A 63,329-nucleotide genomic window follows, 5' to 3' on the forward strand; every position below is an offset into this window, starting at 1 on the left:
AATGAACATAAAAGTGCTAATATCTTTTCAAAATAGTTATTTCATTTTCTTTGGATCTATACCAAGAAGAGAAATTGCTGTGAGCTTATGGTAATTCTATTTTTTATTTCTTGAGCAACCTCCATACAGGTTTTCCATAATGGCTGTACCAATTTACATTCCCACCAACAATGCAGAATGGTTCCCTTTCTCCACATCCTTGCCAACACTTGTTGTCTTTTGTTTCCTTGGTAACAGCCATCATAACAGGTATGGGGCGATACCTTATTACAGTTCTGGTTTGCATTTCTCTAATGATGATTGACATTGAGCATCTTTTCATATACCTGTTTGTCATTTGCATCTCCTTTGGGAAATGTCTATTCACATCCTTAACCCATTTTTTAACTGGGCTATTGGGTTTCTTACTATTGGGCTGTAGGAGTTCAATCACTTGCTTCTTAATTGGAAACTTCTCAGGCAAGGCCCTTGACCCTACCTGGCACATGCACCTACCCTATGACCATGCCCCCTTGCCTCTTCCTGGCCTTTTCTCCATTTCTCCCACTGTCTCAGCTCAGAAACAGCCTGCCTGGGAACTAAGAAGGATGCATAGAGATAATCATAGGAATGAGGGTGTCGTAGCAAACCAGTCTCTTGTCCCACATCAAAAAACCTTTGAGTAAGTCAAAAGTATTGGCTAAACAAAGGTCATCCGGCTTTGCTAAGATATTTGAAACCATTCTAGGTGACCTGGTTGTGGGAAGACTGTCAGCATTGGGCCCCATAACTTATCTGTCACTACTGCAGAAAAGACCTCACAAAGTAGCAAACCCACTGAAATCTCTGTCCCTTCTCATTCTCTGACCAGGAAATTCTAATGCTGCCTGTTTCACACCTCTCCAGAAGCTTTGATCTTGCTCTCCTTTCAGTGACCACCTCATCCATTTCACACACACACACACACACACACACACACACTTTCTCACTTTCTTTTGCCTTAACCAGGTACTATATATTAAATATGAGGATTACTGGGGTGCCTGAGTGGCTTAGTCAGTTAAGCATCCAACTTCGACTCAGGTCAAGACCTTGTTCGTGAGTTAGAGCCCCACATCGGGCTCTATGCTGACAGCTCAGAGCCTGGAGCCTGCTTTGGATTTTGTGTCTCCCTCTCTCTTCCTCTCCCCTGCTCATGCTCTGCCTCTCTTTCTCTCAAAAGTAAACATTAAAAAAGTATAAATATGAGAACTATTGTTTTCCATTATTATATATTACTTTATGTTATATATTATTTATATAATTATCACTTATATAGCACCTGCTCATTTACAAAACACTTTTCAGATATGTTCCTTCATTTGATGCCCACAACATTTTGACAGAAATGGTGTTGTACTTCTCCCATTTTTCCATGAGAAAAATAAAGAAGGCACAAGATATTCAAAGGGGAACACCTGGTAAGTAACTACACCAGGACTAAAACCAAATCCTGGACTTTTTACACTAATTCTCCTGATCCAAAGAATCTAATTCTGACACTTATACAACATGCTCCGGCATTCAAGGTGCTGTCAAAGCTGTCCATTCTGAGTTTATTCTGTTAGCAAATATGTAACAGGCAGAGAGTTAATATAGCAGAATGGCAAAAAAAACAAGACCCTGAGGCCAAACTGCTTGCATTGGAAATATAGCCACTTACTAATAATATGATCTTGAGCATTTTTATACCCTTTGGATAAATTCCTAGTAGTGTAAGTCAACAGATGAATATAGGGGAAGGGAAGGAAAAATAAGATAAAAACAGAGAGGGAGGCAAACTGTAAGAGACTCTTAAATACAGAGAATAAACTGAAGGTTGCTGGAAGGGAGGTGGGTGGGGAGATGTGTAAAACAGGTGATGGGCATGAAGGAGGGCACTTTTCTAGATGAGCACTGGGTGTCATATGTAAGAGATGAATCACTGAGTTCTACTCCTGAAGCCAAGACTATACTGTATGTTAACTAACTTGAATTTAAATTAAAAAAAAAACAACCACACATGATCTTCAGTTTCCTCATCTGTATACTGCCAGAGTTATTACATGGATTAAATAATCATACAGTGCCTAGCACATGTAAATACTCGTGATGTGTTTGATATTTGTATTCTCCACCTGCTACAAAGATACAGTGGTGAACTGGGGATACAGTGTAACAGCCAGACAGGTCCCTGCCCTTGCCGAAGTAATATCCTGGGCCTCTGTGTGTCAGTGGTGTCTCATTGTGCTCTACCTGGTAAGAGAAATCAAATTGGTCCATAGTTCCAAGCACTTGGGAGAAAGAAAAAAAAAAAAAAGATGCTTCAGAAGCCCATGCTTCTGCATCTTAGGGAACATGCAGACAGTGTGGATCTTTTCCAACATTGCAAAGGATTTTATTTAAGTGCTTTCAACATTGAAAAAAAAAATCACTTTTAGTGTCCTTGGGAGTAGACTTCATTTCACCCATGTTTCTTATACCCCTGTTTCTCCCTTTATCTGGAGTCACTGGCAGACATCTGCAGATCTCTTCCTGAATTCTGCTCTCAAACTAATCCTGACCCTAGGCAAGGTGGACATTAGGAGTCCAAGGCCAGGAACATAGTGACTGACCAGGATTAAATTCTGGCTATTGGCCAGAATGACTTCATCCTGAGCACAAGAGCAGGTAATTGACTTCTGATTATGTTTCACTGCAGCCGAGTCTCTGTCTTTATGTGGATAAGCAGAGCCACAATTCCTGCCAAACTGAGGTCCCGCTTTGTTCTTTCTGGACCTTGCTTCACTGCACCCATTTCAAGGGTAAGAATCCAGTTCCTGAAGCCACATCAAAAATGCATACTCTCATCAATTATACCAGCCTTCACGGGAAGTTATAACAACTGGAGACTCCAAGCCAGTACACATGCCTAACATTCCTTTGTATTTTCTACTTGCAGGATAAAAATGTCAAGGGGAAACCAGAGTCACATCACAGAATTCCTCCTTCTAGGACTGACCAGTGACCCTAAGCACCAGGAGTGGCTCTTTGCCAGCTTTCTGGCCATGTATCTGGTCAACGTGGCTGGAAACTCAGTCATCATTGCAGCCATCCGGGGGGACAGCCGCCTCCACACCCCCATGTACTTCTTCCTCTCCAATCTGTCCCTGGTGGACATCTGCTTTACAAATGTCATCGTGCCACAGATGCTGGCAAACATGCTGAACAAGACCAAGAAGATCCCCTTTGCCCAGTGCCTCACACAGATGTATTTCTTTGTGACCTGTGCGATCACTGACAGCTTCCTCCTGGCTGCCATGGCTATTGACCGCTACATGGCCATCTGTAACCCACTGCATTACACCACGACCATGAGCCCCCAACGCTGTCTCCTGCTGGTGACGGTGTCCTGGGTGCTGTCCCACCTTCACTCACTCACCCACACAATTCTCATGGCCCGCCTCTCCTTCTGTGGGCCCAACGTCATCCACCACTTCTTCTGTGACGTCCAGCCACTGCTGACGCTCTCCTGCTCTGACACCTCTGTCAATGAGCTTTTGGCCTTCACAGAGGGCTCCTTGGTGATCATGAGTCCCTTCATCTTGATCATTGTCTCTTACGTCCACATCACCCGTGCCGTTCTGAGGGTCCCTTCTCGAGGAGGCAGGCACAAGGTCTTCTCCACCTGTGGGTCCCACCTCACAGTTGTGGCACTCTTCTATGGGACTGCCATCTCTGTGTACATTCGCCCCTCATCCACCTACTCAGTGACAAAGGACAGTGTAGTCACTGTTATTTATACTGTGGTAATCCCCATGTTGAACCCTTTTATCTACAGTCTTAGGAACAAGGACATGAAACAAGCCTTGAGAAAGCTGACTAGGAGAAAGGAATAGAATACTCATATTCTGCTACCTCTAGGAGTTTAATCATTGACTCAACAATTAAAGGTTAAGCACCTACTACCTGCAGATACTACGTTTAATTCTGTGAGGAAGGCAAAATACATCAATCATCTCTTCTGTCCCCAAAAGTATTTACAGTCTAGTTAGCAGAAAGGAAAAGACTGTTAAAAGCTTACTGTAATCAGAATGTCATACTTTTTCATAAAATTAAAAATGATAACACCTTAATAAATTATAAAATAACTCCCCAACTCCCTTCTTCCTCACTTTATCCCTTCTTTTTTATAATCTTTTTAAAAAATTTTTTAAAGTTTATTTATTTTTGACAAAGAGAGTGCATGAGAGGAGGAGAGAGGCAGAGAGAAAGAGGGAGACACAGAATCCAAAGCAGGCTCCATGCTCTGAGCTGTTAGCACAGAGCCTGACGTGGGCCTCAAACCCATGAACCACGAGATCATGACCTGAGCTGAAGTTGGATGTTTAACCGACTGAGTCACCCAGGTGCCCCTTTTTTATACTCTTTAGTTCATGCATCTTATTATGTAAATTACCAGTGTAGACCAATATGTTTAACCATAAAGAGTAAGGAAGAAAAGCTTCTGAACGTATAGTTTCAACAGTTTAGGCATATGGTTTAATGTTCCTACCAAATAAGTCATTAATTCTACACTTGGTTCTCTTGGACCAATATAGATTTTCTTAGTAAGATACAGTATAAACATCAATATAATAAAGCTCATACTGCTCCATAGCTGTCTACTTAAGGGCTTAAGGGGGTAACAAACTAACCTGGAGTGGTAAAAAGGTCATAGAATTCTAAGACAAGAAACTTGAAATTAGGTCACAACTTGGTCTTCCTAGTATTATGAAGAAGGCTGTCACTATCTCCAAGTCCCATTTTCCTCAATGACAAAAATAAGCATCTGTGTGCAGTACATCCTGGAGAGGAGAGTCAGATCCAAAAATGGGTGACAAGAGTGTCCTCAAGGAGGGGTGATTTGGTGTGTACTGAGTCCAAGTAGAGTGAAGAAGGCATCCCTGTTGGGAGCCTGGATCTTTGGAGACACAGCTAATTACAGGACTGGGGCAGAGAAAGAATAAGATGATCCTGGAACATCTTGAGATAGAAAGCAAGAAAGTGCCTAGAGAATGGTGGGAACATATCAAAAGAACAAAGAAGCAAAAAATTACATAACTCACTGAATAAAGTAAAAAAACGGGAGTCTATACCAATATAGGTAAATGAACAGATGGGAAGAATTTTGGTGAGGAATGGGGTAGTTACATCATTTCATAAAATATGTATTTCTAACAAAGAGGAAATGTAACTTCACAGAGAAGTCTGGCAGAACCACTTTAATCCAGTAGTCAGAATGAATATCAATAGTAATGGGACAATTCAAAATCCTGTACCCCCTGATAGGGTGCAATGACAAGAATCAAGTGTCACTTCTATGATATTCCTGCCAACAATGGATAGCCCAAATCTAGTCATAAGGAAATGAAAAATAAACCAAATTGAGGGATATTCTAGAAAACAAGTACCCCATAATATTCAAAGATGTCAAGTGTGTGAAAGTTAAGAAAAGTTTGTGGGATTATTCCAGCCTGGGGAAAACAAGTTAAATGTAATATAGGATTCTGAACTGGATATTTTTATTATTCCTTTTGCTATGGAGACATTATTGGGACAAGCAGTGAAACTTGACATGGTAGGTATGGTAATGTATTAATGTTAATTTCCTGATTCCAATTTTATTGTGACTATGGAGGAGAATGTCTCTGTTTGTAGGAAATACATACTAAGCTATTTGAGGGAGAAAGGTCAGGTTTTGTGCCATAATGGCATTTTTCTGTAATCTGGAGACTGTTTCAAAATTTTAGACAATTTTTTTTTAGTTTCAGCTGTAGAAGTTAGTGATTCATCACTTACATACAATACCCAGTGCTCATCACAAGTGTCCTTCTTAATATCTATCATCTATTTAACCCATCCCCCCACACACCACCCCTCCATCAACCCTCAGTTTGTTCTCTGTAGATTAGAGTCTGTTTCCTGGTTTGCATCTCTTTTTTTTTCTCCTATGTTCATCTGTTTTGTTTCTTAAATTTCCCATATGAGTGAAATCATGTGATATTTGTCTTTCTCTGACTAACTTATTTTGCTTAGCATAATACTCTCTAGCTCTATCCACATCATTGCAAATGACAAGATTTCATTCTTTTTTATCACTGAGTAATATTCCACTGTGTGTGTATGTATATATATACATACATACATACACACATACATATATATATGTATGTGTATATATATATATATATATATATATATATATACATATACACACACATATATGTATATACCATTTCTTCTCTTTCCATTTATCAATCTATGGACATTTGGGCTCTGTCCATACTTTGGCTATTGTTGATAATGCTGCTATAAACACTGGGGTATATGTGTTCCTTCTCATAAGTATTTTTTTATCCTTTGGGTAAATACCTACTATTGCAACTGTGCATCATAAGGTAGTTCTACTTTTAACTTTTGGAGGAATCTTCATACTGTTTTCCAGAGTGGCTGCACCAGTTTGCATTCCCACCAATAGTGTAAGAGGATTCCCCTTTCTCCTCATCCTTGCCAACACCTGTTGTTTCCTGTGTTGTTAATTTTAGCCATTCTGACAGGTGTGAAGTGATATCTCATTATAGTTTTGATTTACATTTCCCTGATGAGTGACATTGCACACTTTTTCATTTGTCTGTTGGCCATCTGTATGTCTTCTTTGGAAAAATGTCTATTCATGTCTTCTGCCCATTTTTAAACTGGAATGTTTGTTTTTTGGTGTTGAGTTTGATAAGTTCTTTATATATTTTGGATACTAACCCTTTATCAGATATGTCATTTGAAAATATCTTCTCTCATTCAATAGTCTGTTTTGTTGATGATTCCTTCATTGTACAGAAGATTTTTATTTTGACTTACTCCTAATAGTTTATTTTTGCTTTTGTTTCCCTTGCCTCAGGAGACATATCTAGTAAGAAGTTGCTACAGCCTTGAAGAATTCTTTAAGCTGCTAAATACTTTCAAGATCATAAGAACCTCAAACTTAGTGACCATTTCTGAAGAAAATGAAATATTGAAATATGGGAGTGCCTTGATGGCTCAGTTGGTTACGAATCCAACTCTTGGTTTTGGCTCAGGTCATGATCTCACAGTTCATGAGATTGAACCCCACATCGGGCTCCCAGCTGACAGTGTGGAGCCTGCTTGAGATTCTCTCTCTCTCCCTCTCTCTCTCTCTTTTCCTCCCCTTCCCCCACTTGCACTCTCTCTCTCTTTCAAAATAAATAAACTTAAAAAAATGTTAAAATACAAATTATCACTGTCATAAAAATGTATTTCCATGAAGTAAAGGTGTGGTAGATATTTTATAACAAATTATTGTATCCTACTACCTTGTATAGTAATCAAACTTTCTGTTATTTTAAAATATCATCTATTTATTTACATAGTGTGTTGCATTGACTACTGTCAATCCACCACTCTAGAACTACATTTCCCAGAATTCCTTTCTCTCTATGGTTCTGGGATAGTTTGCCAAAAAAGGAACTTATATCATATTTGGAACAGAGAAGTGAAGTGCAAGACATTATTCCCTGGAGACAGATACAGCCAAATGTGTGGACAGAGTAAGAATTTATAATAGCTCCTGAAAAAAATTCATGAAAAAACCACCTGCTTTGCAACTGCAAACTAAGACACTTTGTGGAAACTTCTCAGATATTCTCAAGAGTTATGGCATCTTCTAGGCAAGCCTTCGAGAACCCTCTGCTTTAGAATGTCAAAAACAAAATAACAAGCCCCAAATGGAGCTGTTTATTCTAAGCCCTGTGCCATCAAATTTGGGTTTGACTTCATTATGGTTTTGGCTCTCCCGGAAATGGAATCTTAAACCAATCAATCAGGAGTCACCTAATCAGCACTAGGTCAATAATCCTATAGAAAGATCCCTGCCATCCCCTAAAAGAAAGCGACTTTGCAATAATCAACCCACTTTTTTCTTTTTCTCCTGAAGTATAGTTGATATAAAATGTTATATTAGTTTCACCTTTTTGTCTAGTATAACTTCCTTATTCCCACTCCCTTCTGGCCTATGAAAGTCTTTCACTTTGTACAACTCCTCAGAGCTTCTTTCCATCTGCTAGATTGAATGCTACCCAATTTTAATTGACTTTTGCTCAAATTTAAATTTTTAATATATCTCAGTTTATACTTTTAAGTTTTTATTTAAATTCCAGTTAGTTAAGATAGGTGCAGCCACTCTGGAAAACAGTATGGAGGTTCCTCAAAAAGTTAAAAATAGAACTACCCTACGATCCAGCAATTGCATTACCAGGTATTTACCCAAAGAATACAAAAATACTATTTCAAAGGGATACATGCACCCCGATGTTTATAGCAGCAGTATCTACAATAGCCAAATTATGGAAGCAGCCCAAATGTCCTTCAACTGATGAATGGATAAAGAAGATATGGGGTGTGTGTGTGTGTGTGTGTGTGTGTGATGGAAATAATTCAGCCATAAAAAAGAATGAAATCTTTCCATTTGCAAAGACATGGATGGAACAGAGTGTAATGTTAAGTGAAATGAGTCACAGAAAGACAAATACCATATGATTTCACTTATATGTCTTAGTTTATTTTTAACAAGTGCTTCTGGCCAAGATCTTCAGTGTCAGTCTCCTTTACCTCTAGTAGAAGCTTCTCTGACCTTTGTTCCTCTCATTCTTTAAAGAATTCTATATGTCCCAAATGCTATATTAAACTTATTATATGAGGAACATAGAATACCATGTTTTCCTAACTGGTTGATACACATTTTAGTACCAAAGATGGCTCCAAAGAAAGAGAGACTTAAATAAGAGAATCTAGAATTAATTAAATAAGAGAATCTAGAATCCAATCTGCTTAGATTTGAAAGCAGTAATGACCTTGCCAGTGGAAAATGGGACACTGTCAACCCATGGAATCCACTACAAACAATGTTATGATCACTTGGGAGACCAAGAAGCCTTAGCAATAGAATGCTAGAATGGAAAGCAAGAGTATAAAAAGAGTGGGGTGTACTGGCTGCTTCAGATTATAGCAGAGAACTTTGAGAAAGAACATGGCAAGCTCAACAATTTACACTTCAAACTCAAGACATGAGTAAAAAGCTAAAAGCTTTTATGATTCCATGAAAAAAAAAAATCCCTTCTTACTTCTGTCACAGGACCCAGACTAATAAAAAGCAAACCTATGGGGCGCCTGGGTGGCTCAGTCAGGTAAGCATCTAACTCTTGGTTTCGGCTCAGGTTTGTGAGTTTGAGCAGCATGGAACCTGCCTGGGATTCATTCATTCATTCTCTCTCTCTCTCTCTCTCTCTCTCCCTCCCTCCCTCCCTCCCTCCCTCTCTGTCTCTCCCCTGCTCACACTCTCTCTCTCTCTCTAAAAATAGATAAAATAAACTTTTTTAAAAAAGTTAAAAATAAAATAAAATAAAATAAAAAGCAAACCCAGAATCTCACCCTGTAAGTGACCAAATTACAGCACAAATCAGATTTATGGCCTTGTCATTTATGTTAAAGTCAGGGCATTTACTGGGAAAGAATGGTTTCCTGAAAATTTGAATGGGAAAATTTTGATAGACAGTGATGAATCTGAGTACTTGGAACACCCAAATGTCTGAGCCCCCTTTGCCACTTCTCACGGAGAAGTTATCTGCCCTTTGCTCTTACCAGCTAGAATAATTCCTCCTATGGCAGTCATCTTGCAGGGGAATGTTGATTCTTCTCAAGACCAACTTGTATCACCTCTCTGAGTCTACAGACTCATAATCAAACTCAAATCATGGCAGACCCAGCAGGAGAATTACCGAGTTTGCCCTGATGCACCCAAAGGGGCAGTGGTATTTTGTATTCAACTTACTCTCAATAGGGCAGCAAAAAATAAAATGGAAATTTATAGAAAGGAATGAAACAAATGTGGCCAAAGGTTAATAACCGGTGTATCTGCATGAAGGATATATGTTTGCCACAATATTCTTTCCATTTTTATGTGACTTTGAAATTTTTCCACATAAAACTTTGGAAGCAAAAACATAAATCAGATCATATCCCCCCTCTGCTCAAAACCTCACAATGACCCAGTGGCCTCGCATCTCACTCATAGAAAGAGCCAAGTCCTTGTAATAGCCTACCAGACTCTACATAATTTGTCCCCCCACACCCCTCTGCCTTCTCACCCTGCTGGTCCTGTCTTTACCTGTGCCCCTCCAGAAACACTGATCTCTGGTGTTCCTTAAAAAAACATGGATTGGGGCGCCTGGGTGGCTCAGTCGGTTGAGCGTCCGACTTCAGCTCAGGTCACGATCTCACGGTCCGTGAGTTCGAGCCCCGCGTCCGGCTCTGGGCTGATGGCTCAGAGCCTGGAGCCTGCTTCCGATTCTGTGTCTCCCTCTCTCTCTGCCCCTCCCCCGTTCATGGTCTGTCTCTCTCTGTCTCAAAAATAAATAAAAAGTTAAAAATTAAAAAAAAAAAAAACATGGATTGCTTCCACCTCAGGCCCTTTGAATTCACCATTTCCACTGTCTGAAATGCTTTTTCCTCAGATACACATATCAACACTTCTGCTCTCTCTAAATTCAGACCTTGCTTAAATAACACTCAAAATCCTCGGCATTTTCCTTCTGTGAACACAGCTATCCCACACTTCCCAGCCTTTCTTAGAGTTAAATGTGACCATGGAACTGAGTTCCAGCCAAAAGCATGTGGGTAGGAAAAATGCACATCACTTTTCAGCCTGGCCCATTCAAGTCTCCTACCTGCTACACTCTCTCTTAACCCAACCATGGGCTGAATAGAAAGGACTTTGAGAAACTAGGGTAGGGTACAGCCACAGGAGGAAGAATTCCAGGACCCTGAAGGAAATCACACGTGGAAATCACATTCATGTTGGACTTTGGGTCAGCAAAAAATAAACTTTTATTGTGTAAGCCAACAATAAATAGGTATAATAATAGTATTATTGGGCTATTGTAGATAGTGAGCTATTATAAAGATTTGCAATGACAAATACACAGTCATCAGCACAGAACTTTGGAATTCACTCAATATGTGTTATTAATGGCAGTGAAAGGGGTTCTTGAAACTGAGAAAATAACATGTGCTTGATAATCATTAGACATGCCTTGACTGGTAATATCACAACTGTTAGAATTGTGCAAAGCTGACCCAAGGGTATAAAGTTTCAGTTATTCCAGATTAATACATTCTTGAGATAGAATTTAGATCCTAGTGACTACAGTTAACAGTACTGTATTGTACACATGAAATGTGCTAAGAGGGCAGATCCTAAGTTTTCTCACCACACACTCAAAAAAATGGTAACTACGTGAGGTGACGGATGTGGTGATGGACGTGATAACTATGTAGCTTGATTGTGGTGATCATTTCACAGTGTATATGTATATCAAAACATCAAGCATATACCTTAAATTTATACAAATTTAATTTGTCAATTATGCTTCAATAAAGCTGAGATATAAGAATTGTTTGAAGTCATTTTTCTGAGTCGAAGTAAACTAGAATACCTGACAGAGGATTGAAAACTTTAGCTTATAAATGTCAAAGTATGTGTTAGACCCTAGATGTGTCTACCATTCTGCTCAGCAAATGAGTTGTAAACCAGATGAGTGAGAGAGAGAGGTCAAAGGAAGCCTGGAGCAGCCAGTCCTGAAAATCCAGGAGAAGGAGAATGTTTACAATGTGGAGGAACCCAGTCCCCACCATCACAGGGTACAAGGAAAAGAATAAGACTAGAACAACCCCAGGGACCTGAACAAGTCCCAGTGCTGCTTAAAGATGGATAGGGTGGTCTGGGCAGAAGTGAGCTTTCCACCACAGGAGGTGTACCAACAAATGATGGATGATATGGGAGAAGATTAATTGTTGTTGAAAGAGTGACCAGTGATATTTAAGATCCCATCCAATATGAATGCTTACTACTCTAGCCTAGAACAAGGGCTGATTATGCTGAGATTCACTAACAGAAAAAAAGAACCATAATACGTAGCCTGTTCATAGTCTCCCTGTTACTAGACCTTCCTAAGAATACCTCTTGCCTGAATCGTCACCCATTACCTGTCACCTCTAAATACTTTATCTGCCCTGATGGCCTCCCATTAGCACACCCCATATGTCCACTCAGCATGGACTCTGCTCAAGTGTGTATCTCCTCTGTCTAGATCCATCTTTCTACTAATCTCTGAGTTTCTCACAAAGTTCTCTGTATAATTTAGACTCATATTTGGCTGAAAGTAATGGAAAATGTTACCACAATGGTTTAATCAATTGGGAAGGGGGTGTTTATATCCTACCTATCCCCTAAGATATCAGAAGAGATGGTTGCTTGCATTAGGTCCATGCCTCTGTGATGTCAGAGATGCTATGTGTCTCAATCTCTTGACTCTTCTTATGATGGCTGCTTCAGCTCCAACTAAAAGAGTTAAAGGAAGTAAAAGAGAGAGAGACAGAGAAAGAAGAGAGTGAGAAACACAGGGAAGGGATAGCAATATACGACTTATGTTTACATCTTTTCATTGACCAAGACTATGTTGGGGGCCTCCTCCAGCTGAGATAGTGGCTGAAAATCTAATGTATAACTTTAACAGCCTGCATTCTAAAGGTAGGAAAGGAGAAGGGGATTGGATCAGGTACTGGGTGAACCAACCTATGGTGTCTGCTTCACCCCACTCTGATGTGTCCTGTCCTCAACGAGTTGGTAATATATCGGGTAAAACGAAACGAACACAAATAAAAGCATACCAGATTGAAAGGGAGTCCCCCCAGTGTGACTGTGGAAAGGCCAGCACTACACGAATCAAAGGAAGTACCAAATGAGTCATATTTAAAGATGAGCAAATATGGTAAGCTTTCACAGCAGAGGAAGGCTAGACTTGGAAGACAAAATTTTTCAGGCAAGCAAAGATGGTGAGCCTCAGTAAATCAGTGATGTCAAGGAAATGGCACGTGCAGATCCACATGGCAATTAGGTGCTAAGAATGGCAAGAAGCCAAGGATGGCTATGGCCTCAGGAAGTACTGATAGGTGATGAAAACTAGAAAAAGGACCTGTCCATGGAATGCTATGAATGGCAAGCAAAGGAATTTTAATTATTTTCAATAAATATAGTAAACCTAACATTCCAGCCTCATCTCTGATCACTCCTACATATTCACTCTAAATTTGAGTAACATGGCTATTTTCAGATCTCCAGACATGGTATGTCTGCCCATGAGGTGGTCCCTCTGCCTTCAGTGTCCTTCTACCATGACTCTCTGGCCATCTTTTACCTAAACTTTCAAGAAACAGCTCAAGTGTCATTTATACTCTAAATGATTTTCTCAACCCATCCCTAATCCCCAGCCTCACCCAACCATGAATTCAATGCTCATTTTTCCATACTCCTAAGACTCCTACATACTGCTATTGTATAAGATTGATCACTCCATGTAATTACGCTACTACAGGTCACTCTCCCTTCTAGAGTATATGAGTAAGGACTTACTTGGTGTGATTGACTCCTTTATTTCTAGCATCTAATATAGTACTGAATGAATAAATGAACGGAAAGTTTTAATCAAGGGAGCAACATAACTGAAGGCAAAGCCACATTCAGAGTATTTTCTGGCTTTCTCATTCTGAGAAGCTGATGATACAATGGCTGCATTACATCAGATATGGTAGGAGTATCTTTAAGTCTCTGTTTGCTGTTCCTGGGCATGATGTACTCACCTAAAGTCTTAAAACACTTTATAAATATAATTGTTTTTGGTAGCACAGCAGTAAGAGTGTATTCTTGCTTGGAATAACTTTTTAAATTTTTCACAAAGATTATAAAAAGAAATACCCTGCTGATATATTATTTGTTACTTTAGCCAATGGTTTTGAATGCCTGCTATGGGCCAGAGTCTGTGCTAGATGTCAAGGGGACACATCAGTGAAGTAAAAAGTAGACATGACCCTACCCTCAATGAGCCATTCCTCCAATGGAGCAAGAGCTTGCTCAGCATTATCAGAATAGGGGGAAAGCAGATAAATTTGTAGAACATCTGAAGATGGCCTAGCACCATGGAGGAGAAAATAAGAGGGAGCCATCAAAGACATTCCTAGGTGTAGTCTCCACATAACAAAGTAGAGTAAGTGTGAAATATAGGACTGAGACAACCCTGAATTTGAAGTTAGCTGCAGCACTTTCTAGTTATGTGAATTTGGGCAAGTTTTTGTTTTATTTTTTGAATATTTATTTATCTTTGAGAGACAGAAACACATATCGTGAGTGGGGAAGGGATGGAGAGAGCCAGAGACACAGAATCCAAAGTAGGATTCAGGCTCTGAGCTGTCAGCACAGAGCCTGACACGGGGCTTGAACCACAAGCTGTGAGCTCATGACCTGAGCTGAAGTTGGAAGTTCCACCAACTGAGCCACACAGATGCCCCTAGGCAAGTTTTTTTTAATAGTTTCCTTTTTTAATGTTTTTATTTATTTTTGAGACAGAAAAAGACAGAGCATGAGCAAGGGAGGGGCAGAGAGAGAGGGAGACACAGAATCTGAAGCAGGATCCAGGCTCTGAGCTGTCAGAACAGAGCCCGACATGGGGCTCGAACTTACGGACTGTGAGATCATGACCTGAGCCGAGGTCGGACGCTCAACCAACTGAGCCACCCAGGCATCCCCTTAGGCAAGTTTCTTAATAAGACTGAGCCTCATTTCCCTCATCTGCAAAAACAAGAACACTGTACTTGAAGAGTGATATATAAAAATGTCACATAAGCATTTGATAAATGGTTATTATTATATGAACATATTCTTAAGTTTATTTCATTCTCCAGGCAACCTGCCCTGCCATACAGGTACTAAAATTTAGATGACAAGCCTAAAATTTAGAGATGCTAATCAAATCACAACTACTCATTGTGAGTGAAGAGAATCTTTACCCTTAGGATCCTTTCCATGGCACCACACATCACTCCCCAACACCCCAGGAACAGCCTCAGGTCCAAGCCTTCTCTATTTACCTACCTCCATCTCCTTCAAAATCACAATGGTAACAAACTAATTATCCGAGATTCAAAGAAACTTGCCACCCTGGAATGCAGAGATTCCTCAGTCTCTACTGTTCTCCCCAAGGCTCCCCTCTTAATGAGCTCTCCAGGGGCGGTTGATGGAAATACCATCTGCCTCCTTGGGATGATTCATGTGAAAGGCAATCACCTCCTTCCAGGTCTTCACCCTTCCTCATCATTTGAGTAAATCTTCAGAGACCAGTGATGGTAGCTGGGCATGAGAGAAAGCCTTGGGTTCCAGACGGCTGAGGCTACATTGAAAGATTACTTCTCTAAAGGAAGAGAAGTGTCTGAGATGACAATCACACACACAAGAGTCAGAGGGTAGTGAGCCCTGTCTGCTCCCACACCAAGTCTGGATCTTTTCTTCCTCACTTGATACGAGAGTTCTATCTCCCCAGCCCCCATGTTCTCCCTAATCACCAAGGCCAGTGAGGCTGAGGAGAAGATGCCTGGATTCTCGAATGACCACCCTGGAGGTCACGATCCCTTTTCTGAGTAAGTAGCTGTTATCATCTACCCATTGTTACACCCAAGTCCTATAAACCCTGGAGCATTAGAAACTAAGAAGTCATGTTGTAAATCATCCCCTTTTCCAAGGACAAAATCTGAGGCTCAGATTCAGCATAGCTGAAACCACAAACCAAGTCATATATCCATGCTTCTAATGCCATGGTCTCCACAGCCCTCTGTTTCTCCTTCTCCATTTATATAATACAGGAAGGATTTGTTATTCTAGTGGGTCAGACCCCAAGGAAAGAAGTTCTGCACTAGGAATGAAACAGATGTAGTTGCCCTGATCCTGACGGGGAGACCTAGTCTGGCCCCTGGTTGTCCCAAAAGCCAGGCCTGCTGAGGAAGCCTCCAGATACTATGGCCTCACCCTGACCTCTGAACATCTTCAGAACAACCTAAGTCATGAGCTGACACATGTGAGTGGTAAGAGGAGACTGTGGTACTGGGTAAAAAATTGGGCCTCAAGTTTTCCCTATATAAAATGGGTACCATGATTTCATCCTCATGTTCATAATATTTCTTATGGAGTAATTCATTCTGTAAAACACATTGATAGCAGAATTGCTCTAATTAAAGAGAAAGAGACCCAAAGTACCTCTCATTCAGCCTTCCCCTCAGCTTCCTGATCCCTCTCGGGGTGGCCCCTGAGTCCCCAGGGGAGCAGTTTGGAAACTTATGAAATGGATAAATTTTAAGATCACTTCCATCTCCAACAACTTAGAATTGTACAAATGTCTCACTGTAATTTACATTCTAAAAGGAAATACTTGACCATTACACAGGGAGCTTTAGCCATGCCAGCCAGAAGCTTTGAAAGGTGACTGTAGATGGTGGGATGACTTAATACCAAGTCTTGCTGGGTAAGGATTGGAAGGAACTGGGGGAATTTCACCCAGAGAACAAACCTGGGGACATGGGCATTGTTTTCAAACATCAGAATGGCTATCATGGTATCTGATTCTTCTGTATTCCCAATGCTTGGGTTGTTTCCTGGCACTTGGTGAAACTTTGTCAAGTGAATCATAAATCAATCCATCAACCCATGAAAGGAAAGCATACCTAACATCACTAGCAAAGAGAAAGCCAGCTAACAGGATGCTGGTACTGGGGGGCTTAGTAGAATGCTTGGCTTTTGCATTTCAATCCAAGATAAATGGGCTTCTCCAATTTTGACTGCAAAGGGACAGGGGCACATTTTAGGAGACAGTGGGCTCCATTTACTGGCAATATTTTAGTGGGATGACCTGGCATCTGTGTTCCTGATGGGTTCATGCTCTGACAAATAGAAAGGAAGATAAATCTCTGAGTTTTATTTAAGACTTGATATTCTTTTTCTTATTCATAGACTTCAGATGCAAAGGGTTGAATTAATCACATACCCCAGTTCATGGCATATTGCCAACTCTGGACCCTTTTTTCTCTTACTTGTTTGCTTCCTCACCCACTCCCCACTACTGTTCCTCCCCCGTTCTAATATGCTTAACATTCAACTTTGTGTATGGATATCCTTGTTGTTTTTTGCATTTTTAAGTTATTTTTAAGGTGTACAATGTGACCTATTGATATGCATACGTTATGAAATATTACCATTTGTGTTGCATTTTTAATTTATATAAAACATCTTGTGTCATAGATCTCATTCATTCCCTTACTTTCTCACTCAGATTATGTTTTTAAAATCTATCAAAGTTGCTGTAATTCTAATCAGTTGTTTCTAGACAGCTGCACTGTACCCATGGCGGGCGCCTATCACATTTACCAGCCCAGTGAGGGACACCGAGGTTGCCACAAACTCCCCATCACTGCAACTGACACTGTGGAAACATCCTCATCCAGAAGCTTCTATTTGCCTGTGTACCAATGTCTCTGGGCTTTCCGTCTAGCAGCAGGGTTGTAAGCTCATGGGATATTCATTAACTTGACTGAATCATGCCAGTTTGTTCTGTAGAGTCTTGCACCAGTTTTATTTTCCAACCAGCAGTGTCCAAAGGATCCCTATATTGCCACATCCCCTTGCAAGAGTTGACCTTATTCTCCTTTCTAATGTTTGCCAAGCTAACAAATGTCAAGTGAAATCTCATGGTTTATTTTGTCATTTCTCTGATAAGCAATGGATTTGAGCATTTCTTCATAGGCTTATTAGCCTTTTGGCTTTCTTGCTCATTTTTGTACTGGGATTCATATATTTCTCTTTCTGATGTGAAAGTGATCATTGCATATTCTACATACTAGTATCTCACCTGTTATACTTGCAAATATCATCTCCTAGCCTTTCATATGTCTGTTAGCTTCATTCATACTTATGTAAACAATTTACTTTTGCCCTTTTTTTGAGTGTCTTATTTAAGAAGTTCTTTCCCCTCTAGCTCATAGATATTCTCCTAGTCTTTTCCTATTAACTTTATAGATTTACATGTTACCACAGATAAGCTCATAATACACCTGATTCCACCTTTATATATGATATTAGATAACAATTCTTTCTGATATCTTTCAATATAAAGAGTCGATTTTCCCAATATTTCCAAACATTCCATCCTTTCCCCCATTGGTTTTTAGTACCATCATTTTCCTGTATTAAGTTCTTGTATAAATATAGGTCTCTCTCTGAGCTACTTAGTTTTTTCCATTGGTCTTTTATCTGTTCTTGCACCCAAACCATGCTGTCTTTATTATTATGAACTTTTATTATTCTTAATCTCTATTAAGACAAATGCCATCTTTTTACTTTTTATTTTCAAGTTTGACTTAGCTATTTCCTGATCTTTATTATTATTTGTAAATTTGAGAATAAAGTTATCAATGACTTCAAAAAATCCAACAGATATTTTGATTAAGATTGAATTAAACTTATAGATTAATGTGGGAAATAACATCTTTGTAATATTATTTATTCCATCCAAGAAGATGGATTTCTCTCCATTCATTTTAATTATCCATATGCCCTTTATTAGACTTTGCTTCTACATAGCCATTTTGTGTATTCTTAGATAAATTAATTCCTAGAGATTTAGAGTCTGTACTGTGACAGTGGATAGCATCTCATTTATTACTACATATTCTGGTTATTTCTAGTCCATTCTCTTGGTTATTTCTTTCTATTCTAGAGAGATGCTATTGATTTTTTAGGTTGATCATGTTTCCAGCACCCCTGCTGAACTTACTTATTGGTTCTAATGTTTTATTAAGTGGATTCTATTCTTTTTTTCCAAGGAGATGAGCCTATCTTCTTTAAATAATGAAAGGTTTATTTTTTTCCTTCTTTTCCTTTCACATTTTTCTTTTCTTACAGCATTAGGCAGCATTTCTAATACTATGTTAAATATTTGTGGAGATAATGGATATCCTAATCTTGTTTCTCATTTTAAAATAATGCATCTAAGGTTTATCTATTTAGTGTGAGATATGCTGTAGGACTTGGGTATAGATAGCTTCCACCAAATTAAGAATATCCCCTCCTGTTCCTAGTTTTCTAACAGAGATCACTGTAGACAGATGTTGAACCTTGCAAATGATTGTTCTGTTTCAATGAAAATTACCATGTAATATTATTCTCCTTTATTTTATTAATGTGGAGAAGTATATTGATGGAGTTTTCTGAAATCTGCATTACTGGGACAAATTCTACTTGTTCATGATGTAATATTTTCAGTGCTATGTTGGGTTCATTTAACTATTGCTTTATTTAAGATTCTGCATCTATGTACATAAACAAAATGGGCCTATAATTTTATTTTCTTCTCTTGTTTTTCTTCTGGTTTTGGACTCAGTATCATACTGAACTTACAAAATGGGCTGGAACGTTCCCCTTCTACCCTCTGTGTATTATTTTCTGGAACAACTTGCATAAAATCGAATTAGCTATTTCAAAAATTTGGTAGAATTTACCTTAAAGCCATTGGAGCCTGAGATTTTTTGAGAGGGAAGATTCTTGACTACCACTTATAATTTTTTTATAATTGATTAGTCTATTCAGATAATTCCTATAGATTTTGTATGTTTCTGGGAATTTATCCATTTCATTTAACCTTTTCATAAAATTTTCAATTTCTTAAGACTTATGATTTTATCTCTCATGCCTGAAATAACTTCTCCTTTCTTGACTATTTTTTCATGCATTCTTTTTTTCCATGATTAATCTTGCCAAGGGGTCTATATCGTTGATATTTCATAGGATCTGTGTATTAGTTTCCTAGGGTTGCTGTAACAAATTACCACAAACTTGGTGGCTTAAAACAACAGAAATGTGTTCTTTCACAGTTATGGAAACCAGAAATCCATAACCTTAAAATAAAGAGATCCTCCTGAATTACCCAAATAAGCCCAGTGTAAGCATGGGGTCCTTCAATGTGGAAGAGTGGGGCAGAAGAGAACCAGAGAGGTGGCAACACAAGGACTCACCCATCATTGCTGGCATTGAAGGCAGAGTGAGGGAGTCACTCATCAGGTGATGTGGGCAGTTTCTAGAAGCTGGAAAAGGCAAGGAACTAGATTCTTCTGTGGAGCCTCCAGGATGGAATACAGCCTTGTTGACATCTTGACTTTTCAGACTTCTGTCCTACAGAACTGTAAAATAAAATTTGGTGTTGTTTTAAGCTACTACGTTAATGGTAATTTGTTATAGCAGGCATAGAAAATTAACACACATTCCAATAAGAATTATCCTAAAGAATAGAAAATCCTTGAGGACTTTTGTTCCTTTACCTCTTTTCCTGGGAAAGACCACTTTGTCCTAGGTCTGTACCCTGTCACTCTGCTGTCCCCTCTAGCTTAACACGTAGCTTAGCACTCCTTCCAGTGACCACTCTATTCCCCTCCTCAAATACACTAGCCTGGCTTACCGTAGATTGCATCTACTACCCTTACCCTCTGCCTGACTTCCTCCAAATTGCATCTATTATTTTTCAGTTGTACACAATTAAGTATGGAATACTAACAAGAAATAGTATTATTAGTATAAGCAACACTTACACAGAAATTGTAGTTCTCAAACACTTTTCAGTGAATTCACTCCAGTGAATTTTTCCCATTGACTTTCCTAGGAGTCTAGTCTCCCAGTTACTAATGTAAAACCCACAGCCTTATAAGGGATGGTCAGGGATAACATTTCTGTGAGCCAGTAATTGTGAGCCAGGTGGAAACCAGTAAGAAGCAAAACAAACTTGGACCCTGCCTAGGTAGCACTTTCACCACAGACCTGTCTACATGTTGTCCATGCCTTAAAGAACCCTTGCCTAGTGGAAAGATCCAATTTGGGCCTTCCGAGCACCAAGTATCTCAGAGAGGAGGGAAATACTTCAGAAAACAATGCTGCTGTGTGCATGCACTTGTTCAAAGGTTAAAAGAGAAACAAAAGCCTGAGTTCTCCTAAGCAGGGCCATGAATTTCATTCAAGATCACTAAGCATTAAAAAAGATTTGTTTCTGATTGTCAAAAGTACCAGAAAGATGATGAAGACACAAAGGAGTACAGGATGTGGACTTCTCTCATTCAAACTGTATCCCTAACTGTACCCTCCCTTACCTAACATTATTTGACCACTACTTATAGGCTCTCTTTTCTGCTCTTTTCTCTAAAAACAATCCTGTCCTAAGGCGGGGTGGGCATATGGAGTGCATGGCTCTGTGACTCAGCATCTCACTGTCAACCAAGGTGGCTGCTGGCTGGTTCTAATTCTATGCCCAAATGGCTTCTTGTTGTGTCCTACTTCAAATGAAACCCCACCTTGGTAGATAGATTACTAGTGCCTCAACTCTTGCCACACTGGAGCCTTGGCTTATTCTCCTTGGCTCTTGCCTTTGGGGGGACAAAGAACACATTCTGAAACTTGACACCTTTCTGTGCATACCTCCCAGTATTCTTTTGCCAAAATACTGCATTTTCCCACATTTCTGTTGCCCACTCTCTCATCCCTTAGAGTCTTCTTGTCCGTAAGAGCACTCACCATTTAGCTCCTCTGTGTCTTCCTTGATGCCACCCACCTCCCTAAGCCACTAAGCTCAATGATGGGTAACTGAACTTCCTCTGCCAGAGTCAGTTCTCCAACTTCTCCCTTACCCTTGACAATTCCACACCTTGACACACATGTCAAATTTCCAGGTCCCAGCCATTCCTAGTCTGACCTTCTTGCCCATAATTAAACTCTCAAATGCATTCCAAAACCACTTTTTTTCAAGAGGGGCTGGGTCCAAGAATGCAATCTCTACAGTATTTATGTGATTTCTATAGGGAGAATTTAGGTTACCCTCCTTTTCTTATATAGGGGGAGCAGAAAGAGAGAAATCCAGGCCAGAAGCACCAGGTGTAAGCAACTAGGGGCTGGCAGCTGATCAAAAACTGAGGCCAGACAGAGCAAAAGGATGTATCTTAGATACAACTTGGGAAATGAAGCAAAATGATTACCTTCTGAACAATTTTCCAAGTATCTTTACCACATATTGTCAGAATAGCCCAAGAACATGAGTATTACAAGTTTTGTCTTTGGATCAAAAAAAAGAGATGAAGTACTTTTTTCAAGTTCACAAAATTAGTCAGGTGCAAAGTTGGAATTGAAATCAAGGTAGCCAGAGGCACCTGAGTGGCCAGCCAACTCTTGATTTTGGCTCAGGTCATGATCTCACAGTCATGAGATCGAGCCCCATGTTAGGCTCTATGCTGGGTGTTGAATCTGCTAAAGATTTTCTCCCTCCCTCTGCCACTGTGCTCTCTCTCTCAAAAAAATAAAAATAAAAATGAAATGAAATCAAGAGAGCCAACACCAATTCTATGAAGTTATGGAGTTCTATCATAGAATACATGATGGGCTGCATGATGACTCTCCTTCTGCAGCACACAAGCTGGAACAAGTTTTAAGATGTCCCCTCTACCAGACTGAAGACCCCAAGCCAGGACACACACCTAACATTCCTTCATATTTTTTATTTACAGGAAATCAATGCTGAGGGGAAACCAGAGCCATATTCCTGAATTCCTCCTTCTGGGACTGACCAGTGACCCCAAATATCAGGAGTGGCTCTTTACCAGCTTCCTAGTCATGTATCTGGTCAACGTGGCTGGCAACTCAGTCATCATTGCAGCCATCCGGGGGGACACCCGCCTCCACACCCCCATGTACTTCTTCCTCTCCAATCTGTCCCTGGTGGATGTCTGCTTTACAACCGTCATCGTGCCACGGATGCTGGCAAACATGTTGAGCAAGACCAAGAAGATCCCCTTTGCCCAATGCCTCACACAGATGTATTTCTTTGTGGCCTTTGGGATCACTGACAGCTTCCTCCTGGCTGCCATGGCTATTGACCGCTACATGGCCATCTGTAACCCACTGCATTACACCACGACCATGAACCCCCAACGCTGTCTCCTGCTGGTGACGGTGTCCTGGGTGCTGTCCCACCTTCACTCACTCACCCACACGATTCTCATGGCCCGCCTCTCCTTCTGTGGGCCCAACGTCATCCACCACTTCTTCTGTGACGTCCAGCCACTGCTGACACTCTCCTGCTCTGACACCTCTGTCAATGAGCTTTTGGCCTTCACAGAGGGCTCCTTGGTGATCATGAGTCCCTTCATCTTGATCATTGTCTCTTACATCCACATCACCTGTGCTGTTCTGAGGGTCCCTTCTCGAGGAGGCAGGCACAAGGTCTTCTCCACCTGTGGGTCTCACCTCACAGTTGTGGCACTCTTCTATGGGACCATAATATTCGTGTACATTCGCCCCTCATCCACCTACTCAGTGACAAAGGATCGTGTGATCACTGTCATCTACACAGTGGTTACCCCCATGCTGAATCCTTTTATTTATAGTCTTAGGAATAAGGACATGAAGCAGGCCTTGAAAAAGCTGATCAGGAGAGTAGAATAGCAAAACCCATATATGGTACTTCTCAGCATTCATTCATTCAATAAGAACCCATGAAACACCTGCTATGTGCCAGGAACTGTACTTAATGATTAAAATATTGCAAAGATACCTCAATCATAGCTCTGTCTTCAAAGTTAATCACAGTCCAGTGAGGGGGAATGAGACAATTACACTAGAAGGTTATTATACTTCTTGGTAAAAATAATATGAGACACAGATATTGATGCCTTACTGTATTAGACACATAGTTTGCTTTTTTCTCTTGCGGTCTCTGTCTCATGTTTGTCACAGATGTGACCAATGTTGTGTAAAATATCCTGATGAAAAGCAGGAAAAACTTCTGTAGGGATTTTTTTTAATCCATTAGGATATGGGTCACCTCCTAAGAAGCCTCAGTAAGTCAATGTTCTCATCATATGAGTTAATCATCTTAGGCACAATCCCCTTGGGTCTAGCTAGTAGATTTTCTTGTTACTTTTAGAATCGCTCATAACTTCCCCAAAGCTGTTCACATATTTTTCAGAGAAAGCAGCTTCACCAGTATGGTAATAAGACCCTAAGATTATGACGTCAAGCACTTACGTTACAACTCAGTCCCACAAATTGTGACCATAATCAAGCCACAAAGTCTACTGAAGTAGACAATTTTCCTCACCTACATAGTGCATACAAAAAGTAATCTCACCGTGTGGTTGTGGGTGTCAAAGGAAAAATTCCAAATTTAACAACTTTTGATTATTTACTTAACCCCTCTGAGCTTCTGTTCCCTAGTTCTGAAATTATACTGCTTGTACTGGAGGCCCAAATCCACCATCACCAACTCTGATCTTGGGCAAGTACACTAACCTCTCTGTCCTTCAGTTGTCATATGCAAAGTGGATTGTTGTGAGGATTGAATGATATAACAAGTGTCCTAAGACGTATACTATTTCTGTTTTAAGTATTTGGAATAGTGTCTTGCACATAGCAAGCTCCAAATAAATTTCAGCCATTACATCAAAAGTATATGAAAGTGTGTCTATAGACCCTTCCCAAATAACGTTCGAAGTTTTGTAGTGAAGTGGGAAATAGTCATATTGTCATACATCCTCCAAGTGAGTTCAATCTAAGTGTCTCCTGAAACTATTTCAGTATTTCCAAGTGTTTCACTATAAATGATCCTGTCCTTAGGACCTTATAACTATGTTGTCAATATTTTTAAGAATTCCAGTGGGTACAGAGAAGGCCTCCCCAATATCCACAATAACAAAATGTCCCCCAGCTTCCTTTTTCCCTCCCTCCTCCCTCCATCCCATCTTCATTTCGAATAACGTTCAAATAACTCCTCTATCAAATAGAACCTTCATGAGGAATGCTGTTCAGCACTTCAAACTTCTGAAATACAATCTACAGCTGTGAGATATGAAGGAGACAAGTGAAGAAAAGACGGGGGACAAAAATATAACTTTACCCAGGAGGAACTAAGGGGACTGGATACAAAAGAGGGAGGGGGGAAATGTAGGAACCTTCCTGCAGAGGAAAAGAGAAGTTATGGTAGATGATTACATTGCTCTTCAAAGAGTACAAGCTTTCAGGGGCTCCTGGGGGGCTCAGTCATTTAAGTGTTGACTTCAGCTCAGGTCATGATCTCACAATTAGTGAGTTTGAGCCCTGTGTCGGGCTCTGTGCTGACAACTCAGAGCCTGGAGCCTGTTTCAGATTCTGTGTCTCCCGCTTTCTCTCTCTCTCTCTCTGCCCCTTCCCTGCTTGTGCTCGCTCTCTCTCTCTCTCTCTTTCTCAGCTATAAGATGAGTAAGTTCTGGGATCTAACGTACAGCCTGGTGATGACCGTTAACAATATCGAATTATATATTTGCAATTTGCTGAGAGAGTAAATAATCTTAAGCATTCTCACCACAAAACAGAAATGGTAACTCTGAATTGATGGATGTGTTTATTGCGGTCATCATTCCACAAAGCATATGCATATCAAATCACCATAAATATGTACAATTCTATAAGTCGAAAATTAGAAAGATCCTGATTTCCAAAATGAAAAGCCCCAACGATGTTACATAGGACACTGTGAGCCTTTCTTACACATTGGTGAAAAAGAATGACCTGTAGCTACAACTTTCCATATGAATGAATGGCAACAACATAAAATTGAATATGGATGGACCTAGAGAGCATTACGCTAAGGGAAATAAGTCAGACAGGGAAAGACAAATACCATATGATTTCACTTATGTGTGGAATCTAAAAAGCAAAACAAATGAATAAACAAAGGAAAAGCAGAATCAGACTGTAAATACAGAAAACAAACTGATGGCTGTCAGGGGGGAGGAGACTGGGGAGTGGGCAAAATGGGTGAAGGCAAGTAGGAGGTATAGGCTTCTGAAAGTCATGGAATGAATAAAAGGTACAGTGTAGGGAATGTGTGGTATTGTAACAGCATTGTATGGTGACAGATGCTAGCTTCACTTGTGGTGACCACGGCATGACGTATAGATTTGCTGAATCACTGTGCTGTACCCCTGAAACTAATGTAACATCATGTGCCAACTATATTCAAATAAAAATTTTTTTAAAAAACGTAAAATTGAGTGAAAGAAGCTAAATGATTCCATTCATGTAAAAGACAAGAAGAGGCAAATATAAACAATACATGATTTTCACACATAGACATAACTGGTAAAACCATGGGTGGGAGGGAGGGGCGGGTGGGTGATGGGTATTGAGGAGGGCACCTTTTGGGATGAGCACTGGGTGTTGTATGGAAACCAATTTGTCAATAAATTTCATATAAAAAAAAAAAGAAAAGAAAAGTGTCCCATGTGTTTTATATACTCATTTTTATATATGATTTATTTTGCAATTTATAAAATTTAGAGGAATTTTGCATGCAGAAGCCTCTATTACTTGAGTAGATTTTTATAGATGAGCCATCTCTCTGCCTTCTAGAGTCACAGGAAACACATCTGTTCATAGAACAGTAAGAATCTGAAGACAATGTGTAGCCCACCCTACATCAAACCTGTCCAATTCACTTATTATTATTATTTTCTGAGAAATAATAGGGTTTCTTTAAGAGGATTAGAATCTGATTAGAGTACACACTCCTTGGCAGATTAGGGTGGGGGGAGAAGACAACCCCTCGCCCGCTTGTGCCCAGGGCAAGGGTACCAGGTGTAGTACTCTCAGGAGTCACAGACCTGGTCACTCTGAGACAAAAGTGCTCCTGACACTATTGGGACTCACAAATCCAAGGCCCAGAAGGGCCAGCTCGAAGGTTGGACATTTGCCCCATTTTGTCTCTAACTAGGAGGTTGGGGATTAGGTCCCAGGAGATACTCCATGTGAAAAGCCCACAGCTCCTCCTGGTTCCTGTTCCTGAGAACAGGTTGCTCCAGCCCCAAATCTTTAGTCCATGCTGCTGTTACAGAGAAGGAAACAAACTGAGGTTGTAGCAAGTCCTCTTGAAGAGAAGAAGGAAAGGCAAACCAAACTGGCAAGGCAGACAAAACATTTAGTGATGGGGACGGGGCGCCTGGGTGGCTCAGTCGGTTAAGCGGCCGACTTCGGCTCAGGTCATGATCTCGCGGTCTGTGAGTTTGAGCCCCACGTCAGGCTCTGTGCTGACAGCTCAGAGCCTGGAGCCTGTTTCGGATTCTGTGTCTCCCTCTCTCTGACCCTCCCCCATTCATGCTCTGTCTCTCTCTGTCTCAAAAATAAATAAACGTTAAATTGTTAAAAAAAAAAAATATCTAGTGATGGTGAACAAAATGTGAGGATGATCAGAATTTCCAGGTAAGACCTGAGGGGGTAGAGGTGGGAGGCATTGGTCACACACAAACACCTCCTCCCCTATTCCTTCCTCCTTTCCTGTCCCTTCCTCACTCTCAGCCAAATAGAACCTGGCTCTCTTAACCACCATGAGAAAAGCTTTGATTTGATATCCATGAATTCCCTGAGTGTCCAGCCTGAAGTTAGTGCAAGTGGTCCCCAAGCCCCCGGCAGTGGCCAAGACATGGTAGCTGTGCAATAACAGTGCTGAGAACCCCTGGATTGTGCATAGACAATTCACTCCCAACCCACTGGATTGTGAATGGCTTCTGGAATCAGTCTATACCACCATCCAAGGAGTGAAATAATCTCCACAACAATTAACAGGTCAACAAGTCCTATCTCTTTTTTTTTAAATTTAAGACTCAGAGGTATATGCTATTTAGATTTATTTAGGCTCATTTTACAATTCAGGTTCTAGAAGGTAAATGATTTGACCGAGATGGTATGCCTGGGATTCAAACCTGGGCCTATACATGTCACAAGTCCAAATGGATGCTCTGTCATGGTACTACTAGGTCAGAACCATTGCCATCCAAGGTCACAATGATGATATTGGTGACTATGGTATTTACAACTCTATGAAACTTTACAGTTTTCAGAGCTCAACTTCCCACAGACAGGGACCAAGAAAAGTCCAATTTTCTCAGGACTGAGGGAGTTTCCTGGGAGTGAGGTGTTCAGTTTTGAAAGCAGAAAAGTCCTGGATAAACACAGAGGACTAGTTGGTCACTCCAGAAGGCACCTTTCTTCTGTTAAATCCATCAGGAGTAAACAATAATCTCATGAAAATCTACTATTTGACAAGCAGTTGATATAAGTCGGTCACTGTTCTAGCTCTTTACAATCCTTACCTAATTTAATCCTCAACAAAGTTCTGATTTCAGCATTATTACTCTCATTAAGCAGATGCAGAAACTGAGGCCAGAAAACCATGTAGACCTGTTCAACATCACAGCGCACAAGGGGGCTGGTGGCCCAATGAAGGTTTGTCAGACCCAGAGGCAACGTATCTCATCACCACATCATGACATTCGTACAGGCTGGTGCTGACTGTGTGTGTGTTCATCTTTCCATACCATCCAAATGCACAACATAAAATCTGTCCTTGGGATTTTCCATCCAAAGGTCCTGAAAAAACCTTTAACTGATTCTGGTATTTTCATGCTTTCAACAGTCTTATATGTTAGGTTTATGTCCACATCTTACAGGTGAAGAAAATGAGACTCAAAGGTTACAAATAATTTACCCAAAATATAAAAAGCAATGAGGGTTGAGAGAGAGATGACTCTCCTTAACAACTGTGTAGTAAATGCAGATCCTCAAGAGATCCTATTCAGGCCTCACAAGCATATGAGACTGATATTTTCACTTTTTTAAAAAGGTGGAGAGTGGACTAAAACCTAGGAAGTTTCTTCTTAGCTAAGCTCCAGTTCAACCTCATCCAGGAGGTCTACAAGACAACTCTGAGACTGCTAAAATGCAAAGTTCACTCCCAAGATCGCCCACTGTCGCTGTCCACAGTTCTCGGCCCTGTACGTGCTTACAACCCACCATGAGAGACAGGAGTGCATTCTTGTGACCTTTGAAAAGAACACAGAAAACAGAGGGAGGCTTTGAATGATATAACCTTTTGGAGTCTATGTACATTTAAGCAAGATTTTCCTGAACCTGTTCTACTTTAAATGGCAATTAAAAACCAAACCAGCGTCTCTGACTTCCTGCTCCTGGGCTTCTCTGCACACCCTGAGCAGCAGCCTCTCCTGTTCGGACTCTTCCTGGGCATGTACCTGGTCACCGTGTTGGGGAACCTGCTCATCATCATGGCCATTGGCTCTGACCAGCACCTCCACACCCCCATGTACTTCTTCCTGGCCAACCTGTCCTTCGTCGATACCTGCTTCACCTGCACCATTGTCCCCAAGGTGCTGGCGAACATCCTGACACAGCGCCACGCCATCTCCCACACTGGGTGCCTCGTGCAGATGTACTTCTTCATGGCGCTGACCCTGCTGGATGACTTCCTGCTGGCCGTGATGGCATATGACCGCTACGTGGCCATCTGCCTTCCTCTCCACTACACCACGATCATGTGTCCCCAGCGCTGCCTGCTGCTGGTTGCCGCATCCTGGCTCTGCTCCCACCTCCTGGCCTCCTCGCTCACCCTCCTCATGTCTCAGTTCTCCTTCTGTGCCTCTCATGCCATCCCACACTTTTTCTGTGATGTACCCCCACTCCTCAAACTTGCCTGTTCAGACACCCAGATCTTTCAAGTCACGATGTTAACTGAAGCAGTTCTCTCCGGCATGATTCCACTCACCTGTGTCCTGGTCTCTTATGCCCACATCATGCACACAGTTCTCAGGATTCCCTCTGCTGGGGGGAAACACAGAGTCTTCTCTACCTGTGGCTCTCACCTGTCAGTGGTTACTCTCTTCTATGCAACACTTTTTCTGGTGTATTTCCAACCCTCATCCTCCTACTCCGCAGACACCGGAATGGTTGTATCTGTGATATATACGATGGTCACCCCCATGCTGAACCCCTTTATCTACAGCCTGAGGAACAGGGACATGAAGGGGGCTCTGTGGAGACTCTTTGGCTGGGGAAGATGTTCTCCTCAGTAAAAGGTCCTTCCTCAGACTGGGAGCTCAGGCTCTCTGAAATGCCTTTTCCCTGCACTTCCCCATTGTAATTTTGAAAACTCAAGTTCAAGCAAGATGGATGCTCAACATCACAACCAGGTTTAACAAACAGAGAATGCCTCACTGGCCAGAATTACAGAGCTACAGGACAGAGCTGCACCCCTGGAAGATGAGTGGCCAGCAATCCCTACAGGGTGACTTGACTAGTGGTATAGGCGTCCAAGCAGATCCAAGCCAGAGAGTAGGAATCACCAAGAACGACATCAGGCAGAATTCGGGTGCTAGGAGGAAGCCGGGTAGAAGCAGCTCAGCCTGGGACTAACAGGTCCCACTCAGCTACAAGAAATGCTCACAACCAGGAAGGCTCAAGTGCTCGGAGTTTCAGGGACCATTTCCAAGCCCAGCTTTGGAAACAACTCACTGATAGGGACTAACCTACCCATAGAGAAGGCTGCACCAAGAAGACACACTATTTGCTGGGACTAAGAAGACAAGAAACATTTGAGGAGAAGAAACTAGGCACCGACACTTCAGAGGACTGGACCCAAATCACACATCAGGGATCAGATCTAAGGTTCTGACAGAGAGTAATTATTAGTTATGGACAAGTCCTTGATTCTTTGGTATTTAAATTCTAGTTTATTTCATTTGTCTCAACTACAGAATAATCCATGCTCATTATAGTAAATTTGTAAAACATGAATAGGAAAAAAGAAAACATTCACTATCCCTCCATATAAAGAAAGCCACTGATAAGATTTCACAGTATTTCTCACCTATCTTTTTCTAATGACTTTTTTGTCTTTACTTTGTTGAGAAAATACTGCTGGTACAATTATATATACTTTTTTGCTTAATCTTATAACATGAATTGTCTCCATATTATCTCTTCCTGAACATTTGGCTCTCTGAGAATACATTATAAAAAATGCCCATGATGTATATGGCATTTCACCATTGTTGGATGATTAGGGGAATGAAAGTTTCTAAGCTTTCACTATTACAAATAATGATGCAAAGAAAGTCTCCAAAAAGAAATTATTTTCATATATCATATTTAATATTTTTAAAAGTAGAATATCTATGGGACACCTCGGTGGCTCAAGTCAGTTGAGTGTCTGACTTCAACTCAGGTCATAATCTCACAGTTCATGAGTTCAAGACCCACATCTGTGCTGACAGCTCAGACCCTGGAGCCTGCTTCGGATTCTGTGTCTCCCTCTCTCTCTCCTCCTCCCCTCCCTCACTCTAGCTCTCTCCCTCTCTCTGTCTCTCTCTCTCTCTCTCCCTCCCTCTCTCTCAAAAATAAACATTTAAAAAAAATTTTAAAGATTCTCTATCTCTCCCTCTGCCCCTCTCCACTGCTCATGCTCTCTCTCTCAAAAAAAAAAATAGATAGATAGATAGATAGATAGATAGATAATAGATAAAGTAAGTAGGATATCTAAGTAGTATCTTTACAGGACCATTTATTCAGCCAGCAAAAATTCCCAAATGAGAGTGCCCTTTTGTCTACATCTTCTCCATATTTTGATGTTCACGTTGTATCCTTAATTACAAATGACAGGATAGCCAAAATGGTATCTCCTTGCTTTACTTTTAATTTCTTTGATTGTTGGCGAAAGCACTATTTTCCTCAGTCTGTTAACCATTTTTTTCCATTTCACTCTTTTCTTTTTCTTTTTTTTTAAAAAATTGTTTTCAATGTTTATTTATTTTTGAGAAACAGAGAGAGAGAGAGAGAGAGAGCACATGAGCAGGGGAGGGGCAGAGAGAAAGGGAGACACAGAATCCGAAGCAGGCTCCAGGCTCTGAGCTGTCAGCACAGAGCCTGACACGGGGCTCAAACTTATGAACGATGAGATCATGCCCTGAGCCTAAGTCAGACACGTAACCAACTGAGCTACCCAGGTGCCTCATCTTTTTTTTTTTTTTTTTTTGAGAAAGAGTGAGCCTGATTGTGAGCAGAGAGGCAGAGACAGAGGGAGAGAGAGAGAATCACAAGTAGGCTCCAACCTTCCAGCACAGAAACTGGACCTGAGCCAAATTCAAGAGTCAGATGCTTAACTAACTGAGCCATCAAGGTGCCCCTATTCCTTTTTTAACTGAAGTGTAGCTGACTGGGGTGCCTGGCTCGTTCAGTGGGTGGAGCATGCAACTCATGATCTTGGGGTCATAAGTTCGAGCTCCATGTAGTGTATAGAATTACTTTATGATATACATTTTTAAATCTTTATTTATTTGAGACAGAGAGAGAGCAGGAACGGGGAGAGACAGAAAGAGACACAGAGAGAGAATGCCAAGCAGGCTCTGTGCTATCAGCACAAAGCCTGATGAGGGGTTTGATCTCATGAATCATGAAATCATGATCTGAGCCGAAATCAGGAGTCAGATGCTCAACCGACTGAGTCACTCCCATACCCTTTTACTTTTAAGTAAAATCTTCAGAAAGAAAAAATGAGCATAGATAGAAGTACACTTGACATGTAATATAATAATATTGCTTTCAGGTATACAACATAGAGATTTGACAATTATATACACCACAATATGCTCCCCACAATAAGTGTATATTTGGGTGTTAGGAAACTCAGCTAGAAATAATCTTAGGAGTAAAAGACATCATAATGGCTATTAGAAAAATTTTTTATATGAATGAAAACCAGTTATGATGGAAAGAGCCCAAATATCCATCAACTGATGAATGGATAAAGAAGATGTGACATACATACATATATATACACATATATATATACATACATATATATATATACATATATATGTGTATACGTATACACATATATGTATATATATATACACACATATATAATGAAATATTACTCAACCATCAAAAAGAATGAAGTCTTGTCATTTGCAATGACATGGATGGAGCTAGACTGTATTATGCTAAATGAAATAGTAAATCAGTGAAAGACAAATATATGATTTCACACACATGTGGAATTTAAGAAACAAGACAGATGAACATATGGGGCAGGGAGGAGTGAAGAGAGGGGAAAATACCATAGAAGATTCTGAACGACAGAGAACAAACTGACGATTGAGGGAGGGAGGTGGTTGGGAGATGGGCTAGATGGGTGATGGGTATTGAGAGCACTTGTGATGAGCACTGGATGTTGTATGTAAGTGATGAATCACTGAATTCTACTCCTGAAACCAATATTGCACTGTATGTTAACTAACTGAAATTAAAAAAAACAATTATGAAACATTATTTACAGGAAATTCTTCACAGGAAACTTACAGTTCTTACAGTTACATGCAGATATTAGAAAAGAAAAGGATGCAAAATAAGCTTAGAATCCATCTTAAAAAGAACAATAAAATCAGTCCAAGGAAGAAAACAGATGACAGAAAAATACAACAAAATAGAAAAAAAAAAAACATACGATAGAGAAGACCAACAAAGCTAAAAGATTATTTTTTGAAAAGATCATTTATATTCCTCTGATGAAAATGGTCAGATGGGGAAAACACCAATCATCAGTAATAAGAATGAAGAAAGTGACATTACCTCTGATATTAAATAAAGAGGATATTATGAACAATGTTAAAGTTTATTTATTCTGAGGAGGGGGGGGCGGAATCCCAAATAGGCTCCATGCTGTCAGTGCAGAGCCTGACATGGGGCTCAATCCAACGAAGCACAAGATGATGACCTGGGCCAAAATCAAGAGCCAGACAGTTAACCCACTGAGCCACCCAGGTGCCCCACAATGATATATAAATTTTAAATTTTAGATTAAACACAAATTTCTAGAAAAATATAACTCATCAAAACTAATTTAGTAAGAAATAGAAAACTGGAATAGACATATCACCATTGAAGAAGCTGAATGTGTAGGCTTTCCTCAAAGAAAGTTTCAGGCCCAAATGTCTGTAAGAGTGAGTGTCTATACACAATCCAACCAGGAAAATATTTCAGGCTTCCAAACCCTTTCAAAAAAATTAGAGAGGCACCGGGCTGGCTCATGTTGGGTGTGGAGCTTAATTAAAATTTAAAAAGATATGTTATACTAAAATTAAAAAAAAAGAAAATGAGGAATATTCACTCAATTCCCTTTATGAGATTAGCACAACATTCATACCAAAAAGTGACAGGAACATTGCAAAAAAAATTACCACTACAAGTTGATCTCCATGAAGATAAATGCATCAAAAATTTTATAAAATAAACATACCAATTCAAACTAAAATATTAGCAATGCGATCACAACAATGCAGAGACAATAAGATATATCATTACCAAGTTGAGTTTTCCTAGGAAGGTATGGTTGATTTAACACTCAAAAGTCAATCAAAGTAAGTCACCATATTTACAAAGCAAAGGACAAAAATCATTAGATGCAAGAACATCTCAAAAGATGGAAGAAAAAAGAAAAAACATGTCATACAATTCAACATCCACTCACTGAAAAGTCCTCCTAGCAAAATGTGGATAGAAGAAAACTTTTTTAATCTCAAAAAAAAATTGCCTTTTTGCAAACACACAGCACATACAATATATAAAGCTTATACATTTAAATCTCTGCTGTCTAAATGGGGAACAAGACAGAATACCAGGTCTCACCACAGCTAGCCCACACTTCACCTGAGGTCCCACCCACTGCAGGAGAGGAAAAAAAATAAGATTTAAACTCTGTAAAGGAGGAAACAAGGCTGCATTTTGTTTACAGATGATATTTCCATATAATTGCAATTCAGAAGAGTCTATGGAGCAATGATTTGTTTAATAATTAGCTATACTGATGTAAAAACAAATAAATATAGACACCTGCACACACATACACACACACTTCATAACATACACAAAAATCAATTCCAAGTGTACTAAAGAACTGATTGGGAAGAGCATTATTATAAAGTTTTTAAAAGAGAATGGTGGAAAATGTCTGCCTCAACTCAGGAAAGAAAGGGCTTCTTCAACTAGACACAAATAAAATGCTAAGGGAAAAAAATTATACACACACACACACACACACACACACACACACTTGAATTCAATCAGTTAAAGTAAAAATATTTATTTAGCAAACAGCACTATAATGAGTGAAAAGACAAACCACCAAGATATAAGAAATATTTATAATGCATAAATCAACAAAAGGCTAGTATCTAGAATAAATAAATAGCTCTAAATAGTTCTACAAATACATTAGAATATAACAAATAACTAAACGGAAAAATGAACAAAACTTTAAACAAGCAGTTTCAAAATAAGGAAATGAAAATACTAGTAAGTATTTCCAGGGTCCTCCATCTCATGATTAATCACTGATACATAAAATCAAAGCATCAGGAGATGTCCCCCAAAGCACACCCAACATGATGACCACAACGGAAAAGGCTGAAACCACCAAGAGTTATCAAGGATGTGGTGCAGCCAGCACTCGCACACACTGCTGGTACAAGTGCAACTTGACACAATTTCTTTGGAAGTCAACTTGATGTGTGCACTAAATGGGGGGATATGGACATCTCAGATCCCAGCAGTGCCACTCCTAGGCATGTCCACGACAGAAAGGAATGCATGTGCACACCAAGAAACATGTACAAGAATGATCATCCTAATATCATTCCTAACAGCCACAAAGCCAACTATTCCTTCAACCTTACAGTGTGTAACACACACGGTTACAGTGGAGCAACTCACCTCGATGGTAATGAACAGACTGCCACTACATACACCTATCTAGATGAATCTCACACAAGTAAAATTTCGAACAAAAGAAGCCAGAAACCAGAATACATAATGAGTGAGAGTGTTTACTAAACTTCAGAAACAGGCAAAGATAAAATAAACTGTTAGAAAGAGGATAGGGATTATTTTTCTCTGAGAAGGAGAGAAAAGTAATGATTTAGCAAGATACACAAAACGAGCTTCAGATGTGCTGGCAATGTTTTACTTCTAAATCTGGGAAGTGATACATAGGCGACTGCTTTCTAATAATTTCCCGGGTGCAAGGTTTCTGTTTTCTGCAGTTTTCTGTATGTGTTACTCTACGCTGATAATTTTTTTTACATCTATCCATCTTTATTTTGTTATTTTTTATTATTTACTTTTTTAGAGGGAGAGTGACTGGGGAAGGACAGAGAGAGAGAGAGAGAGAGAGAGAGAGAGAGAGAGAGAGAATCCTAAGCAGGCTCCACACAGCACAAAGCCTGACATGGAGCCTGATCAAATGACCCTGGGATCATGACCCGAGCTGAAATAAAGAGCTGGAGCCTCAACCAACACACCCACCCAGGCACCCGATTAACTTTTTTAAATACAACAATTACTACTATGTAGGCACCAGAATATCTATCTACATTTCTATCATAAAAAATCTCTCATGAGAGAAGGATTTTCTGTATGTTCTCAGTGAACTCATTGAGCAACAAAACATGATCCGAATTTACACGAGAGTATTTACATTCTCAACTAGTTGTACTCAGTGGGAATATGCATTCATTCTGTCGTGGAAGTGCCATGTGTTTGATTATGGAATGCTACCCCAGAATCCGCTGAGAGAATCACAGACAACATACACACACAGTAATTCCCAAGCCCGAAGTTCTGAAACTGGAACGTCAGCAGGCAGCAAGGGTGTAGAGTGAGGGGTGTATGAGACGACACTGAACGGGAACGCCCTGCGGTTACAGGCGTCCCATGAACAAATGTGGAAGAATAATGCAGAGCAATATAAGCGATCTACAGAAGAATATAAAAAGTATAATTCCATTCGCATAAATGACAAGAACAGGCAAATTTAGAGTAAACCATACAGTTCAGACATCTATGCGTGTTGGTCCTCATACTGGCCACAGTACACAGAGGGCAGGGACAGAACAAGGAAAGAGGCAGGCCACTCTGGATTGGTAGGGAGCAGTGCTAATAAGCAAGGGAACTTACGCACAAGGCATGTGTCTTGGGCACCCCAAGACAAGTTGATACCCACACCTGCCTGCCAGAATCCTAAAAGTTTATACAGAGAGAGGCCTCATAGGGGTTCAGTCACTTCGCCCTCCAGAAGGCCTCAACAGCACCTTGCTCTCTCAGGGCGGTGACCTTGACACCGGCTCCAACTGTGGGAACAAGGGCAGAGCTACATTCCAAGGAGAGGAGAGGTGAGGAGCCTCCCGTTACCTGGGGACAACTTATGGATCCAATGGTGGTCACATCTTCAACAACGCACATGTGGCAAAGCTATAAAGAACAGAAAGAAATAGTACACATATTCACAATGGTTATTTCCTCAAAAAGGGGAAGAAAGGATATGATTAAACACACGTACACACAGGGCTTCTACAAGATTGAACTATATACCACTGAAGCTGAGTGGTGGGAGAGTGGTCAGTAACTTTATTATCACTCCTTCAACAGCACATACACATTTTATCAGCTTTTTTATGTAAGGTAAAATTACAACAAAAGATAAATATATTCAGAAACTGTATCCCAAGCCTGATGTAGAGACCACATAGTACTTATATCTCTGTTCTCTGGAGTCAGAGAAAATAGGAATATTCCTGCTACTATTTCTACTATATGACAATTGAAGGTGTTGATTGTGCTATTTTATCTACATTTTTCCCCTTGTTTTCTAGGACAAACTACATTCCATCCATGGGGACTGGGTTCCAATTAGAAAAGTATGACTCCATGGTAGAGCCAGGCCCCGGTCAGGATCAGGGCTACGAGGATGCATCCAAGCAGCACGTCACCCCAGGGAAAACCAGGAAGGCCATCTGGTCATCTGAACGGTCTTATCACTGACACTGCTGGGACTCAGGGGACCACGAAGCAGAAGGGCCAGCTGGGAGGTTGGACAATCGCCCCACCTAGGCTCTAACTAGGAGATCTGGGAATGGGTCCCAGGAGACACTACCTGTGAAAAGTCAGCAGCCCCTCCTGGCTCCTGTGCCTGACATGTCACCAAGGACCTGAGTCTCCAGTCCGTGCTGTTCCTACAGACAGGGAAGGGCTCAGTGACTCTAGCCATGTCTTCTCAAAGAGTCAGTGGGAGAGCAAACCCAATCTCCTTCCTGGAAGTGTCAGAGACTGAGGCTGGCCAGCATGTCCAGGTAAGAACTGAGGCATATGGATGGGGAATGAACGGTCCACCTAAGGCCCCTTGTAAGCATGCTTCCGCGTGCACACACACACGCATGCGCACACACACACACACACACACACACACACACACGTAGCAATTCGGCTTCTCCTTTTGCTTTTTTCCTCTCTATCCTATACCTGTATCTGCCAATCGATTTCTGGCTCTTCTGATCACCTTCTCTGGTGTCCTTCAGGTCCCTGATGGTCCTCTCTGAAGTCACTGAAGAGAATGGTCTTCAGACCACCCTTCCCCAAGCCCCACCTGTGACGTTCACATAGCACCTAGGCAACAATAAGCACACTTCCCTCTCAGTCCACTCAGCAGGTGTGGGTCCAGAATCTCTCTCGGCCACCACCCCAAATCACTTCTTCACAACCCTTCTCTTTCCAAAATGTTGAGCCAGCAAATAACTATTTCAGATACACTCATTTATTCCCATTCTTCCACTAATAATTTGAGGGGCTCTGATGATTCAGTTATTTAACCAAGTTTACACATGGCTTTCAGATGCTAAAACAAATGCTTTGCATTGACAGTTCTGAGGTATAACCCTTCAAAGGTGGTAGTGCTTCTGCTGATGTTAAAGGTGGTGACGGTGGTGGTGACATTGGGTGTTGACATCTCACAACTGACAAGCCCAATCTGCAGACATTGACCAGAACACAACAACCACAAAACACCCTGTATGGCTTGGCTCACCTTGTACAAGATGACTGCTGTTTTATTAAAAACAGCAGTAACAATGCTAAATCCTATTTACTGAGCACTTGCTATGTGCCACCCTTGGTTTAAATAGTATACCATAATTTTTAATCCAACTTAATCCTCATAACCACTATATTCAGTAAACTCAATTGTTACTGCATTTAAACAGATGTTGAAACTAAAGCCAAATAAGGATCCATGACCTTCTCAAAGTCACATCAAGAGTACAGATTGGGGAATGCATTCCGATTCCTGAGGGTATATTATGTTTTTATCACAGCACTAAATAAACATGACATTAACCCGTGCTGCCACTGACTGTTCATCACATTTCTTTCTCCACACCATCAAACAGGAACATGGGAATTTCTCATCTTGATTGCACATCATGATCGATAAAGAAACTTCAATGGATTCCAGCCTTTGGTCCCTTCAACAGACCTCTCAGGTAGGACTAGTATCTATCATACAGAGGAAGGAAGGAAGGCTCAAAGGGAGAAAACAGCCCCCAAAGTTAAAAGGCATGCGGGGAACAGAGCCATAAAGCACAGCATGCTATGCTTTTCCATGACATCCTATGTCTCCGCTTCACATTTCAGCAACTGCTCCTAACAGAGACAGGGGCATCACCACCCTCAATAGTAACCTGCCCTCCATACATATCATCTCAGTCAACTTCAATGAAAGTGTTGCACATAGTCCAAATGAGGTAACACACATTCAGAGTTAAGTGGCCAACCAGGGTCAGACCAAGAATAAGAAACAGAGAATAGATTCCCATCCCATCTCCAGGATGCCAAAGCCCAGAAGATAAAAAGAAAGGTGTTGATGGTGAGGGTGGTGAGGAGAATGAAAATGATATGCCCTGAATGATAGAGTGCTTCCCAGTTTCCAATGTTCTCACGTCCACGGTGACCCATTGGAATGATCTTCAAAGACAAAGGGCTCCAGAGCACTCCATACACCTGGAGACCCCTGGACTTGGCTGGCTCCTCTCTGGAGAAGCTATTCCTCTTTCATCTCCCTCAATATGCCCCCACACACTTGCACACATGCACACAGACACTCCACGAGTCCATGAAATCCTAGTAGATGCATGATCCCAAAAGTACCTCCAAAAAAGAGATAATCCAAAGTGTTGCTCTATGTTTACTATAAAAGGAATTAAATGTGAAGCAGTTTTTTTTTTTTTCCTTCCCCTCCCCCATGGGTTCCTGTTAAGTTTCTCAGGATCCACAAAAAAAAAGAGGTTAGAGTGGGAGAGAGCCAAAGCATAAGCGACTGTTAAAAACTGAGAACAAACTGAGGGTTGATGGGGGGTGAGAGGGCGGGGAGGGTGGGTGATGGGTATTGAGGAGGGCACCTTTTGGGATGAGCACTGGGTGTTGTATGGAAACCAATTTGTCAATAAATTTCATATATATAAGAAAAAAATAAAAAAAATAAAAAAATAAATGTGAAGCAGTTCTTTCCAGTGAATCCCCATTCAGTATCATTCAGACAATCCATGGCAAAAACTTGCCACATTACAGAAATCTAGAATGCAGACTACGGCCCCACTCTGACACCTCACTACCAGAGACCACAGTCCTCATATCTGCAAACCTGCACTTATAGCTGCTAGTGAATCTCAGTGACCTTTCAAAGTATAGAGAAAACAGACCAGTAGCAAACTGCACTAGTCAGAGCTTAATTTCATTTAAGCAAGATTCTGCTCCAATTTCTCTCCTTGAAGGAAATCAGAAACCAAACCAGCGTCTCTGACTTCCTGCTTCTGGGCTTCTCTGCACACCCTGAGCGGCAGCCTCTCCTGTTCGGACTCTTCCTGGGCATGTACCTGGTCACCGTGTTGGGGAACCTGCTCATCATCATGGCCATTGGCTCTGACCAGCACCTCCACACCCCCATGTACTTCTTCCTGGCCAACCTGTCCTTCATCGATACCTGCTTCACCTGCACCATTGTCCCCAAGGTGCTGGCGAACATCCTGACACAGCGCCACGCCATCTCCCACACTGGGTGCCTCGTGCAGATGTACTTCTTCATGGTGTTGGCTCTACTGGATGACTTCCTGCTGGCCGTGATGGCATATGACCGCTACGTGGCCATCTGCCTTCCTCTCCACTACACCACGATCATGTGTCCCCAGCGCTGCCTGCTGCTGGTCGCCGCATCCTGGCTCTGCTCCCACCTCCTGGCCTCCTCGCTCACCCTCCTCATGTCTCAGTTCTCCTTCTGTGCCTCGCATGCCATCCCACATTTTTTCTGTGATCTTCTCCCTCTCCTCAAACTTGCCTGTTCAGACACCCATTTCTTTCAGGTCCTGATGTTTGCTGAAGCAGCCCTCTCAGGTGTGGTCCCACTCACCTGTGTCCTGGTCTCTTATGCCCACATCATCCACACCGTCCTCAGGGTCCCCTCTGCTGGGGGGAAGCACAAGGTCTTCTCGACCTGTGGCTCTCACCTGTCAGTGGTTACTCTCTTCTACGGGACGCTCTTTCTGGTGTATTTCCAGCCCTCATCCACCTATTCAGCAGAAATAGGAATGGTGGCATCTGTAATATATACGATGGTCACCCCCATGCTGAACCCCTTTATCTACAGCCTGAGGAACAGGGACATGAAAGGGGCCCTGTTGGGACTCTTTGACTCAGAAAGATGCTCTACTGAGTAGAGGGTCCTTCCTCAGACTGGAAGCTCAGGCTCTCTGAAATGCCTTCTCCCTGCACTTCCCCATTGTAATTTTGAAAACTCAAGTTCAAGCAAGATGGATGCTCAACATCACAACCAGGTTTAACAAACAGAGAATGCCTCACTGGCCAGAATTACAATCAGAGATACTGGAAAAGGACAGAGCTACACCCCTGGAAGATGAGTGGCCAGCAATCCCTACAGGGTGACTTGACTAGTGGTATAGGTGTCCAAGCAGATCCAAGCCAGAGAGTAGGAATCACCAAGAATGACACCAGACAGAATTCGGGTGCTGGGAGGAAGCCAGGTAGCACCAGTTCAGCCTGGGACTAACAGGTCCCACTTAGCTACAAGAAATGCTCACAACCAGGAAGGCTCAAGTGCTCAGAGTTTCAGGGACCATTTCCAAGCCCAACTTTGGAAACAACTCACTGATAGGGACTAACCTACCCATGGAGAAGGCTGCACCAAGAAGACACGCTATTTGCTGGGACTAAGAAGACAAGACTCATTTGAGGAGAAGACACTAGCCACCGACACTTCAGAGGACTGGCCCCAAATCACACATCAGGAATCAGATCCAAGATTCTGACAGAGAGTAATTATTAGTTATGGACAAGTCCTTGATTCTTTGGCTTTTAAACTCTGGTTTATTTCATATGTCTCACCTACAGAATAATCCATGCTTACTATAGTAAATTTGTAAACTATAAGAAATAGGAAAAAAGAAAAAAGAAAACACTCACTATTCCTCCATATAAAGAAAACCACTGGTAATATTTTACAATGTTTTCTGCCTGTCTTTTTCTAATGACTTTTTGTCTTTACTTTGTTGAGAAAATACTGCTGGTACAAATATATATACTTTTTTGCTTAATCTCATGAGTTATCTCCATATTATTATCTCTTCCTGGACAATTGGCTCTCTGAAAGTACAGAAGAATAAATATCCACAACATATACGGTATTTCACCAATGTTGAATGATTAGAGGGTTTCTAAGCTTTCACTATTACAAGTAATGATGCAAAGAACATCTCTGAAAAATATTTTCATGTGTTCATAATCTGTTATATTTAATATTTTTAAAAGTGGAATATCTAACCTGTATAGGACCCTTTATCCATTCTGCAAAAATTCCCAAATGAGGGTGCCCTTTTGTCTACATCTTCTCCATATTTTGATGTTCACACTGTACCCTTAATTATAATTGATATGATAGCTAAATGGTATCTCCTTGCTTTAGTTTTAATTTCTTTGATTGTTGGTGAAGGCACTGTTTTCCACAGTCTGTTAACCATTTTCTTCCATTTCATTCTTTTATTTTTATTATTTTTTTATTTTTTGAGAGAGAGAGAAAGCATGAGTGCAAACAGGAGAGGGGCAGAGAGAGACGGAGAGAGAGAATCCCAAGCAGGCTCCACACTGCCAGCACAGAACCTGATGTGGTGCTTGATCTCACAAACCCTGAGATCATCACCTGAGGCAAATTCAAGAGTCAGATGCTTAACCACCTGAGCCACTATCCCTATCCCTATTGTTTTTTTAACTGAAGTGTAGTTGACAAGGGCAATGCAAATCTTAATCTTGGGGTTCTAAGTTTGAGCCTCACATTTTGTACAGATATTACTTTATAACATACATTTTTAAATCTTATTTATTTGAGAGAGAGGGAGAAAGCACAGGCAGGGTAAAGGCAGAGAGAGAAAGGGAGAGAGAGATGCCCAAGTAGGCTCCAAGCGATCAGCACAAAGCCTGATGCAGGGTTTTATCTCATGAACCAATGGATCATGACCTGAGCTGAAATCAAGAGTCCAACGCTCAACGAACCATGCCACCCTGGCGCCCTTTTACTTTTGCTTTAAATGTAAAATCTACACAGAGAGTGGGGAGTCAAACCACAAGAGACTGTTAAATACAGAGAACAAACTAAGGGTAGATGGGGGGTGGGGGAGAGCGAAAATGGGCGATGGGCATTGAGGAGGGCACTTGTAGGGATGAGCACTGGGTGTTGTATGTAAGCCAATCTGACAGTAAATTATATTCATAAAAAAAAAAAGTAGGGGCGCCTGGGTGGCGCAGTCGGTTAAGTGTCTGACTTCAGCCAGGTCACGATCTCGCGGTCCGTGAGTTTGAGCCCCGCGTCGGGCTCTGGGCTGATGGCTCAGAGCCTGGAGCCTGTTTCCGATTCTGTGTCTCCCTCTCTCTCTGCCCCTCCCCCGTTCATGCTCTGTCTCTCTCTGTCCCAAAAAAAATAAACGTTGAAAAAAAAAAAAAGTAAAATCTTCAGAAAAGGGATGCCTGGGTGGCTCAGCCAGTTAAGCATCTGACTCTTGGTTTCGGCTCAGGTCATGATCTAACAGTTCATGAGTTCGAGCACTGCACTGGGCTCTGCACTGACAGCACAGAACCTGTTTGGGATTTGTCTCTTCCTCTCTCTCTCCCCCTCCCCAACTCATGCTGTATCTGCCTCTCTCAAAATAAATAAACTTAAAAAAATTTTTTTAATATCTTCAGAAAAAATGAAGCATAGACATAAGTATACTTGACAGATAGTAGAATGATATTACCTTTAGGTGTAGGGGGGTGCATGGGTGGCTCAGTCAGTTGAGTGTCCGACTTTGACTCGGGTCATGATCTCACAGTTTGTGGGTTCAAGCCCCGCGTTGGGCTCTGTGCTGACAGCTCAGGGCCTGGAGCCTGCTTCGGATTCTGTGTCTCCCTCTCTCTCTGCCCCTCCCCCACTCACGCTCTGTCTCTCTCTCTCTCTCAAAAATAAAGATTAAAAAAAAAAGACAGAATACCAGCTCTCACCACAGCTAGCCCACATTTTACCTGAGGTCCCACCCACTGCAGTAGAGGGAGAAAAAAATAAAATATTTAAACTCTCTAAAGGAGGAAACAAGGTTGCATTTCAATTACAGATGATATTTCCATATAATTGCAATTCAGAAGAGTCTAGGGAGAACCATTTAATAATTAGTTTCTTGATGTAAAAATAAATAAAATATAGACCCCCCCCTACACACACACACACACACACACATCACAAGATACACACACAAAAAAACAATTCTCTAAAGAACTGATTGGGAAGAGCCAAATTATAAAATTTTTAAAAGACAATGTTGGAATGTTGTCTTTTTCAATGTTCAGTCTCCCTGAACTCACGGAAGAAAGGACTTTTACAAACAGACACAAGTACAGTGCTTACAAGATAAAATATATATTGATGACTTCAATCAGTTAAAATAAAAATATTTTGTGTGTGTGTGTCTGTGTGTGTGTGTGTCTCGCATCCATGAAATACAGCCAGATCAACACTAAACCATCCTACACACCTAGTAAACTGATTGGAGAATTAACACAACAATCTGCATGAATTAACACAACAATCTGCACAACCTGAACTACAGACTTCAGCAGGTATGTGGCGTGGAGAGGTAAACTTGGGGAGAGAGAAGCCGGTGGCAGGCAGGGAGCTGCTTTTGCAGGTGGAGAGAGGACTGAGACTGGGTGGGGGGAGAATACGGGAAAAGCACCCCTCCCCAAAACCAGCTGGAGAGAAAGTGGAAAATTGGGAACAGCCACAGGGACTAAACTAAAATGGGAGACAGGAGAAAGGAGAAAGGAGAGGGTTTAAATTTCATTAAGACTGTAAACAAGGGGAGTGCAAAGTCTGCAACTCCACAGCTCAATACCTGGCGGTGCTCTGGTGGGAAGGGTGAATCCCCAGGAACAGAGTGGGGTCTGGGAGGTTCTGAGGCCACTTGGGGAAAAGCAGTTCCACTGCTGGAAGGACATTTGGTAGAGACTGTTGAAGCCACCTGGTCCCAGCAGACCCCAGAAGGCAGCCACATTAGCTGGTACTGGTGTTAAGGATGAAGCCTGGTGCCAGATGTGTGTTGTGATTTTCCATAATCCGTGAAAAGCTGCTGCTACACTATCTCGCAAACTTTTTCTGGGGCGGGCTGGCACCTGGCCACAGTCTCGGGGCTCTGACAGCAGCAGGGTCCAGCAAGCATTCCTGGGTACAGCTGACATTCGGCCATTGTTTGGCCATTGCTCAGTGAGATCAGAAGTAAGGGGCTGGGGAAAACAGCCACATCTGAGACAAAACTCGGGAGAGAGGTACTGCCTGGGGCCTCATTACGCACAGTGTAAAAGCAGGGAGTGGACGAAAGGTGAAGACAGAGGACGGATGCACGATTGCTGATCAGAGAGAACAGTACCCATACTACACACTGGGTAGCTAGGTGACGCCATTTTCACCGCTCCAGGGCATATGCATACACACCAACGAGTGCCACAACAATCTACCCCAGCAGGCTAGCAGTGCCATCTAGTGGAGAACAGAGCCATTACACTGAGCCACGCCCAACTGGGCCAACCTCACTCTTTAAGAACACAAGTCTCACCGCCTGCTTAGTTTATGAACTACAGAGCGCTACATAGTCTGACTTCTAGGGGAAAACGAAGTAATTTCAGTCCGATTTCAATCTGTTAGCAGGTCCAACTATTGAACATTCTTTTCTTTTTCTCTTTTACACTACTTTTCTTTTTCTTGAATACAGAAAAAGAAAAAATTCATTTTTATTTTCAATTTTTATTAAAAATATTTTTCCTTATTTTTTTACTATATTTTACTTTTGTGTAAATTTTTTCAAATTCTATCTTACTACCATCATTTTATTTTAGTCTACTTCAGTGTAGTCACTTTTTCAAATTTTTAAACGATTTCCTTTTTTTCTTTTTTTTCTCCTTTTCATTTCTTTTCTTTTTCTTGAATGCAGAAAGAGAAAACCTTCAGTTTTACATTTAATTTCTATCAAAAATATTTTTCTTTAATTTTTTACTATATTTTTTGCTTTTATGTAAATTTTTTCAAATTCTATTTTACATCCATCATTTTATTTTAGGCTACTACAGTGTATTCACTTTTCCAAATTTTCAAACGATTTATTTTTTTTTTCTCATTTTTCTTTTTAGTTTCTTTTTCTTGAATACAGAAAGAGAAAAATTCATTTATTTTTAATTGTTATTAAAAATATTTTCTTTGTTTTTTTCCTACTATATTCTTTACTTTTGTGTAATTTTTTTCAAAGTCTATTTTACTCCCATCATCTTATTTTAGTCTATTTCAGTGTATTCATGTTTTCAAATTCTCAAACAATTTCCTTTCCCCCCCTTTTTTTCTCTAATCTGTCAAACCACTTTCAACACCCACAAAAAACACACCTAGGATCTAGCATCATTTATTAGATTTTCTGTGTGTGCGTGTGTTTTTAATTTTTTAATTTTAATACTTTTTATTTTAATTTTTCTACCTCATTAATTCCTTTCTCCCTTCAAAATGACAAAACGAATGAATTCACTCCAAAAGAAACAGCACAAAGAAACGACAGCCAGGGATTTAAACAACCCAGATAGAAGCTAGATGTCTGAACCAGAATTTAGAATCATGACAATAAGAATACTAGCTGGAGTCGAAAATAGATTAGAATCCCTTTCTGCAGAGATAAAAGAAGTAAAAAATAGTCTCAATGAAATTAAAAATGCTATAACTGAGCTGCAATCATGGATGGATGCAGCAGCAGCAAGGATGGATGAGGCAGAACAGAGAATCAGCGATATAGAGGACAAACTTATAGAGAATAATGAAGCAGAAAAAAAGAGGGAGACTAAGGCAAAAGAGCACGATTTAAGAGTTAGAGAGATCAGTGACTCATTTAAAAGGACAACATCAGAATCATAGGGGTCCCAGAAGAGGAAGAGAGAGAAATAGGGGTAGAAGGGTTATGTGAGCAAATCATAGCAGAAAACTTTCCTAACCTGGGGAAAGACACAGACATCAAAATCCAGGAAGCACAGAGGACCCCCATTAGATTCAACAAAAACCGACCATCAACAAGGCATATCATAGTCAAATTCACAAAATACTCACGCAAGGAGAGAATCATGAAAGCAGCAAGGGAAAAAAAGTCCCTAACACACAAGGGAAGAGAGATCAGGTTTGCAGCAGACCTATCCACAGAAACTTGGCAGGCCAGAAAGGAGTGGCAGGATATATTCAGTGTGCTGAATCACAAAAACATGTAGCCAAGAATTCTTTATCCAGCAAGGCTGTCATTCAAAATAGAAGAAGAAATAAAAAGTTTCCCAGACAAACAAAAATTAAAGGAGTTTGTGACCACTAAACCAGTCCTACAAGAAATATTAAGGGGAACTCTCTGAGGGGAAAAAAGATGGAAAAAAATATATACATATACATATATATATATATGAAGTAACAAATATTAGAAAGGACCAGAGAACACCACCAGAAACTCCAACTCTACAAGCATCAAAATGGCAATAAATTCATATTTTTCAGTACTCACTCTAAACGTCAATGGGCTCAATGCTCCAATCAAAAGACACAGGGTAACAGAATGGGTAAGAAAACAAGATCCATCTATATGCTGTTTACAAGAGACCCACTTTAGACCTAAAGACACCTTCAGATTGAAAATAAGGGGATGGAGAACCATCTATGATGCTAATGGTCAACAAAATAAAGCCAGAGTAGCCGTACTTATATCAGACAATCTAGACTTTAAAATAAAGACAGTATCAAGAGATGCAGAAGGGCATTATATCATAATCAAGGGGTCTATCCAGCAAGAAGACCTAACAATTGTAAACATTTATGCACCAAATGTGAGACCACCCAAATATATAAATCAATTAATCACAAACATAAAGAAACCCATCGAGAGTAACACCATAATGGTAGCAGACTTCAACACCCCACTCACAGAAATGGACAGATCATCTAATCAAAAAATCAACAAGGAAACAATGACTTTGAATGACACACTGGGCCAGATGGACTTAACAGATATATTCACAACATTTCATCCTAAAGCAACAGAATATACATTCTTCTCCAGTGCACATGGAACGTTCTGCAGAATAGACCATATACTGGGACACAAATCAGCCCTAAGTAAGTACAAAAAGATCAAGGTCATACCGTGCATATTTTCAGACCACAACACTATGAAATTCAAAATCAATAACAAGAAAAAAATTGGAAAGGTAGCAAATACTTGCAGACTGAAGAACATCCTACTAAAGAATGAATGGGCTAACCAAGAAGTTAAAGAGGAAATTAAAAAGTATATGGAAGTCAATGAAAATGATAGCACCACGACCCAAAATCTCTGGGACACAGCAAAGGCGGTCTAAGAGGAAAGTATATAGCAATCCAGGCCTTCCTAAAGAAGGAAGAAAGATCTCAGATACACTACCTAACCTTACGCTTTAAGGACCTGGAAAAAGAACAGCAAATAAAACCCAAAACCAGAAGAAGACAGGAAATAATAAAGATTAGAGCAGAAATTAATGCCATCAAAACAAAACAAAAAAAAAACAAACAGTAGAACAGATTAATGAAACCAGAAGCTGGTTCCTTGAAAGAATTAACAAAATTGATAAACCACTAGCCAGTTTGATCAACAAGAAAAAGTAAAAGAACCAAATAAATAAAATCCAGAATGAAAGAGGAGAGATCACAACCAACACAGCAGAAATAAAAACAATAATAAGAGAATATTACGAGCAATTATATGCCAATAAAATGGGCAATCTGGAAGAAATGGACAAATTCCTAGAAACATATAAACTACCAAAACTGAAACAGGAAGAAATAGAAAATTTGAACAGACCCATAACCAGTAAGGAAATCAAATTAGTAATAAAAACTCTGCCAAAAAACAAGAGTCCAGGGCCAGATGGCTTTCCAGGGGAATTCTACCAAACATTTAAGGAAGAGTTAACACCTATTCTCTTGAAGCTGTTCCAAAACATAGAAATGGAAGGAAAACTTCCGAACTCTTTCTATGAAGCCAGCATTACCTTGATTCCAGAACCAGACAAAGACCCCACTAAAAAGGAGAACGATAGACCAATTTCCCTGATGAACATGGATGCAAAAATCCTCAACAAGATATTAGCCAACCAGATCCAACAACACATCAAAAAAATTATTCACCACCACCAAGTGGGATTTATACCTGGGATGCAGGACTGGTTCAACATCCGCAAAACAATCAATGTGATACATCACATTAATAAAAGAAAAGACAAGAACCATATGATCCTTTCAATAGATGCAGACAAAGCATTTGACAAAATATAGCATCCTTTCTTGATAAAAACCCTCAACAAGGTAGGAATAGAAGGAGCATATCTCAATAAAAGCCATATATGAGGGGCGCCTGGGTGGCGCAGTCGGTTAAGCATCCGACTTCAGCCAGGTCACGATCTCATGGTCCGTGAGTTTGAGCCCCGCGTCAGGCTCTGGGCTGACAGCTCAGAGCCTGGAGCCTGTTTCCGATTCTGTGTCTCCCTCTCTCTCTGCCCCTCCCCCGTTCATGCTCTGTCTCTCTCTGTCCCAAAAATAAATAAACGTTGAAAAAAATAATAATAAAAAAAAAGCCATATATGAACAACCCAACACTAATATCATCCTCAATGGGGAAAAACTGAGAGCTTTCCCCCTAAGGTCAGGAACAAGACAGGATGTCCACTCTTGCCACTGTTATTCAACATAGTATTGGAACTCTTAGCCTCTGCAATCAGACAACACAAAGAAATAAAAGGCATCCAAATTGGCCAGGAGGAGGTCAAACTTTCACTCTTTGCAGATGACATGATACTCTACATGGAAAACCCAAAAGAATCCACCAAAAAGCTGCTAGAATTGATTCACGAATTCAGCAAAGTTGCAGGATATAAAATCAACGCACAGAAACTGGTTGCATTCCTATACACCAACAATGAAGTGACAGAAAGAGAAATCAAGGAATCAACCCCACTTACAGTTGCACAAAAAAACATAAAATACCTAGGAATAAATCTAACCAAAGAGGTAAAAAATCTATACACTGAATACTATAGAAAGCTTATGAAACAAATTGAAGAAGACACAAAAAAATGGAAAAAGATTCCATGTTCCTGGATAGGAAGAACAAATATTGTTAAAATGTCGATACTACCCAAAGCAATCTACATATTCAATGCAATCCCTATCAAAGTAATACCAGCATTCTTCACAGAGCTAGAACAAATAATCCTAAAACTTGTATGGAACCAGAAGAGACCCCAAATAGCCAAAGCAATCTTGAAAAAGAAAACCAAAGCAGGAGGAATCACAATCCCAGACTTCAAGCTATACTACAAAGCTGTAATCATCAAGACAGTATGGTACTGGCACAAGAACAGACACTCAGATCAATGGAATAGAATAGAGAACCCAGAAATGGACCCACAAATATATGGGCAACTAATCTTTGACAAAGCAGGAAAGAGTATCCAGTGGAAAAAAGAGACTTTCTTTAACAAATGGTGCTGGGAGAACTGGACAGCAACATGCAGAAGAATGAAACTAGACCATTTTCTTACACTATACACAAAAATAAACTCAAAATGGATGAAAGACCTGAATGTGAGACAGGAAACCATCAAAACCCTAGAGGAGAAAGCGGGCAACAACCTCTCTCACCTCGCCCTCAGCAATTTCTTATTCGACACATCTCCAAAGGCAAGGGAATTAAAAGCAAAAATGAACTATTGGGACCTTATGAAGATAAAAAGCTTCTGCACTGCAAAGGAAACAATCAGCAAAACTAAAACGCAACCGATGGAATGGGAAAAGATATTTGCAAATGACATATCGGATAAAGAGCTAGTATCCAAAATCTATAAAAAAAAAAACCTATCCATACTCCATACCCAAAAAACAAATAATCCAGTGAAGAAATGGGCAGAAGACATGAATAGAGACTTTTCCAAAGAAGACATCCAGATGGCCAATAGACACATGAAAAGATGCTCAACATCATTCTTCATCAGGGAAATACAAATCAAAGCCACACTCAGATATCACCTCATGCATGTCAGAGTGGCTAAAATGAACAAATCAGGAGACTATAGATGCTGGAGAGAATGTGGAGGAAAGGGAACCCTCTTGCACTGTTGGTGGGACTGCAAACTGGTGCAGCTGCTCTGGAAAACAGTGTGGAGGTTCCTCAAAAAATTAAAAATAGAACTAACTTATGACCCAACAATAGCACTACTAGGAATTTACCCAAGGGATACAGGACTGCTGATGCATAGGGCCACATGTACCCCAATGTTCACAGCAGCACTTTCAACAATAGCCAAATTATGGACAGAGACTAAATGTCCATCAACTGATGAATGGATAAAGAAGTTGTGGTTTATATATGCAATGGAATACTACTTGGCAAAGAGAAAGAATGAAATCCTGCCATTTGAAGCAACACGGATAGAACTGGAGGGTATTATGCTAAGTGAAATAAGTCAGTCAGAGAAAGACAGATACCATATGTTTCACTCATATGTGGATCTTGAGAAACTTACCCGAAGACCATGGGGGAAGGGAAGGGGAAAAAAGTTACAAACAGAGAGGGAGGGAGGCAAACCATAAGAGACTCTTAAATACACAGAACAAAGTGAGGGTTAATGGGAGGGTGGGGAGAGGGGAGAGTGGAGGACGGGCATTGAGGAGGGCACTTGTTGGGATGAGCACCGGGTGCTGTACGGAAGGCAATTTGACAATAAGCTATATTAAAAAAAAAATTAAAACTAAAAAACTCTACATATAAATACATACATACGTACGTACATACATACATACATACATACAATGGCACGGAAAATACATACATACATACATACATACATACATACAATGGCACGGAAAATACATACATACATACATACATAGGCACCAGAAAATCTACCTACATTTCTATTGTAAAAAATCTCTCATGAGAGAAGGATTTCCTGTATGTTCTCAGTGAACTCATTGAGCAACAAAACATGATCCGAATTTACACAAGAGTATTTACATTCTCAACTAGTTGTACTCAGTGGGAATATGCATTCATTCTGTCGTGGAAGTGCCATGTGTTTGATTATGGAATGCTACCCCAGAATCCGCTGAGAGAATCACAGACAACATACACACACAGTAATTCCCAAGCCAGAAGTTCTGAAACTGGAACGTCAGCAGGCAGCAAGGGTGTAGAGTGAGGGGTGTATGAGACGACACTGAACAGGAACGCCCTGCGGTTACAGGCGTCCCATGAACAAATGTGGAAGAATAATGCAGAGCAATATAAGCGATCTACAGAAGAATATAAAAAGTATAATTCCATTCGCATAAATGACAAGAACAGGCAAATTTAGAGTAAACCATACAGTTCAGACATCTATGCGTGTTGGTCCTCAAACTGGCCACAGTACACAGAGGGCAGGGACAGAACAAGGAAAGAGGCAGGCCACTCTGGATTGGTAGGGAGCAGTGCTAATAAGCAAGGGAACTTACGCACAAGGCATGTGTCTTGGGCACCCCAAGACAAGTTGATACCCACACCTGCCTGCCAGAATCCTAAAAGTTTATACAGAGAGAGGCCTCATAGGGGTTCAGTCACTTCGCCCTCCAGAAGGCCTCAACAGCACCTTGCTCTCTCAGGGCGGTGACCTTGACACCGGCTCCAACTGTGGGAACAAGGGCAGAGCTACATTCCAAGGAGAGGAGAGGTGAGGAGCCTCCCGTTACCTGGGGACAACTTATGGATCCAATGGTGGTCACATCTTCAACAACGCACATGTGGCAAAGCTATAAAGAACAGAAAGAAATAGTACACATATTCACAATGGTTATTTCCTCAAAAAGGGGAAGAAAGGATATGATTAAACACACGTACACACAGGGCTTCTACAAGATTGAACTATATACCAGAAGCTGAGTGGTGGGAGAGTGGTCAGTAACTATATTATCACTCCTTCAACAGCACATACACATTTTATCAGCTTTTTTATGTAAGGTAAAATTACAACAAAAGATAAATATATTCAGAAACTGTATCCCAAGCCTGATGTCGAGACCACATAGTGCTTATATCTCTGTTCTCTGGAGTCAGAGAAAATAGGAATATTCCTGCTACTATTTCTACTGTATGACAATTGAAGGTGTTGATTGTGCTATTTTATCTACATTTTCCCCCTTGTTTTCTAGGACATACTGCATTCCATCATGGGGACTGGGTTCCAATTAGAAAAGTATGACTCAATGGTAGAGCCAGGCCCCGGTCAGGATCAGGGCTACGAGGATGCATCCAAGCAGCATGTCACCCCAGGGAAAACCAGGAAGGCCATCTGGTCATCTGAACGGTCTTATCACTGACACTGCTGGGACTCAGGGGACCACGAAGCAGAAGGGCCAGCTGGGAGGTTGGACAATCGCCCCACCTAGGCTCTAACTAGGAGATCTGGGAATGGGTCCCAGGAGACACTACCTGTGAAAAGTCAGCAGCCCCTCCTGGCTCCTGTGCCTGACATGTCACCAAGGACCTGAGTCTCCAGTCCGTGCTGTTCCTACAGACAGGGAAGGGCTCAGTGACTCTAGCCATGTCTTCTCAAAGAGTCAGTGGGAGAGCAAACCCAATCTCCTTCCTGGAAGTGTCAGAGACTGAGGCTGGCCAGCATGTCCAGGTAAGAACTGAGGCATATGGATGGAGAATGAACAGTCCACCTAAGGCCCCTTGTAAGCATGCTTGCGTACGCACACACACGCGCGGACACACACACACGCGTAGCAATTTGGCTTCTCCTTTTGCTTTTTTCCTCTCTATCCTATACCTGTATCTGCCAATCGATTTCTGGCTCTTCTGATCACCTTCTCTGGTGCCCTTCATGTCCCTGGTGGTCCTCTCTGAAGTCACTGAAGAGAATGGTCTTCAGACCACCCTTCCCCAAGCCCCACCTGTGACGTTCACATAGCACCTAGGCAACAATAAGCACACTTCCCTCTTAGTCCCCTCGGTCTGTACTCAGCCTGTACTAGTCAGAGCTAATTTTATTTAAACAAGATTCTCCTCCAATTTCTCTCCTTGAAGGAAATCAGAAACCAAACCAGCGTCTCTGACTTCCTGCTTCTGGGCTTCTCTGCACACCCTGAGCGGCAGCCTCTCCTGTTCGGACTCTTCCTGGGCATGTACCTGGTCACCGTGTTGGGGAACCTGCTCATCATCATGGCCATAGTTTCTGACCAGCACCTCCACACCCCCATGTACTTCTTCCTGGCCAACCTGTCCTTCGTCGATACCTGCTTCACCTGCACCATTGTCCCCAAAGTGCTGGCGAACATCCTGACACAGCACCATGCAATCATCTACACTGGGTGCCTTGTGCAGATGTACTTCTTCATGGCGTTGGCTCTACTGGATGACTTCCTGCTGGCCGTGATGGCATATGACCGCTACGTGGCCATCTGCCTTCCTCTCCACTACACCACGATCATGTGTCCCCAGCGCTGCCTGCTGCTGGTCGCCGCATCCTGGCTCTGCTCCCACCTCCTGGCCTCCTCGCTCACCCTCCTCATGTCTCAGTTCTCCTTCTGTGCCTCTCATGCCATCCCACACTTTTTCTGTGATCTTCTCCCTCTCCTCAAACTTGCCTGTTCAGACACCCAGATCTTTCAGGTCATGATGTTTGCTGAAGCAGCCCTCTCAGGTGTGGTCCCTCTCACCTGTGTCCTGGTCTCTTATGCCCACATCATCCACACCATCCTCAGGGTCCCCTCTGCTGAGGGGAAGCACAAGGTCTTCTCGACCTGTGGCTCTCACCTTACAGTGGTCATTCTCTTCTATGGAACTGTCTTTCTGGTGTATTTCCAGCCTTCTTCCTCCTATTCAGCAGACACAGGTATGGTGGCATCTGTGGTATACACAATGGTCACCCCCATGCTGAACCCCTTTATCTACAGCCTGAGGAACAGGGACATGAAGAGGGCTTTATGGAAACTCCTTGTCTGGGGAAGATGTTCCATCCCATAAAGAGACCAGAAAAGAAGACCAGGCTTTTTGGAATTCCTTCCTCATTGGACTTCTCTATTACAATTTTGAGAAGCTCAAGTCTAAGGTAGGATTAATGCTCAGCATCACAAGCAGGTTAAGGAACAAATGATACCTGACCTGACAGGAGGGGAATAGAACCAAGGGGCCAAGGACAGCACTCCTGCCTGGAGACAGGGAGCGGCCATCAATTCCTGCAGGGTTTCAAAGCAGAAATGGCACCGACAAAGTTAAACAGGCAGGGAAGACTTTATTCAAGGCTCTTGCAATAGGGGGAGAAAGCGGAGCTCACTCTGAACCCAAGTCTGCTGGGATAAATGATGAGAGTATTCCTAAATTCTGGGGTGAGTGAAAAAACACAGGCCACCTGTGTTTCCTAACTGTTTTCACCCTAAGGAAAAACAAACCTCTCACACCTCTATGATAAGAGGTAGATTTGTAACTTCAAACAAGCTTTGTCCACAGGAGGGAGGATTCTACCCTCTCACAAAGAGGGGGAAATGGTGGCTTCCTTTCTTGTTCATTGCATTTCAAAGGCATGGCTCCCATCTATTGAGTTGGGACATTCCCGAGTTGTAAAACTGGCAAGAGGTTTTTCAAAGATTTACATCTCAAAGAAGCAGAGAAAGAATTTGCTGGGACTAAGAGGACAAGAATAATTCTAAGAGAAGAAACTAGGCACAGATACATCAGAAGCCTGGCCCCAAATCACACAACGGAGACTGGATTTAAGACTCTGACAGTGAGTGGTTATTATTTAATGGGACAAGTTCGTGATTCTTTGGGGTTTTTTAATGTTTATTTATTTGAGAGAGAGCACGTGCACATGAATGACGGAGCTGGGGAGGGGCAGAGAGAGGAGGCAAAGAGAGAGAGAGGGAGAAAGAATGCCTCTGACTGGGCAGAGCCTGATGGGGGGCTTGAACCTAGGAACCATGAGATCATGACCCAAGCCAAAATCAGGAGTCAAACACTTAATCAACTGAGCCACCCAGGCACCCCAATTCCTTAGTTTTTAATCTCTAATTTATTTTGTTTCCCTCCAAGCAAAAGAATATGTTTTTTGCAATAAACACTATAATAAGAATATAAAACATAAAGTAGTAGGAGAAAAGAAGAAATCACCCACCATCCCTTCATTTAAAACCCACCAATACTAATATTGTACATCATTACTTTCTTTTTCAAAATGATCTTGTTTCTGCTTTTATGAGGAAATGCTGTATGTACAATATACATTCTTTTTTTACTTAACTTATAACATGAGTTGTCTCCCTTTGACTTCCATATATCTTTTTGTGTGTGTGTGCAGTAATACTGAGGGAACATTAGGCAATATGATTGCTCCTTTCCTGAGAAAAACTCTGAGGAAAGGAAGCTTATTTGGGGAGGAAGGTAATCATATAAATATAGGTATGGTGTAAATGGGAGAGAAATTAACAGGAAAGCTGGGTAGAGCAGAACAGGATATGTTCTTCATCCATGAGAACTCTGTCAGCCCCAGAAGAGGGGAGCACAGGTAGATGTGTTTCCCTGGGAGAGAAGGTGCCACTCACTGGTTAGATAGTACTTGGGATGGCTGGGGCAGGGAGCAGTGAGTTTCCCTTATGAGAATCTAACAGTCTCAGTAGAGTATCTTTTTGTATATTAAAAATGTTATACTCGGGGCACCGGGGTGGCTCAGTCAGTTAAGCATCCGACTTCAGCCCAGGTCATGAACTCATGGTTCGAGGGTTTGAGCCCCGTGACAGCTCAGAACCCGGAGCCTACTTTGAATTCTGTGTCTCCCTCTTTCTTTGCCCCTCTCCTGCTCATGCTCTCTCAAAAATAAATAAACGTAAAAAAACAATTTTGTAATGTTATACCCTTGTCTACTTTGATTTTCTGATATTCCCAGTTAATTCTTCATCTTTTAAAATTTCATGACCTTTTTTATGTAAACAAACTTTGAATTTGTGTATTATCATATGACAGTTTTCCCTCTTGGTGGCTCTTCTTTTGGAGACATAATAGAAAAATATTCTCTGTGCAGAGTTCATATGAATAGTCACACTTTCTCTCATATTCTCATGGTACATGATTTTTACATATTATTTAGAAAGAAATCAAATAGTTCAAGAAGTTCTTTCTGAACATATTCCTCTTGCTTTCTGTAAGAGTTTCCCCCTCCTTTTTTTCTTTTGATTTGGGGTTTTGGTTGTTTGTTTCACACAATTATTAACACATAGAAATGCTGAATGTCTCTTAGCTTAGTTCTCTCACATACACCTGGTTCATTCCACCCCAGCGTCTTTCCCCATGGCTTTTCCTCTCTGTGGTGCCTTCTCTTTCTCCAGGCCAACAAAGACCCCCCCTCCTCTCCAACCTGTAGCTGGTCCTGTTGCCACAGAGATCAGGAGGGAGGGATCGCTCCAGTAATTTGCATTTTCTTATTAAAGCTGTTGAGACATTTAGGAGTTAAACTATTCAGGCAGGACCATTTTTGGTTGATTGTTAGTTGTTAGTTGATTAGTTGATTAACCAATGTTCAGTCCTTCCTGTATAGAATGACAGAGTCTGAAACATCCAGATATGTCAAATACTGCAGCAAAGCTAGGTCAGTGGTGAGTATTTTCTTCCTGGTCACCAAGGACAGCAAATATAAAAGCAGACCCACCATGGCAGGAAATGCAGAAACAAACACAGAATGTATTCAGAGCCCCACCCAGTAGTTCTCGAATCTCAATTGGGACCTACCAGAGCACTACAATAACTCCTTTTGGATGGTATCTACCACCCAATCAAGACTGGGTGCCAACTTCACAGACAACTCCAAGCACGAGACCTTAGCTGAACACAGAGTGTGGCAAGTAGGTCTTTCTAACTCAAAGCTCAATTCCCCAAATCTATATACATAAAAAAGCAGCTCATAAAGAAATGGACAAAAGGCTAGACTAGATGTGCCACCAAAAAAAATGTACAGATGGAGGGTCAATCAATATAAAAAGGTTCTCGATATAACCAGTCATCAGGGAAATTCCCATTAAAGCCACAGTGCAATACCAGCAAACAGCTACCAGAACGACTACAATTGAAACACAGACAAATGACAAGTAATGGCAGGATAGGCAGCAGTCATATTTTTCAGACATTGCTAGTGAAAGTGTAAATTTGTACAACAGAATTATCTCACAGTATCTACTAAAGTTGACGTATGTATTATCCTATGAGCCAGAAACTTCATTTGTAACAATATACCCAAGAGGAATCAAAAGGCAAGTACAAAAATGTTCATAGCAGTGTTGTCATAGCCAGAAGCTGGAAACAACTCAAAAATCCATCAATGGTAACATCAGCTAATAAATTCTAGGATATTAATGAGGGCACATAGCAATGAAAATGAATAAAATACTGTTAAATGTAAATATATGGACACATCTCGCATAGTGTTGGGTAAGATTAATCTGAGACAAAAAAGTACACACTGGAAGCTTCCTTATGTGTAAAGCTTAAAAGCAGGCAAAACTAATCAATGTAGTTAAAACTTGAGTTGTTTGGGAAGGAGGAAGAAGACTGATAATTTAAAGGACACCCAAAGGGGCATGCAGGTGGCTCACTCCATTAATCATGTGAGTTTGGCTCAGGTTGTGATCTCCCAGTTTGTAAGTTCAAGCCCCCCACTGGGCCCCCCACTGTCAGTGAGAATCCCTGCTTGGGATCCTCTCTCTTTCCCTCTCTCTCTACCCCTACCCACTCATTCACTCTCTCTCTCTCTCTCCCTCCCTCTCATAAATAAATAAATAAATAAATAAATAAATAAATAAATAAACAGACTTTAAAAAAGAATAATAATAAAGGACACCCAAGAGGTTTCCGGGCTACTGTTCAGGTTCTGTTTCATGACCTAAGGGCTGGCTCAGTGCGTGTGTGCATTTTGGAAAAATTAATCAACCCATACATTTATTGTGTTGTACACTTTTCTGTATACTTCAATAATTCCTCAATTAAATATTTACTTGAAAACTTAAAAATGCATAAAGATTGAAAACAGAAAGTTGGGCACCTGATTGGCTCAGTTGGTAGAGTATGTGACTCTTGTTCTTGGGGTTGTGAGTTTGAGTCCCATCTGTGGAGTAGAGTTTACTTAGATTTTTTTTTAATTTTAAAAAAAGAAAATATAAAGTTGAAAATACATACACTATAAAAAAATATATGTAGCTATATCATTATCAAACAACTAGACTTTAAGACAAAGAGCATTATTACAGATACAAGGTTCATGCTATAAGCCTGAGATCTTTCACTCACCAGGAAGATATAACTGTTCTAAAATGTTTTAGCAAAACAATTGCTATAAATAGGCATTTTAAATTGATAGAACAAAGAGAACTAGACAAAAACACACTTAGTGGAAGATTTTAATATACTTCTCTTAATAATTGATAGAACAAGTAGGCAAAAAGAGATCAGTAAATGTATGAAAGGTTTGGAAAACACAATTAACAATATTAACCTAATGCACATGTATAAAACACTGTGTCCCATACTTGTGGAGAACACATTCTTTTCATGTATACAAGGAATATTTTAAAAACTTGACCATAGCTAAGCCATAAAGCAAATCTCCAAATTTCAAAGGACCGAAATCATAGAAACCACAAATGCAACTAAACTAAACATCAGCAACAAAAAGATAACCTGACTACTCCCCGTATAATTAGGAATTGAGGAGCATACTTAGAAATAATCTAGTAGTAAAATATAAAAAGTGATGGATATTTAAAAATACGTGCAAACTCTGTTGGTGGGAATGCAAATTGGTGCAGCCACTCTGGAAAGCAGTGTGGAGGTTCCTCAGAAAATTAAAAATAGACCTACCCTATGACCCAGCAATAGCACTGCTAGGAATTTACCCAAGGGATACAGGAGTACTGATGCATAGGGGCACTTGTACCCCAATGTTTATAGCAGCACTCTCAACAATAGCCAAATTATGGAAAGAGCCTAAATGTCCATCAACTGATGAATGGATAAAGAAATTGTGGTTTATAAACACAATGGAGTACTACGTGGCAATGAGAAAGAATGAAATATGGCCCTTTGTAGCAACATGGATGGAACTGGAGAGTGTTATGCTAAGTGAAATAAGCCATACAGAGAAAGACAGATCCCATATGGTTTCACTCTTATGTGGATCCTGAGAAACTTAACAGAAACCCATGGGGGAGGGGAAGGAAAAAAAAAAAAGAGGTTAGAGTGGGAGAGAGCCAAAGCATAAGAGACTCTTAAAAACTGAGAACAAACTGAGGGTTGATGGGGGGTGGGAGGGAGGGGAGGGTGGGTGATGGGTATTGAGGAGGGCACCTTCTGGGATGAGCACTGGTGTTGTATGGAAACCAATTTGACAATAAATTTCATATATTGAAAAATAAATAAATAAATAAATAAATAAATAAATAAATAAATAAATAAATAAAAATACGTGCAAACAAAAACCAACATGTTGTATTTGGGAGCATGTGGGAAGCACTTACAATATTTAGGGAAAATTTGTAGCCATACATGCTACATGCAGAGGTTAAGAAGCAGAGAAAGCTGCAAACTATTAGCTAAGCACCCATCATGAAAAGTTAGAAAAAGAACAGCAAAATCAATGCAAGGAGAGTAAAAGAAAGAGCAAAAAATGCTGAAATAGAAAGAAAATGCAACTGATAAGTTCAAAAGCTAAAAGATTAATCTTTGAAAATATCAATAAAATTCATATCCCTCTAATGAAACTAATTGAGAAAAAAAAAGCTCACCAATTACCAATAACAGGAAAAACAGAATGACATCTCTTCAGATATTACAATAATATAAGAGAATGTTATGAATAACATGCTAATAAATTTGAAATTTTAGACTAAATAGACAAACTCCTATAAATATACAACTTACTAAAACCTGACATGAGAAGAAATTTAAAATCTGAATAGATCTATAACCATTAAAGTCTTTCCTCAAAAAAAATTCCTGGCCCAGGGGCCTGGGTGGCTCAGTCAGTTAAGAGTTCACTCTTGGTTTTGACTCAAGTCATGATCTCAAGGTTCATGAGTTCGAGCCCCACATAGGGCTCTGTGCTGGCAGAGTGGAGCCTGCTTGGGATCCTCTCTCTCCCTTTCTCTCTGTCCCGTCCCTGCTCACTCTCATTCTCTCTCTTTCTCTCTCAAAATAAATAGAAAGAAAGAAAGAAAGAAAGAAAGAAAGAAAGAAAGAAAGAAAAGAAAAGAAAAGAAAAGAAAAGAAAAGAAAGGAAAAGAAAAGAAAATTCCTGGACCAAATGATTAAAACAGGGTTCATGTGAAAAATTGCTTCCAAGAAAGAATTTATACCTTACAAAAACTCCTCCAAGTAATAAAAAATAAGAGACATTCACAAGACCCCTTTATGAAGTGAGCAAACCTTGATATTAAAAGCTGACCATCCTCATACAAAAGGACAGTTGCAATCAGGTACCTTTAATGAATACAGATTCACATTCAGACAAAATATTAACAAAACAAATCAAACAATGCATAAGAAAAGATCATTTTTCATGACCACATTGGATTTTCTCAGTAACTCAAGGTTGGCTTAACTTCATGGTTTCAGCGTTTGAGGTATTGATCTAGGTTACCTAACAGTAGAGCCTCTAACAAAACTAGACTGCCCCAAATCCCTTATAATAGACTTGCCTTTATATCAATGAAGGTTGAAAAAGCACCACATGTGGCACGTGGCCAGGCCGGGTTTGAGTCATTCTATGAGACCTAAAGTTCTTATAAAGCTGTGCACACACACACACACACACACACAGGTAAGCAGAAACTATGGTGTGTCCATGTGTGCCAAATTGTCTGTTTCAGGATCAAAAATGCTTTCCTTATAGTCTTAGCCAACTCAGGCTGCCACAACAAAATACCATACACTGGGTGGCTTAAACGACAGAAATTTCTTTTCTCACTGCTCTGGAGGCTGGAAGTCTGGGATTGGGGTGCCAGCATTGTCAGTTTCTGGTAAGAACTCTTTTCCTGGCTTGCACGCAGCCACCTTCTGTGTCTTCACATGGCAGACAGAGAACAAGATTTTGTTTCTATAGGATTAGAGACCACACTCTTTTTTTTTAAGTTTATTTATTTATTTTGAAAAAGAGGGAGAGAGCAGGAGAGAAAGAGGACAGAGAGAGAGAGAGAGAGAAAGGGAGAGAGAGAGAGAAAGGGGGAGAGAGAGAGAGAAAGGGAGAGAGAGAGAGAGAAAGGGAGAGAGAGAAAGAGAAAGGGAGAGAGAGAAAGAGAAAGGGAGAGAGAGAGAGAAAAAGGGAGAGAGAGAGAGAGAGAAAGGGAGAGAGAGAGAGAAAGGGAGAGAGAGAGAGAAAGGGAGAGAGAGAGAGAGAAAGGGAGAGAGAGAGAGAGAAAGGGAGAGAGAGAGAGAGAAAGGGAGAGAGAGAAAGAGAAAGGGAGAGAGAGAGAGAAAAAGGGAGAGAGAGAGAGAGAGAAAGGGAGAGAGAGAAAGAGAAAGGGAGAGAGAGAGAGAAAAAGGGAGAGAGAGTGCTGCCAGCACAGAGCCTGACACAGAGCTTGAACTCATGCACCATGAGGTCATGACCTGAGCCGAAATCAAGAGTTGGGACTTTTAACCAACTGAGCCACCCAGGCTCCCCTAGAGCCCCACTCTTAAAACCTCATATTACTTTAATTACCTCCTAAAGACCCTGTCTCCAGATACAATCCCATTGGAGGTTAGGGCTTCAACATATAAATTGGGAGGGGGGTGGTACACAACTCAGTTGATAGTACTTACTGGGGAGCAAAAAAAAAAATCATTGCAAAGTGCTGATGGCATAGGCAGAGTCAGAAAGCAAATTTTTTAAAAATAATGCTTTGTTCTCTAATGAAAAATCTATTTTGATTCTACTTCTAAAAATTCATCAGAGTAATTCTCCATATTTACAAAACAAAGGACAAAGATCATGTGATTACCTC

The 63,329-nt window shown here is 40.8% G+C and overlaps 5 protein-coding genes across 5 annotated transcripts; all 5 read left to right on the forward strand.

Moving 5' to 3' along the window:
• Positions 1-2,936: 2,936 nt before the first annotated feature.
• On the forward strand, positions 2,937-3,875 carry LOC124526758 (olfactory receptor 1468-like). Its single transcript, XM_047099899.1, has one exon. It carries the CDS (start codon positions 2,946-2,948, stop codon positions 3,873-3,875), a length of 930 nt encoding a protein of 309 aa, XP_046955855.1. The 5' UTR covers positions 2,937-2,945.
• An 18,632-nt stretch (positions 3,876-22,507) lies between these two features.
• LOC124526763 (olfactory receptor 1L6-like) lies at positions 22,508-23,437 on the forward strand. Its single transcript, XM_047099912.1, has one exon. The coding sequence runs from the start codon at positions 22,508-22,510 to the stop codon at positions 23,435-23,437; it is 930 nt and encodes a 309-aa protein (XP_046955868.1).
• Positions 23,438-28,947: 5,510 nt separating this feature from the next.
• On the forward strand, positions 28,948-29,889 carry LOC124524678 (olfactory receptor 1G1-like). The gene has a single exon (XM_047097064.1). The coding sequence runs from the start codon at positions 28,948-28,950 to the stop codon at positions 29,887-29,889; it is 942 nt and encodes a 313-aa protein (XP_046953020.1).
• Positions 29,890-37,911: 8,022 nt separating this feature from the next.
• Positions 37,912-53,681, forward strand: LOC124524687 (olfactory receptor 1G1-like). The gene is made up of 4 exons (XM_047097076.1): positions 37,912-37,995; positions 40,468-41,366; positions 44,864-44,885; positions 53,514-53,681. Exons 1-4 carry the CDS (start codon positions 37,912-37,914, stop codon positions 53,679-53,681), a joined length of 1,173 nt encoding a protein of 390 aa, XP_046953032.1.
• Positions 53,682-53,905: 224 nt separating this feature from the next.
• On the forward strand, positions 53,906-55,332 carry LOC124524696 (olfactory receptor 1G1-like). Its single transcript, XM_047097083.1, has 2 exons — positions 53,906-53,989; positions 54,394-55,332. Exons 1-2 carry the CDS (start codon positions 53,906-53,908, stop codon positions 55,330-55,332), a joined length of 1,023 nt encoding a protein of 340 aa, XP_046953039.1.
• The last annotated feature ends 7,997 nt before the right edge of the window (positions 55,333-63,329 follow it).

The sequence above is a fragment of the Lynx rufus genome, unplaced genomic scaffold (assembly GCF_022079265.1).
Source record: "Lynx rufus isolate CCGP_SWC_20201006 ecotype Redwood Valley unplaced genomic scaffold, mLynRuf1.p SCAF_10, whole genome shotgun sequence".
NCBI lineage: Eukaryota > Metazoa > Chordata > Mammalia > Carnivora > Felidae > Lynx > Lynx rufus.

Excerpts from the sequence above, each read along its gene's own strand:
- LOC124526758 (XM_047099899.1), top strand. The coding sequence starts at position 2,946 with ATGTCAAGGGGAAACCAGAGTCACATCACAGAATTCCTCCTTCTAGGA.
- LOC124526763 (XM_047099912.1), top strand. The coding sequence starts at position 22,508 with ATGCTGAGGGGAAACCAGAGCCATATTCCTGAATTCCTCCTTCTGGGA.
- LOC124524678 (XM_047097064.1), top strand. The coding sequence starts at position 28,948 with ATGGCAATTAAAAACCAAACCAGCGTCTCTGACTTCCTGCTCCTGGGC.
- LOC124524687 (XM_047097076.1), top strand. The coding sequence starts at position 37,912 with ATGTCTTCTCAAAGAGTCAGTGGGAGAGCAAACCCAATCTCCTTCCTG. Across the intron at positions 37,996-40,467 it reads AGGCTGGCCAGCATGTCCAG|GAAATCAGAAACCAAACCAG; the intron begins GTAAGAACTGAG and ends CTCTCCTTGAAG. Across the intron at positions 41,367-44,863 it reads AGGGACATGAAAGGGGCCCT|AGGTAAACTTGGGGAGAGAG; the intron begins GTTGGGACTCTT and ends TGTGGCGTGGAG.
- LOC124524696 (XM_047097083.1), top strand. The coding sequence starts at position 53,906 with ATGTCTTCTCAAAGAGTCAGTGGGAGAGCAAACCCAATCTCCTTCCTG. Across the intron at positions 53,990-54,393 it reads AGGCTGGCCAGCATGTCCAG|GAAATCAGAAACCAAACCAG; the intron begins GTAAGAACTGAG and ends CTCTCCTTGAAG.